Source organism: Paramisgurnus dabryanus, chromosome 18 (genome assembly GCF_030506205.2).
Source record: "Paramisgurnus dabryanus chromosome 18, PD_genome_1.1, whole genome shotgun sequence".
NCBI lineage: Eukaryota > Metazoa > Chordata > Actinopteri > Cypriniformes > Cobitidae > Paramisgurnus > Paramisgurnus dabryanus.
In genome coordinates this window covers 29,174,611-29,246,699 of record NC_133354.1, presented here as the reverse complement: position 1 = coordinate 29,246,699, position 72,089 = coordinate 29,174,611, and the positions used below count along the sequence as shown (strand labels likewise).

At 39.6% G+C, this 72,089-nt stretch overlaps 1 long non-coding RNA gene across 3 annotated transcripts; it reads right to left on the bottom strand.

Moving 5' to 3' along the window:
• Positions 1-27,962: 27,962 nt before the first annotated feature.
• Positions 27,963-39,758, bottom strand: LOC135776706 (uncharacterized). Of its 3 annotated transcripts, none has more exons than XR_010544173.2 (7): positions 39,485-39,758; positions 38,868-38,910; positions 35,931-36,048; positions 33,798-33,877; positions 32,861-32,918; positions 31,380-31,492; positions 27,963-30,506 (listed from the first exon to the last, which is right to left on the bottom strand). It is a non-coding gene; the product is annotated as an uncharacterized lncRNA (long non-coding RNA). The 3 variants fall into 3 exon arrangements; XR_010544174.2 differs by lacking the exon at positions 27,963-30,506 and adding an exon at positions 30,790-30,919; XR_010544175.2 differs by lacking the exon at positions 31,380-31,492.
• Positions 39,759-72,089: the final 32,331 nt, after the last annotated feature.

Here is a 72,089-nt window from a genome sequence, read left to right as displayed (position 1 = left end):
AGAAGCTACTTTACTCTGGTGGGATTCGATTGCTGAAGTTGGTTGGACTAGCAGTACCACAGCGGACGCTTCGCTTAATTCCACGACTCTACACCTGTTTGTTGTTTTGAGTTTTAGTGTGTGCGTTGCCTTTCCCTGTGCGCATCATCAACTGAGCATCTGAGTGAATTTCCCTAAAAGAGTGATACGAGAGAGCTTTGTGCCTTGTTAAAGGCAGCCACTCTCTCGTATATCCGGACATCAGCGTCCTTTTCAGGATGGCTTTTCGTCCGTGCGATCTTGGGTGCGGCAAATACATGGGTCCGAAGGACGGTCACGAGCGTTGTCTTTCGTGTTTGGGCATCGAGCACGCAGAGGCAGCGTTCGCTGGGGGTAAGTGTTCTCACTGCGAGAACATGTCCCTTGTGGATTTGCGCAGACGGTTGTCTTTCCTCCGGGAAAAACGCAACCCTCGTCATGCGAGTGCTGAACGCCGCCACGGTGCGGCTGTGAAGCTCTCTAAAGACGACCTGCGCATCACTGTGCTGAGCCGAGCGGGGGATTCGTCCTCAAGCTCTCAGCCTCCTCATCCACAGCCGGTTGATGTGCCGATGGAGACTTCAGCGTCGTGTTCTACGATGTCTCTAGAATCCATCGCGCCGCCCTCCGGGTCCACCGACGCCGCAGCATCCGAGGGTGGGCCTCCTCCCCCTGACGTGGACCCCGACGCCCTTCCTCCCTCTGGTCGGGTTGGGACGCCGGAGTTCGATCCAGAGATGGTGGCCGTGCTCGCTCGAGCGGCGGAGACCGTAGGGTTAGAGTGGGTTCCCCCCCCTCAGCCCGAACCGTCCCGCCTGGATGATTGGTTCTTTGGAGCTGCCCGGGTTTCACAACCCTCTCCACCGGTGCCTTTCTTCCCCGAGGTGCACGAGGAGCTGACTAGAACCTGGAAGTCGCCGTTTTCTACGAGATTACGGCCGTTTCAGCCCTCCCCCCTCACCTCCCTCACCAGCGGAGCCGCTAAGGGTTATACGGGGATCCCTCCCGTGGAGCGCGCTGTCGCGATGCAACTGTGTCCGGCACACGCTCCCTCTTGGAAGGACCGCCCAACCCTCCCCTCTCGTGCCTGCAGACAGTCCTCCGGTTTAACGGGCGCTGCCCACCAGGCATGTGGAGAGGCGGCTTCAGCCCTGCACGCAATGGCGTTGCTGCAGGTTCATCAAGCGAAGGCCTTGAGGGATCTGCACGAGGGAGGACACGACTCGCCTGTCCTTTCGGAGCTCCGGGCTGCCACTGATCTGGCTCTTCGCGCTACGAAGGTGACAGCGCAGGCGATTGGTCGTGCCATGTCCACGATGGTGGTCCAGGAACGCCACTTATGGCTATGTCTGGCGGATATGTCGGATGCGGAGAAGAACAAGTTCTTAGACGCTCCCGTGTCCCAGGCTGGTCTCTTCGGTGAGTCGGTGGAGTCTTTTGCCCAGCAGTTCTCCGCCGCCCAGAAGCAGACGGAGGCGATCGCTCAGATCATGCCCCGGCGCAAGCGACCTGCATCTCGCCCTCCAGCGCCGGCGGCCCCGTCTGCTCCTCGCCGAGGGCGCCCTGCGGCGGCTGCCTCCACCCCCCCCACTAGAACATCTTCCAGGCCACGGAGGGGGAACAGCCGTCGGCAGCCCGCCCCGCCCGCCCCACCCGCTTCCCGTGGTAAACGGAAATCGAAGCGGCCCTGAGACGGGCGACCTGGAATTGGATGGGATCACTCTTCGGGAGACGGTGACGGCATCGCTCCCTCCACCGGTAGAGGGCCGGATGGAGAATCCTTGGTTTCGTTTTGTTTATGTTCCGCCGGCTTCTCAGCCGGCACCCACAAAACCACAAAAAGAGTGCATTCCTATTCCTTCTCCAGGTCTTCAGAGGATCAAGAGAGATGTGAGCGGGCATTCACATGCTCTTCCTCCCTCTCCTCTATCGCCAGCGGGTGTTCTGAGGAGTTCCAGCTCTCCGCTGAGGAGACGGGACCACCAGCACCCTCTTCGGAGTCTGTGCTCTCCGCTGAGGAGACCAGACGACCGTCACCCTCAGCGGGCTCAGGTCAGTGTCACACACACATACTGTAGATACTTATGCTGTCCCAGCAGACGTACCGGCAGTACCACCTGTCCCGCTCCGCCGCCCCCCCGCGGGTACCCCGGTAGTGCCGTTAATTCCCCTCGTACGGTCCCTGGGGGCTTGGCTTCAGCTTCCCAGCCCGTCTCGTTGGGTTTTACGCACTGTCCGCCTCGGTTACGAAATACAATTCAACCGGCACACACCCAAATTCTCGGGCATTCGTTTCACCACGGTGAAAGCGTCCGATGCACATGTACTGCGTGCAGAGGTCGAAGTCCTGCTGGCGAAGGACGCGATCGAGCCGGTCCCTCCAACCGAGATGAGATCGGACTTCTACAGCCCGTATTTTATAGTACCCAAAAAGGGCGGGGGGTTACGACCGATCTTGGATTTGCGCGTTCTGAACAAATCTCTGCAGAGGAGGTCTTTCAGGATGATAACACCGAAGCAAATATTCAATTCAATTCGCCCCCAAGATTGGTTTGCGGCTATAGACCTGAAAGACGCGTACTTTCATGTGTCCATTCTCCCTCGTCACAGACCGTTTCTCCGGTTTGCATTCGAGGGACGGGCATACCAGTACAAAGTTTTACCGTTCGGGCTATCCCTCTCTCCCCGTGTGTTCACGAAAGTAGTGGAGGCGGCGTTAAAACCCCTCAGAGAGAGCGGCGTTCGCATATTGGCTTACCTCGACGATTGGCTTATAATAGCGCATTCTCGACGGACGCTTTGCGAACACAGAGATTTAACGCTTCGGCATCTCGCCCGTTTGGGTCTTCGGGTCAACTGGGAAAAGAGCAAACTCTGCCCCACGCAGAGGATCTCTTTTCTCGGGATGGAACTGGACTCGATCGATTTATCGGCGCGTTTAACAGAAGAGCGCGTCCAGTCAATTCTGACTTGCCTCGGTTCATTCCGAGGGAAGAATGCGGTCCCGCTGAAACAATTTCAAAAGCTCCTGGGGCATATGGCAGCAGCAGCGGCCGTGACACCGCTCGGACTGCTCCATATGAGACCGCTTCAGCGTTGGCTTCACGATCGAGTCCCGAGGAGAGCGTGGCGCGCCGGCATCCATCGTGTAACCATTACAACTGCGTGTCGCCTAACATTCCCCCCGTGGTCGGACCCCGCGTTTCTCAGGTCCGGTGTGTCCATGAGACAGATCGCTCGGCATGCTGTTGTACATACAGATGCGTCCGACACGGGCTGGGGTGCCACGTACGACGAGCTTACGGCTTCGGGGGTGTGGTCAGCACCCCAGTTGCACTGGCATATCAATTGCCGAGAGTTGTGGGCAGTATATCTGGGACTTGTACGCTTCGCTACGGAGCTGCGAGGGAAGGATGTACTAGTACGCACCGACAACACTGCGACCGTTGCGTATATCAACCGTCAAGGCGGTTTGCGCTCCCGTCACCTGTCGCATCTCGCTCGTCATCTCCTCCTTTGGAGTCAGAAGCATCTGAGGTCCCTTCGTGCCATTCACATTCCGGGCTCGCTCAATACAGCGGCGGACGCGCTTTCTCGAGCTGCGCGCCCCGGCGAATGGCGACTCCACCCCCAGACGGTCCAGCTAATTTGGAAGAAGTTCGGTCGTGCGCAGATAGATCTGTTTGCGTCGCCGGACGATACCCACTGTCGCCTATTTTATTCACTAACCGAGGGCAGCCTCGGCGTGGACGCATTGGCACACAGCTGGCCTCGGGGGATGCGCAAATACGCATTCCCCCCAGTGAGCTTAATCGCGCAGACACTGTGCAAAGTCAGGCAGGACGAGGAGAGCCTTTTACTGATCGCCCCATATTGGACGAGCAAGAATTGGTTTCCAGAGCTAATGCTCCTCGCGACAGCCCCTCCCTGGCGGATTCCCCTGAGGAAGGACCTTCTTTCTCAGGGAGGGGGCACATTATGGCACCCGCGCCCCGACCTGTGGGATCTCCATGTATGGTCGTTGAGCGCGCGCAAGGTTTAGGTGATTTACCGCAAGCGGTATCTAACACAATCAACGCGGCACGAGCTCCGTCTACGAGACGGGCTTACGCGTTTAAATGGAACCTTTTCGTCACCTGGTGCTCTTCGCAACGCGAGGACCCCAGAGAATGCCCTATTAACATCGTGCTTTTATATCTTCAACATAGGTTAGACGGTAGGCTGTCACCCTCCACCATTAAAGTTGATATCGCTGCTATTTCTGCTCATCACTCACTTATTAACGGCAGATCAGTTGGCCAGCATGATTTGGTTATTAGATTTTTAAGAGGCGCTCGTAGGCTAAACCCCTCGCGCCCTCCTTCTATTCCTCCCTGGGACCTGTCCATGGTGCTGAAAGCCCTTCAGGCCCCCCTGTTCGAGCCTTTGCAGTCTGTGAGTCTGAAGCTTTTATCAATGAAAGCTCTGACCCTGCTAGCATTGGCCTCAGTGAAGAGAGTAGGGGATTTACATGCATTCTCTGTTGACGACTCGTGCCTTCAGTTTGGTCCTGCTGCCTCAAGCGTAACATTGAGGCCCAGACCAGGCTACGTGCCCAAAGTTCCCACCACTCCTTTCAGAGACCAGGTGGTGAGCTTGCAAGCGCTGCCTCCGGAGGACGCAGACCCAACCATGGCTTTGTTGTGCCCCGTACGCGCACTGCGACTCTACGTGGATCGCACGCAAAGCCTCAGGACCTCAGACCAGCTCTTTGTTTGTTATGGTGGCCAGCAGAAAGGGAAAGCTGTCACTAAGCAGAGGATGTCTCATTGGATAGTTGATACTATCGCCCTGGCTTATAATCTTCAGGGTATTCCTTGCCCCTTTAATTTGAGAGCGCACTCCACACGGAGTGTTGCCTCATCTTGGGCTCTAGCTCGTGGTTCCTCGCTAACAGACATCTGTAGAGCTGCTGGTTGGGCGACACCTAATACGTTCATTAGATTTTACAGTGTTCGTATTGAGCCTGTATCCTCTCGTGTTCTTTCCTCACCAGGGGGAGCACGGAGAACAGTCTCACAGGTCGGCTTGCAGCCTCCAACTGATGCTTCATAACTGTGTCAGTATGGAAGGCCTTCAGAACAAAAATGCGTAATGGTTTGAATTGTTCTTCCTCCGCTGCCCTGGCAGCCTTTGTTGCGGAGCATTGGCTGTCAGCCTTTCACTAGCTGTATCCTCGCGAACCTACGTGTCTGGCTCGGGCTCCACATTGTGTCCCACCGGGTTCCTTTGTGAGTATTTTTCCGTGGGGTTAATCCTACCAGCCCACGTTTCCCTTAGCAGAGCACTGCTTTGCTTACACAGCCATGGCTGTCTTTATTCTCAACTACGGTTGACTTTCGCCCACCATTAACCCTTAAGACGGGTGGTGGCTTCCGCAGCGTTCCTATCCCGCTCAGGTAGGGCGCTTCCCAGTCGCTGGCACTTCTGTGGGGTTAAAGGAACATCTAGTGCCCGGCCTTCTGCCTTAAAACCTACCTCCTCCTCCTTAAGTGGAACCGGAGGGCTTTTACGCAGTCACTGGAAGAGGTCAGCCCCTAGTGGCGTTTTGATAGGGATTCCCAATTCGTCGGTCACGACGTGACGTCGTAGTGACCGACTGAAAGGGAACGTCTCGGTTACGGATGTAACCCTCGTTCCCTGAAGGAGGGAACGGAGACGTCACGTCCCGTCGCCACAGGTGCTGCCACCTGCTGTTACGGCCGGTCACGCTTTCCGGCTTTCTCAGCGAAAAAGAAGCTAATTTCCCTATTTGCACCTGCTGCTTATATACGCACCTGGCGGGGCGGCGCCAGCATTATGCAAATATCTCAATGCCAAGTTCATTGGCGTTTTAGTAGTATTCGAAGCAGATTGGTCTCTCTAAGCGAGTTCCCAATTCGTCGGTCACGACGTGACGTCTCCGTTCCCTCCTTCAGGGAACGAGGGTTACATCCGTAACCGAGACGTTCACCTCTGTTTAAGGAGATTTAAGGAAATCAGAAATGATGCCAAACAGGGCTCCAGACTGCTATCAAATGGTGGCATTTTGCCACCTAAATTTGAGAGTGTGCCACTGAATTTTACATCCGGTCGCACATGTGCGACCAGCAAATTTGACCTTTTTTTTGTGATATGACACTCAATTTGAAACAGCACATTGTACTTTCTGAATCTATAATTAAAGTATTTATTAGTAATACAGTATAAATTAGTAGACATGTGAATATTTGGTTAGCATGTTGTTTTACCGTGTGTGCCCCTAAATTTTCTGGTTGCGCCCCTAAAATTTTCAGTTGGGGGCCACTGTGCTCCTAGTAAAAAAAGTTAGTCTGGTGCCCTGCCAAATGGTGCAATGATGACTAGGCCAAGTCCCTTACAGCTTTACAAAAAAAAAAAAAACGATTTTTACAAGAATAATTCAAAAGGACAGAAATTAGCCACCTGGAATGGATGTGTTGCAAACGTATTTCTTCCGAATCACTCCACATTTGTCCCGATTCAAAAATGTCAATAGCAGTTGATCTGAAAAACAACAGGCAGGTAAATGATGATTAATTATTTGTTTTCTTTTTAAGAATTACTTACCCCGAGTACAATATATTAAGACAATATAATATAATCAAACCCATCCGCAGCAGTTTTACTATCTCTCATAAAAGTATCCCTTCTTACAATGTCATTTTTGTGTCCATATGAAATTAGAAGTACATTTAAAAATAAACAAAAAGACAATAAGGTTGTCAAGATTGAACTGCTATACATTAGCCATTGAACATTACTGGAGTTATAATAACCACATGGTCATATCATGGTATTTTCAGGTAAGACAGCTCAAACATTCATTTTAAACTAACGTTAGCGTTGCAAGAGAAACATTAGAAAAACTTAAATGTGAACTAAATGTTATACAAATAGCAACAACAAACTTACCACCAAGAATAAGTATTTCTATGGGCTGTATCTTAATTTGTTCCTGTCTACTTGGCTCTGGTTGGTCATATTTAGTTTATACGTTTAATGCAGAGTCGCCATCTAATTTAACAGTTTATACGATTAATGCAAGCAACCGCATGCACGTTGTGAACTGAACCAGTGTTGCCAACTATTTTCAGTGGAAAGTAGCTAAAGCTTGCTTGGAAAGTCGTTAAATGTCACTAGATTACGCCATTACCTCATTAGCATACCAGTGACGTCATCACGCCGTATTTGCATTCTTACTACATTGGCGGTTTCACATTTCCCTTTCTCTCTGAACTTTCACAAATTTAATTTTAATACACATGTACGCCTAAAAATGTTTTCTCGTTCGTTTATCTGCTTCTGTTCTTATAAAACGAAACGTGTGTATGGTCATGTTTAAATGTTCAAACAGTCCAGTTTCTAAACATATGAGGAAACGCTGATAAATGATGGGAAACATTGTTTTCTAAGTACATAGCTCATGAACGCGTTGATCAGCTTCATAACAGTTTGTCCGTTCCGAATCTGCTGCTGCTCAGCTCACTCAAATACATTTTATTTGTACAGTGATTTTTTTATTCAAAGACCATTTTACATGCACGATTATGCCGTCAGGACACAAAGAGATTAATCACATCTCCTGCCCTGACTGCAGCTGGTCTGCTGCGCGAGGACTAGGCCGCCTGTGAGTGCTTTGGGATGGGGGTGGAGCCTTCAGAAGCGGCGGCAGCTGCTCGTTGAGAAGAGTAAACGACACGCGCTTTCACGTCAAAGTCTCCAACAACGCCAGAAAAAGTCGCTAGATTTGTCGCTAGTCGCTTTTTTAAAAATAGGTTGCCATGGGGGTCTGAAAAGTTGCTAAATGTAGCGAAAAAGTTGCCAAGTTGGCATCACTGAACTGAACTGAACAACAAAAGCTTTCAAATAGCACCGTAATGTGCTACTATGACAACAACCAATCAGGTTTAGTCACGTGTGTCACGTGTGTTGTTTGAAAATAAACACTAGCAAACCTATATATATTTTAAGCAAATCTTTGAAAAATTAGTTTATTATGCAATCGGAATGATATGATGTTGAAATGCTTGAGGAAAGTTCAATGTTAGCTTATTACAATTAATGAATCATGTTTTGAAAAAAGTATGTTTTATCCAAATATACTAAAACTTTTCTAAAAGTACATTTGTGTTTAGCATATTTCTTAAAAGTGTAATTACGCATATATTTATTACCAGCATACTTCTAGTACACTTAATATAAATACATTAAAAATATTCTTAAGTTTAGCATATTTCTTAAAAATGTAATTAAGTATAAGTTAATTACCAGTGTACTTCTAGTATACTTTAAAAAAATATGTTTAAATGCAATTTAACGTATTTTTAATACACTTCAAATAAGTATGTTGGAAATACAAATGTTTTATAAACATACTATTTGTATTTTAAGTATATTTTTAATACATTAAATACTACATCTTTTTTACCTGGGTAAACTGTGGATCAATTACTGTATCATTGTTTTGGCACAAAATGCATTCAATGACTACATCTCTCAAATTTCATAAATTCTTTTCTCACTCAGACACAACAACTGCCAAAACTCTTTATAAATACAGGCCAATTTGCACATGCTTACATACTGTTTTCAAAACTGTTAAACTTATGATCAAAACAATAACATAATACAAAACTGAATAAGACAGCAATTTGCTACATTTCTGCAGTAATATTGGTTTTGTTCTGTGTTTGGTTGTATTTGTGTGTTTTGTCCTTTTATTTTGACACCTTGTTCTGTTCCAGCTTTTATTTTGATATTTATCTTGCCATGTCACGCTTCACTTCCCTCTTCCTGTTTGTTTTGTATAAAGCCACTTCCTGTTAATTATATCACTGCTGATTATTGCTTTGCATGTTTAGCCTGTCTGTGTTCCTACCTGTATACCTGTTACCTGCATTTTTGTTCTTTAGCCCTATTCGGACGGGATTAGTTTTACAGGGGGGCCTCTGAGAAAATCGTGCTTCTCAGAGGTCCTCTGTGTTTTTAATCCCGTCCGAATCGGCCATGTCAGTGTTTTTCTCTGACAACCTCCGTAAGAATTCCAGAACAATTTACCTACTGACACTCCCATCTCTGGAATAGCCTGCATCACTTTAATTCCGTCCGAATCGGTACATAAAATCACAGAGGTCCTGGGGGACACGTTGAAACTCAAACGTTGTTTGGAAAACTAATCCCGTCCGAATAGTGCTAATTTGTCTGCCTCTTTTTGACCCTTGCCTGTTCCTTGGATATTGTTTGTTTAGCTGCCTGCCCTGACCTATTGCCTGTCTGTGGATTACGTTTTGGATTGCCCCTTATTGGATGTGTTTGCTGGCCCTTTTGGGATTTATTTAATAAACCTCTTTTGCACATGGATTCATCTCTCCTTCGCTTTCCTTAAGCACCCCACGGTACAAATATTTTAATGAAATATATTTTAAATCTTAAAATAAAATGCTATAAAAACAATTGGCCAAATTGAGAAGACCAGTGGGCGTGACCGCATTAGAGATAATGAAGTCAGCCAGGAAAAACAGTACTCTCTTTACTTCAATGCAGATTATATAAACAGGCAATGTTTTGACAGGCGATTAAAATTAACTTGTTTAAAAGTAGACAATTCTACGAGTGTGACGAGTATTTGCGGAGTTTCAATTGATTTTTGTAACGTGTTTTGAGAGACAGCTGGCGGAGACAGAAATGTCTGAATGCGCACCGTGTTTATTTTCTTTATTTGACAAAAACACAAAGATCTGTTGTTATTGTGAATGTACACAAATTAAAGAAGATTCTTCACAGTTTTAAATGATGTCAAACACGTAAGTGTATGATTATTAATGATGGAGTATTTTATGTTGATTCTGCTATGATAAGGAGAAAACATGTCAAAACTGGGGTCCGCATTTTTGGACCCCAGGGGGTTAAACTCCCTAAAACTCATCATCTCTCATTTCTGCTTCCCTTACCATGTTTTGCACCAAACATTTCTGATGTCCATCTACAAGATCCAATAGTGATCGAGTCAAAATAAGATCATCATTACTATTTAGAAACTTACATTAGCTTTGTTATGTTTTCATAAGATATCTCAATCGCGCGCATCATCTGGACTTTTGTATGTGGCTGCATCTGCGTGCATCTGGACATGTTTTTGTGTGTGCAGACGTCCGTGCGACCTTCAGTTTAAGCTGCAAGTGATTCAAGCTATGTCTGTGTGACTGCGGTGAAGCACAAGTGATGCTAGCGCAGGGCTAGGTCATGTATTGACCGGTTAACAAATAAAAATAAGAAAACGGCATCGTATAAATATCCCCATCATTTTTGTACCGCGAAGTATCATTACATCCCAATCCCAAAAAGGGCTGCCTTGTGAATGTGCTGTTGTTTATCACCTGTTCATGTAACAAACTGCACTGAGATACTGACTGTCTGTGTCTGTCTACACTCATATTGTCTCTGAGAATCCTCAGTTTCCTCTTTAAACATCTCACAAGAAATATCTGCCTCATCTTTCACTTAACATTCAAAAGAAAGAGTTTCTGAAAATATTGTGAAGAAATAAGCAAATAAACCAAACTATATTGTTATTTTATTAATGTAGGCTTGTTTCCCGTTATTTTCAGGCATACAGTATAAGCAGCAATTCAAATATTCGATAAAACATGTTTCTGGTTGCAACTTTTTATTAAAAGATTTGTTTTTATCAAATTCACCATATAATTCACTTAATTCGCGATTAAAAAAAGGAAACACGGCGCACACGTCACTACAGTAAGCATCAGGGGTCCAGCTTGATGGCTCAGTCTTCAGCTCCTCCCTCAACTGCAAGCGGCAAACCTCGCCGATTGGTCTGCGCAGCGCCGCATGAATTCGAACACACCTCTTGTGTCAGTCTTCTTCAGTGATTCCGATTGGCTGCTCTTACTGGAGGGCACAACTTTTTTGCTTGAGTGGCTATATTGAGCTTTTGACACCCCCCCCCCCAATTCATAGCAATGCTAGTGCTTCATCTTTGTATATTTAATATCTTTGATTAAATCTGAATCTCTATCATCATGTTAATGGTATCTTTTTTCTCCACCGCAAACAAGATTTTACGAGTTCACCTCACTGACAATAAAGTGGGACTGCTAATATGCGTGAGTGGCGTGCTGTCCCGGGGCGAAGGTTCCGAGCTCGGGAAATACCCCCCCGAGTTCGGAATGTTCGTCCCTTGACCGGGGAAGGAGCCCCGGGCCTGGGGCGTGCCCTGACCCGGGTTATCCCCGGTGCTGAGCTAAATGTACGTAGTGAGGCGAAGGGGTGGAGGTGGGTTTGCGATAATTCCGGAGAATGAGGGTAAGGAGTCTTGATTATTTATAGAGTTGCTACTAAGTTAGTGATTGATAAACAGCTGTGTTCATTGCTTAATGATCGAGAGCCAGCCGTGTTCATTGATTAGTGATTGAGAGCCAGCCGTGTTCATTGATTAATGATCGAGAGCCAGCCGTGTTCATTGACTGATCAGCTCCTCCCAAACCTTGTTTATATAAAACATCATTTCTTCGGCAGGATCCTTTGGATCCCATGCATCATCGGTCGCAGAGGACAGAAGATTCAAGAAATAAGATGACTCTCCAGGGCAGAGGTTAAGAATGCAAAGCAGGTAGAGGGGTCAACTGATCCTCGGAGGGTGACCATAACTGGTTTACCCACCAGCATCAGTCTGCCAGAGTACTTTATTAATACTGAGGTAACACTCCTGCTCTCAGCTTTGTCAAGTACATAACAAATACAGTTTTGTGTTATGCATTGACATCTCTGAAGCGTGTTTATATAAATGGCAGATATTGACTGTGAAATCTCTTGTGATTTCAGATTGTCCTCCGAGGCAATCGATAATGATGTGGAATCTTAATAAAAAAATCTAAAAAAGAGCAATTAAAATTTTGGACTATAAGTCTCACAGTCTTATATATGAAATTTAACATGTTTTTGAATAATGGCCGAATAACTGGAACTGTTCCTGAGTCTGTTGACGGATCCGCAGAAGAGGAGATGGCACATAGACTGTTTTAGCACATCTCGCACGTTATTAAATGGATTCTTCACTGATTTAGCATTCAGCTTTGTATCAGTAGAAACACGGCAGTATTTCTGAATGACTGTGTTTCCCTCCCTCATGTCCCCCTGAGAGGAGAGATCTCATCATTTATTTATTTGGATGGGACAATGCATATAAATAAACGTACAATCAAAGTTGACGTAAATACGCCCGATTTAGCACAATGCTAATTTCCATCCGTAGTCCCAAAAATACAAATAAAAACAAACAAACAACAACATGCACAACAATTAATAAACCTATAATGCTAAAAAACCTTGAAAGTACCTAAGCAATGTACAATACTAATAGTAATAATTTTATATGAGGCGCGTAAATGTCTGTACATAAACATCCTATACATGTACGATATCTATATTTTGGTTCTGGAATTTTTGCGTCATTAGAGGACTTTTTGCCCAGAGGTAAAGACTACAGCCAGTAGTAGGAGTTATTTCCGCATGTTTTTTGCCCTGCCCATAGGGTTGGACTGCAGATTCCATTCGAAAAAGTACGAATCAAAACGAGAGTCAGCCATCTTTAAAGTTTCTTCTGTGATTTATGTGCTCAGCACTACATTTAAATGTTGAAGCAGTTGCTGATGTGTTAACTCGCTTTTTATCCAGCACAAATGTTTCTCAATTCATTAGCAGTACTATTGGACCAATAAAATAGAATGTATGCTTAGTTACTTTATATAAATGCAAGTAAGATAAATCAACAAATTTACATAATGTAATCACTGTTGACAACAGTGAATTCAACATGATAGCACACATTCATCACTCAGATGTCTATTTAGGGGCCGATCACCGTAGGTGCTAAGGCACCTATTGTTTCTGTTAGTGTTCTTCTTCTTCTTCCCCAATGGGAGTCTATGGCAGCCCTATGAACAGTAAGTGATAAATAATGAAATTTGGCACACTTGTAGTGGTGTTCCTAAATAGTGGCCAAAATTTGGTCTCTGACATTAACTCTACAGCGCCACCAGCAGTTCAAAATTTCACTATTCAAACTGTTCTAGTTTTCCGTTTGATCCATGAAAATTCTACAGTTATTGCTTTTAATACTTTACAGTATTCCACCCATTATACTAGCGGCCATTTTGAAATGTACAGTACAGTTTTTTCACTACTACAAATTTGGTTCAATTGTTATAAAATTTGTTACAAATGATTTATGGAGTGAGCCAAGTATAAATGAAGTGCCACTTATGGGTCAAACCTGGGTTTGAATCCTGTTTGAGGAGTGTTTGTCTGGACTTCATTCTCACTTAAGCTATCCGATTTTATATACATTGTATGTCTTTTATTTCTGACCTGTGGTGTCATTTTTGCACCTTTGATGATTGGCATATGTCAATGCAGCTCTGAAAGCTTATTTTCCACAGCCTGGTTCTGCATTGCCGTGGTTCTGCTATGTGCTTGCTGCGCCTTGGATGCCCGCTGCACTGTAGGTGCTCGCTGCACTGTAGATGCTTGGCCCCGTATTGCTGCTTGCAGCTATATTTTATGTTATGTGCTGTATTGCAATATTTAAGATGTATGTGGTTTGGGTGGTGTGGAAATCCACTTTGGAGTTGTACACTACATGGCCTTAAAAGAGCTTCACTGTGTGCTATACATAATAAAACGTACTTTACAGCAATATCACAAATATACTATACTCTACACTATCTTTACACCTTTAATAGCTTTCAGTTTACTCTTCATTATTTTAACAAATGCGATTTTAACAAGAGGGATTGTGTTCTGGGTTTGTATATTCAAATTGCTGATCTCTGAAATGTTAAAAAATTATGATTCCTGGGAAGGCACAGATAGAAAAGTATTAATCAATTACTGCTTTCATGCCTACTCTTTTTTTATGAACATTGAGGGTTCGGACATACTACTCTTTTCACTTCTATGTTGTCCTACTTTAGTAGTTAAGTAGGCATATATTTAAAATGTTTTCACATCTCAAATTCAGGTAATTCTCACCTACCCTTTTATGAATACTAAGGATTCTGACATACTTTTCATTCACCTACTGTTTTTTTGGCTACTATATAGTAGGGAAGTATGCCTGTTTTGACACAGCTTTTGAGTCCTGAAAAGTGTTGTGAAAATGTAGTTTTATGCTCAATAAAAATTACTTTTGTGTATGTCAATTGTTACGTCCTTTCCTTTAAGTATAGGGGAAGGAGGAGTTGTAACAATTAAATAAAGAACTAAAACAATAATTCAATTAAATGACTGACGGCCACATCAATCTCCTGATCCAGAAAAAGAAACGGCACAACAAAATTAACCAATAAACTTAGTTTATTTGTTGATATTGAAGGATTATAAAATAAGCTAATCTTCAGTAGAGGTCAAGGCCAACATAACAAACAAAAAGTTCTAACTATTAAGATAACCTGTAAATAACTACCAAAGAAAAAGAACAAACCAAACAGAGTCTTACCTTTCTTCCTAACTAAATATAAACATCTACAAAAGTGTATAAGTTAAATGGCACCCTCTCATTACCGCTCATCAACATAAAGAAATTAAGTGTTTACATAAACTGAGAACAACACGCATTCTCAGAAAGTAAGAAAGAATAAAATAAAAAATAGTCCTCTGCAATGCCCACTGAATCACAATCAACAGTTAAATAAACATTCACAAATTTAAATAACTCAGACCACACTTGGTCAACACAATTCTGGATCAGGACAAAGATGCTGTTTCTCAATATGCGTTCTTCAGCGATCTTACGTCCTTGTGTCCTCGCTCTACGTCATCATTAACAGTCGAAGTTCAATTCCAATTCTCAAGAACGCAAGTACAGAGGATGCGTGAAAATACCCGGATGAGTTCTTGATATCGAGGATGCATCGAGTGCAGACTTGAGCATTGAAATCTGGGGAGGTCACGTGACCAGGAGGAAGATCACACACATCTCAATTCTCACAAGTGCGTTCTGTGTTCTCGCAACCTTCTGAGTTCGTTCTTCCAAGGTCGCCTTGCAAGACCAGTCTCCACGAGAACACAAGTCCGTTCTTTGCATTCTTAGAATTGAGAAACAGCCAGAGTGAGCACAATTGCCATCAGCACTCAAACTTCTTCTTCTTCTTCCGTTTTAATTGTGGTTGGCAACTAACTTTAATAGTGCATTACCGCCACCATCTGGACTGGAGTGTGGTACTAGAGTCTAATCTCCACAAAAATATGAAACAAACAAATATGCAAAATAAATAAATTAATATATATGTGTATATATAATATATATACACACAACAACCAAACAAAACAAAATTAAACTAAATTCTTTTAATTAGTCCTGTATTCCTCAGAAAGCCAATTACATACTTATACAAATTCCACCTGAGCTTATTTGTAAAATGTCCTGTAAATTTAACTTCATCTGTTCTCTGTGCAATTGTGCTATTAATCTTTGTCTTTCTTCCTGATATTTAGTACAGTGTAAAATAACATGCTCTATTGTTTCTGAACTCCCGCAGAATTGACAGTTGCCATCAGCATGCTTCTTTATTATTAACAGTGTATTATTTAATCGTGTGTGTCCATATCTCATTCTTAAAAATACATCCTCCTCCTCCTTACTTCTGTTTGTATTTCTGCCCTTTTCCACTTTGTTCTGTATACTATAGAACTGTCTTTTTCCTGGCTGAGCTCATTATCTTTAATTCGGTCACGCCCACAGGCTGTTGGTATGGTAATGAAGAGACCAGCAGTTCCAACAATAATAAACAAAGCGTAAAGTTTGATCAGATTTAAAGATTTTACCGCATGTTTGGATTATAAACTTTATACACACATGTGAGGAATATCTTCATTTATGTCTGGACATTGAGGAAGAGAAGCGTTTATCTTTAACGTTACCTAAGAAGATGAACAATGGAAGACCCAATGGAGGAGGATATATTCCTGAAGAAACTGTAAGTCATTTTTCTTCATTTACATTTGCTATCATGTAATATGGCTTGTGCAGTTCAGCCTACATAAGCAACCTCAGCAGACTGCATGCTTCGGATTGAAAAACTTTCGCATTGTTTACAAACGAGTACGCATGATTTCACGTAATGGCGGATTTCATTGATACATGCTGTACAGTGTTAGACACCGTTATTCACTTTCGTATCCTTCATGGCAACTTTGAGTAATGCTGCACTGCTGTATCTTTTAAGTGTGTGCTGTAATATGTTTCCATGCTTATTTACAAACGAGTATGCGCGTGATCACGTAATGGCGGATTTCATTGTTAGATGCTGAACAGTGTTAGACACAGTTATTCACTTTCGTATCCTTCATGGCAACTTTGAGTAATGCTGTAATATGATATAGTTTACATGCAATGCATTCCATACATTGCGCTTTACACGCAAAACCGTTTTATTATGAGCGCCGCGTTGTTTCCACGGAGACATGGACATATGCGATGTGTTTTTAAAGTTCATACTCGCTTACAGAAACGCGTTTAAAACAGAAGCTAGACGATAATGGGATGGGCATCTGAAAACAGTCATCTGAAAACAGACAGGGAACGCTAACTACTCTTATTTACATAATTTTTTTAAACGTGTTTTATGGCGTACAAAACCACAATGTGGGATCGCATAATTTTATAGTGAATGATACTGAAACTGTAAAGAGACATTGGGGTTATGGAGCGAACACAGTGTATGAGATGTTTATCTCCCATTCTTGGACGGTCCGGTGTGTTAAAAAGGAAGTTAACAACAAGGGCCGAAGTCGTGAAGGGACAATTATAGCCTTGTGTTTATTCTTATCGGGTGATATCCATCAATGCCCGGGACCGACTGCTGTGGTGAGCCAACAACAAACAGATCGCATTGCGACGGCCGAGTTTGACGCGCCGTATGGCGCGAATGTTCAAAAGGCAATGACTGCAAGTGAGTGGAGCTACATTGCGGAACATTGGGATCGGGTTACCCCCTCGTATGGAGATACAAGAGGGGTGTTGCAGCTCGGTTTGCACGGCGGTCGTGGCGTGGAGGAGGCCTGAGAAGCATTGGGTGCTGGTCGGGCGGCCCATGGGGAGCACGGGCAGCTGGGATGTGCCCCGACATTGGGAGCTGATTGTCCGGTTCGGAGGAAGGCTGAGTCGGTAAGGAGTGTCATCATAGACTGTTTAACGTATGCGGGGCGAGGACGATTGCTGTCTATATCAACATCTGACGACGTCTGTATAACGCGCGCGGGACACGGCCCGCTGTCTCCTGCCCTAATCCCGGGCGCCGCTTCCGTAGAGTACCGAGAGCAGGAGCCAGTGTCGGTTGAGCATATCCAGGAGGTACCGGTAAGCCCGTGTCAGGGGGATAGCGTTAGCAATACAGACTTCACGAAAGCTCCAAAGGGTTTGTTTATCGCACATCTAAATGTAAGGAGTTTACTACCGAAAATTACAGAGATAAGATTATTATGCTCTGATCTTAAACCATCAATATTTGGATGTAGTGAAACATGGCTGGATTCTTCTATCATGGATTCTGAAATTGAAATTACAAACTATAGTTTGATAAGAAGAGATAGGAACCGTAATGGCGGAGGCGTATGTGTATATGTAAACACGGAGTTGGTTTTCAAGATAAGAATAGTGTATAGACCTCCTGACCAAAGTGATTTCTATGATGTGTTGGAAGACGTGTTAAATAACTGCTCAAAACTACAGGGATCTGAGGTTATATTATGTGGAGACTTAAATACGGACATGTTAAAACAAGACTCTTCGATATACAAACATTAAAGGTTTTTCAGATTTTTTTTCATTGAAGCAACTGATTAAGGAGCCGACTAGAATTACTCCAATGTCTCAATCTATTATTGATCTGATATTGGTATCTGACCATAATAGGATTGTCAGTAGTGGGGTTGTTGATTGTTGCTTAAGTGATCACTGTATGGTTTACTTATGCAGAAAGATTAAGAAGAAAAACTATAATGGTCAAATACAGTTTTATTGAGATCGACAAAGACTTATAACCCAGATGCATTTTGTGAGGTTCTGAAGAGAGTAGATTGGTCACCTGTATTAAATTGTAAAAATGTAGATATAGCTTGGGCTTGTTTTAAGGAGTTATTTTGCAAGGTTTTAGATATGGTAGCACCGATTAAGAAAGTAAGAGTAAAACAAAAATCTGAACCATGGATTACGGATGATATACATCAGCTTCTTAGATCAAGGAATGTTAGTTTTAAGATGTTTAGGAAAAATATGGATTCTATTAGTTTTGAGCAGTATAAACAAAGGAGAAATGAGGTAAGAGATGTGATTAAGGAGGCTAAGATCAATTATTTTAAGGATAAAATAAAACAAAACAGTCAGAATCCAAAAAAGCTATGGGGAGTATTAAAGAACTTAGGCTACTCTGATACAGTGAAAGGGAAATCAGGAAATATTAATCTTAAGATAAAAGGGAATTTAGTTTCTAACCCAAAGGAGGTGTCTGAAAGTTTTAACAGATATTTTATATCGTTAGCTAGTAATTTGCGAAAGCAAATTCCACCAAGTATAAATAAGTATAATGAGAAGACGACTCAGTTTTATTATGGTCAAAAAGGAGTAGCCTCTGATGCTTTTAAATTATGTCCTGTTATTGATAGTGACATTTATAAACTTATGAGTGAGCTAAACATAAACAAGGCTCCTGGAATTGATAATATTCCTGTCAAATATTTTAAGGATTCAGCAAAGGTAACAGCACCCCTTATAGCATACATTATAAATTTGTCTATTCAACAAGGGGAAGTCCCTTTAGATTTTAAAAGTGCTAGAGTAGTTCCCTTACATAAAAAGAGTTGTAAATCAGACATGACAAATTATCGGCCTGTTTCTATTTTATGTATGGCATCTAAGATTATGGAAAGGGTTATATATAATCAAATTGAAAATTATATTGTTAAAAATAGTATTTTGTATGCTTTACAATCCGGGTTCAGACCCTTACATTCCACTGAAACCTGTATAATACATCTGACTGACAGCATAAGGAAAGCAGTAGATAAAGGAGACTTCTGTGGGATGGTTATGCTGGACCTGCAGAAGGCTTTTGATACCATAGATCATGAAATTTTAATATACAAATTAAAGGCAATAGGATTTGATAAAAATTCTATTAAGTGGGTTCAATCTTATTTAAAAGATAGGAAGCAACAAGTTGATATTAAGGGTACATTATCCGATCCCTTATTTATTAATTGTGGTGTGCCTCAAGGGAGCCTATTAGGACCGTTGTTTTTCCTTTTATACATAAATGATTTAAAGGTAGCGTGTCCTGAGGAACTCTTTCTTTATGCTGACGATGTAGCAATTGTGGTTGCCCATCGAGATAAAGAGATGGTGGAGAAAACAATGTCTTTACAGTTAGAGGAGATTTCAAAACGTAAAACGGAAGCTATTCTTTTTGCTTCCAAAATGAAATTAAATAAACAGGGTAGTTTTGTAGTTAAAAGTAACGACATGATTTTGGAGTCATAAAGTGTAGTACAATATTTGGGCTGTTTTAAAGATAATAAACTAACAGGTGATTATATGGCTAGTAAAATGATTACAAAGATTTGTGGGAAGGTTTTTTTAGCTAGGCAAGCTAACTTACTGGACACTTATTCTTTAAGATTATTGGCAAATGCTTTGGTACAACCTCATTTTGATTATGCATCATCATTTTGGTACAGTAGTTGTTCACAGAGATGGAAAAATAAATTACAAAAGTCTCAAAACAAATTAGTCAGAACAATCCTAAAAATGCACCCGCGTACACACATAAATAATGATTGTTTTAAATAGTTGGGTCTCTTGAATGTCGAAAAAAGAGTGATATTTTTAAAATTGGGTATGTCACGTAAAATTTTAAACAATATGGTTCCAAAATATTTAGTAAATTATTATAATATGGTGAGAACCCAACATCTATACAATACTAGGGGCAGGGATTTTAACATATATCCTTGTGGATTTAAAAGTTTAGTAGGGAAAAATTTGTTTTTATATACTAGTGCTATGGCATGGAATAAACTGTCTACATCTATAAAGAACATAACAGAGCTGAAGCATTTTAAAAGGGTATTGAAAAAGTGGTTGATGGAAGATACTGTATGACAAATGTGTTAATGTTTGCAGTGTTATTATGTAAAGTGGACTTAGGAGAAACGTTTGTAGTCTCTGTCATCTGTGGGTTTTGCATTATTCCTGCTAATTGCCTGTATGCTTTATTTACAGCGAGGACCACAATGGAAATAAGCCTTAGGCTTTTTTGTGTCTATATCCTCGGCAGTTTTTTTAAGTGTATGGGAAAATTGTTATTTTATACATTTTTATAAAATTCTGTCAAATAAATTTCAATTCAATTCAATCCGATAGTTTATCTGAATGTAGTGCTATCATTTACCCATCAGTTATGTATTTAAGGGTATTTCTGTGGACAATTTATGCTAACAGCTGTTCATAACTCTCTTACAGGTCTGCATCCCTCTCATCATTACAAAACATATTCACACTTTTTGGACATAAAGTTATATGGTAACATGAGCCACATGAAGTTTACAGCTCTGTTGTTTATCAGTTTCTTATACAAGTTAAGTTTTTAAATAGGGTGTGTTCCCAAATAAACTGAAAATGTCCTACTGACCTTCATTTCTATTTTGATTATATTGTTAACTTCTTAATAAACCTCAAACAAACATGTATACATTTGTCCTCACATTCTTTACTGTAGTTCCCTCCTGCCTCATTATGCAGCTCATTATGCACCTCATTATGCAAGGCTTTGTTCAATCAATCCTTCTCGCATACGGCCCCTCTAAACAAAAAGTGTCTTACAATTTCTAAATCAATATATTGTTTTATGTGAATGAGTAGGCAGGATGATTTTCACATCATTTTAAAGAAAAGGGTTTTGTGGACTTATATCAGTGACTTAAAATGATTGCTTTTTTAAAAACCACTCTTAAACATTTTTCTCTCAAAAATACAAACATGTACATACATATAGCTCATATAATATTTTAGCCAAGTTTGTGCTGAACACAGTGGTATGAGACACTTGCCATTATTATTGACAGGAACCACGCAACTCAGGAATCCCAGTGCAGAGGGTTTTAATGATGGTACACAATTATCAGTGGGTATGTATATGAGAATAACACTCTATGTCTTCATGTAACAATGTAAGATAAATATGGCAAAACTCAAAGTGGGAAACACAGAAGGGCTGTAAGACATCCACTATATCCGTAGACACACGATGTAATCCTCACAGGGCACAGAGAGAGCTTCCTGGCGGGGCACAGAGAGAGAGAGATGGCTAACGGAGTCTTCAGCTGACTAAGCACTGGACAGCGCACGCTCCCGGTCAGCACGAGCCGCTGGACAGCGTCCGGAGTGTCACTGGTGTAGAGGGAGAAACACGACTGTTGCCACACCAGTCGGGTAAAACAAGATAGCAGCGACGAAGAGAAGACCAGCTGGGATGGAAGACGATGACTGATGATAATCCACAACAGAGTGAAAACGGGGCAGGGAATCTAAGGGGCAAAGGCAGCAGAAAGCACAGATACGAATCAGACAACTTTCAGAGCAAGACTAGACAGGAACTAGCAACGCTAGCGGGCACGAACATACTATGACGAACTTGCAAGGAACAGAGGAAACGAGGTGAATTTAAATCAAACCGGATGGGTAAATAATAAGGATCAGGTGTGGGACGCCGGTGAGAAGAGTCGGAAATAATGAGGTCACCAGGTGGAAAGCGCGCATGCGTGGAGCTGTCAAAACACAAACATAACACAACACATGGTGAAACAAAAACAAAGCGGCCAATGAGACCGAAATCATGACAATTATGTTTTAAAGCAACTGAAAAATTACCAAATGTAAGAGCATATCAGAACCTCTGACAGTGTCCCAAAATGGTCGGACCCCAGAGGGTTAAAGAAACAAAAGTGCCCTCATAAGTCTTTTTTGTATTTTTTTGCTTATGGTGTTACCTTTTTCACCCCTGACCCGTTTTCATGCCTGAGATATCTCCATGAACAGATTGAAGTCTGTCAGATAAGAGAGAAATGTGCAGAGCAGTGGGCCTCCAGGAACAGAGTTGAGAACCACTGGCATAGAGCATTTCCAACAACGAACATCCTTGCCTGATACCTCTACCAACTTTGAAAGGAGTGCAAAAGCCACCGTTTACTTTCAGAAAACTCACAACATCTGTGTACAATACTTTCATAATTTCCACAAAATCTCCACAAAAGCCAAAAGCTGTTGAAGTTTTCCAGAGAAACTCGTGTTCAACTCTATCAAACGGATTTCTCCTGATCTATTGAGATCAGGGCAAAGTCCAAATTTAACAACTTGGAAACATCAAGGACATCACATACTTATGAAACATTATCAAAAATGTATCTACCTGGTACGTAATAGCTCTGGTCTAGATGAATGACTTGCTCTATTACTTCAGATAGTCTTAAAGTCAAAGTTTTGGAGAGCAATTCGTAATCTAAACAGAGGAGGGACACATGACGCCAATTCTTAATATCGGTCAGGTCTCCTCTTTTTGGGAGGAGTGTAAGAACAGCTCTACAACAGCTCAATGGCAGCGGCCCTTCAGCCAAGCCTTCATTGAGCACATAAAATATTAAGATATTAATGTGTACAGTGCTCTCCCGCCCATCTAGTTATATCACAAACAGCGTGTGTTTTATTTTAATTTTGACTTAAAACAGTTGTTTTCTGATAAAAACTGTCAACAATAGCAATACTGTTTATAATAATGAGAAACTGTCGCCATTTTTAATGAACTGTATGAAAATGATTGATTCATCGTGCATTGTTATGTTGAATTATGCTCGGTTTAAGCCTTGTTGAAACTGTGGAATCATTAATATAAACATAACAGTACAAGAAAAAAACTTTGTTATTGTATGTTTTTATAAACCCCGTTAAAGGTTTACACTTTTGGTTAAATGAAAAATTAGCTTTAATCTCAAAATAAAGTTTGCCCAGTTTGAACTTAATAATAATAGCATTCTTTTACATGTGTTTTTTTTGTATGTATATTATGTACTGATTTTGTCCAAATAAAAAAGGGTATTTACAAAATTTTTAAATATACCTTTTTTCCCCTCATCAACGCATGAAATGATCAGTGTTCAGTCGGACATCAGTGCTAAAGACCCTAGACTTGACTCTGACTCCAGTTGAAAGACTTTAGACACAACTCAGACTTTAGATGAGAGACTTGTGAACATCTCTTTAATCTACTTCGCAGCAGGTTATGTTCTAGGGTTACTTCATTTCAGTGCGGTCACGGAGCATGGCGTGCCCTTTTGAGGACTAGCCTGAGGACAATGGCCCTCATTTATCAAAAGTGCGTACACCAAATTTCCAGCGTACACCTTGCGTACACCCAAAACCACGGTGAATTTGAGATTTATCAATATGGACGTTGGCGTACGGCACGCTCAAATCCTACGCCAGCTCAGGAGGTGGTGTACGCACATTTTGAGTTAGTGCAGAAATGCGCAAACACTTCCTAACACCACAAAACGCACTGACAAACTAAAATATATGATATATTATGACCCACTGTAAAAAAACATAGTAATTATAAACTTCAGTGTTTATTTTTATGCAACAATGTTCAATGTTTAATTTGTGATACTTTACCAAAGCATTTGATTTGTATGCATATGTATTCCTTCAGTCGAGAGCCTGTGCGCTTTGCCTGACGTTTAACAGCGAGCACATGAACGGAGCTTAGTGGGAGCGGAGCGATAATATTACCATAAAAGCGCCTTTCCGAAAATTCCGCTCCCTCAGCACCGCTCGTTGAACCCAGAACGCCCTTTGATAATTTGCTAGTTCGAGAATCTGTAAAAACGTCTAGCAATAAGTTATGGAATTCAAGCCTAATACATAAATGTAAAGTAAAAATCAAAGTTAAGATTGAGCAGGAAGAAAAATTGAAAGGGACTGCGGAGAGACTGTAAAAGTTTAGTAATCCTGGAATCTGAAGCGGCACATTGCAAGAAAGCACAAGGATGTGCTACGAAAACATGGTAATGCAATAAAAGGTAAGCTAGTTACATACCATTCGATGATAAATAAATACATATGAGGTAAGGTAAAATGCTTGTGTTGAATGGAGCCGTAAATCCGATCATGATGACATGCGGACAAAATTATGGCCACGAATTATTTTTTATGCTACATTATGGACACTATTTTTTCTTATTTAGTCTAAAGTATGGCCATAAATTTAGAATTTGCTCCCAATATTCAACAGTTTGCTCCTTGGAATTAATTATTATAATATTTCGTAATTACTATTACAATTATTATTACTTCAAATTATGAATTAGCTTGGTAAAACATGTGGATGTCGTGGAAACAAATTGTTAATTTGAATTATATCCGGAGCTCCGTATCAAACTGGATCTAAGATACAGCTAACAAACAACTTTATGTAAATACAGAACAACACACTACAAAAGTTACTACATCATTTTAAAATATTATTTAAAAAAAATTAACTGAACCATTAAGCAGACATAGAATTTAGATGTAGGCAACAGTAAATAATAATAATAATAAATAATTATTCTTCTAAATATCAATTAAGCGTCATTAATAATAAAAATAATAATACAAATATTACAAAATGTCATGCAATTATTAATGTCTTTAATCCCGCTCTTTAAACTCCCAAATAAAAAAAAATGTTTCTTTCCACTTCCCCGGTTTTCTCTTCTTTGCCGTCTTCCATGTGTCAATGTCGTAAAATGAGGGCGTGGGGGAGGTGGAGACTTGAATTTATATGGACGTGTTATTCTAATGACGATCGTTTTCAGCCGCGGCATTTATGAAGGGCAGATATTGCGTACACCTGAATATCAACGGTACGCACAGTTTCATAAATCAGGCGGTGAGAGGAGTGTAAGCACAATCTTACGCCAACATATACGCCCTATTCTACGCAAGAATGATAAATGAGGGCCATTGAATCCTGTTTACCGCTTTGTTAATGTAGTACTGGAATTTCTGCAAGAGCGATTCTCTACAGGACTAACCCCTTCCATGCTGACGGTTTATGTAGCAGCTGTCTCTGCTTATCAAAGGCCTTTGGAAGGAACATCGGTTGATAGATCCCCTTTTATTATTTGCTTCCTTCAGGACATTCGTAGGCTAAGGCTTGTGAGTCGCCCTAGAGTGCCGATATGGGACCAGGCGATTGTGTTGGAGGGGCTCATGCTGGCTTCTTTTAAGCCACTCAGAGTTTTGTCTTTCAAAGCTGTTTCTTTTTGCAATTACTTCTATGAGGAGAATGGGAGACCTCCAGGCCCTGTCAGTGTCCCCTACATGCCTTGAATTCGCTCCAGGGATTTTTATATCCCAGGCCGGGTTATATGCCTAAAGTTTTCAACAATGTGCCGAGTCCCATTATTTTTCAGGCTCTTTCATATTTAGGAGCACGAACTAAGAAAGATTTAATTTGGTGTGGCCAGTGTGAGCATTCGTAGGACTGCTCAGGGGAGGAAGTCTGAAAAACTATGGTTACAAAACCATGGTTAATTTGTGGTAGCCCTGTTTTTTAACTGTAATATAACCATGGTTAATTTTTGTAAGGGGTACTCAAGATTAACATGAGTTTAGAAGAAACAGTGGCCGTATCTCAATGTCAAAGGTACTTCCTTTGGCAGGACTAGTCCTTACAAGTCACTTCCTTCAGAGGCTAGGCGAGGCTCCTCTTTAGCATTTGGAGAACACGTTAATGGAACAGGCTAGCAAGTGTACGTCATTGCATCATTACGTCAGTAAAAATGTGTGCTTTCGGTGCTGCGCACATAGGATTGTGGGTGATTTGAGAGTGCAAAGAGCACAAAGGATACACATATGCATCCTTTCCTGTCTGTGGGCAATTTTTCGAACAAAGGACTCAGTCCTTGACATTGAGAAACGGCTAGTATGTGTTATGTGACCTTTAATTGCTTGTTTAAATAAAAATAAAGATCAGACCAGGGTTCCCGCGGGGTCTTTAAAAGCCTTAAAAGCATTGAATTTATGAATTTGGAAATAATACCTTAAAAAGACTTAAAAAAGTCTTAAATTTTGATGTCTTGGTCTTAAAAATTGTGCTGTATGTAACTTCTCCATATTGTATTTTTCCTTAAAAGTTTCTTTGTCAACCACATTTTGATTAAATCAGGGATGCAAACACATCGCTTTTCGGCGCCTGCGGCTTTTCATTATTAATGGCATTTTGGTTGCGAGCACATCGTGTCTCTCCCGATGAGTCTGCTGTTTCTCGATGAATTGGGTGCGACATGAAGCGAGTTCAGCGTCACATGTTTCTGAACTTGAGCAGAGTTGTATGCATAGAGGTTTTCACGGAGGACCGGGTTCGATTAACATTATGTGTAAAACCCGAGGCGATCGGAAAACGGCCGTGATCAGAGTCAGTCAGCTCTAAAGTTCACGTGCAGTTTCAAGCTGCGTGCCTCCGTTTCTATTGCGATAACAACTGGCTTGGTTTGAAAGTCACGACCACGCGCTGCAGTTTCTTTCTCCGTCCCTTTGTTTAATAATATTCTTATTAATGAACCATCTTTTTATATCTAAAAAGTTTGCTCAAAGATCACAGAGATAGTAGCAAAAAAGAAATGTGAATGTCAAGCCCATTGCACGAGCAAAGCTCAAGCTGACTCTAGATTTAAAAAAGGCAAAGCTCTAATATAAAGTCACCAAACACTGGGACAGCAAGTAGACTTTTGAATCTAAAATAATAAGTGGATAAAGCTCTTTTAATCTGCAAGAGAGGAATTAAAAGAGGCACTTTTACTGCTTCTGCTCTATCTAAAAAGGAAAGAAAACTACATAAACCATAACACACCAATTACATTTATAATCTCTAGACCTGCACTTTCTATCATTAATATACTATACATATTATTGTAGTCAAAAGAGTTTGATAAAAGGGGTCATCTACACAAGTATTGCTTGATATGTCAGTGCAAAAACAGTAAAGTGTTTTGTGATGCTTTGACAAACATTGTCAGCTTTGTTCATTTATGATTGGGTTTATTAAATATATTTATTATGGTTATAATGTGAAATTAATATAAATGAATGCAGCCAGATGGAAGGCCCTGGTTACGTTGCAGGAGGTGGCCAGGAAGAAGGAGTAAAGCAAGAAGAAGTGCTAGATAGTTCAATAACAGTTTTGGTTTAACATAAAAAATGAAGTTGAATATTCCAAATTAATGTCGGCATCTTTTGATTTTCGAATTTCATTTTACTCTATATACCTAGTTTGGTAGGGATGGCAGGGGTCGGTGGCAATGTAGCCTAAGTATCTGGATATTTGCCTGGGTGCGAGGGCTTAGATTACCTTTCTCTTTTTGAACATACATCCCACCCAGCAAAATCTGGTTGAAAAGACGTCGAAACGACGACTTCTCCAGACGTCTTAATGACGTGAAATTCTGGTTGAAAAGTGAAAGGTGAAAAGACGTCTTTTCATGGTCGTTGAAAAGACGTCTATAAATCGACGTCTAGAAAAAGGCTAAATTTGGTTGAAAAGTGAAAGGCTAAAAGACGTCTTTTCATGGTCGTTGAAAAGACGTCTATAAATCGACGTCTAGAAAAAGGCTAAATTTGGTTGAAAAGTGAAAGGCTAAAAGACGTCTTTTCATGGTCGTTGAAAAGACGTCTATAAATGGGCTAAATTTCTATATTATTTCCTATGTCTTTCCAAGGGTTTAACCTCGTTTCAAGAATGTATTATATAATATTAATTATACTATTATTATTATTAGGCTAATAATTATCTCAAATAGGACAGCTAACAAAAAGGTAATACGAATTTATATGTCAAACACACATATGACATGAATATTTCATTAATTGGTTTATTGTTTTTTCAGCCATAATATATCCCTCACCTGGCATGGTTAAGATTCTTACCTTCATGATCTATTTATACCAGAAACTGCCTTTCACATGCATATGATCTGAGATAGCCATACATACATGGAATTGTTTTAAAATTCAAATTACTATCACAAATTCAGATATCACAAATACAAAATACTGTGTGGAAAAATTTATTTAAATACAAATACGTGGGAAAAATGTGGGCATACTGCGGGAAAATTGTGGGACACCACTGGGCATTCTATGGGCAAACTGTGAGCACATATCTGTGTCTTAAAACCCATAAAAGCTGTTCATTTCTTAAAGTACAAAATAAGCTTGGCTGAATAATTAGTCTTGTTAAAAGTAGCAGTAACAAAAAAAGACAAACTAAAAATGTTTAACATACATTTCTTTTACCCCTGGGTAGGGATGTGACCGAAGCCGAATACGTTATTCGGAAGGGCACGGATAATAGCTTCAAAACGAACAACGAATACATCCGAATAACAGAGAAAATATTCGGCCAGACATAATCACATGTTTACTGGAACAGCTCTAAATTATAAACCCCTTAAAGCAAGAATAATAAGTGTGTGAAGTGAATGAGTGCAATCTATAAAATGACATTTTCGGCGCAACCCTTATTTAGAAACGCGAGCTGTTTTGGAATTAGTTTAAAATCTTAAAAACGCTGCTAATATCAAACTTTTTAACCCAACTTTAAAAAAAAAAAAAAATTCCGTTTTATTTAATTCGGACAGAAAACCTTGATAAAATGCTGCACTCTGATAATAAAATATTCGTTAATAACTCTGTATCTCTGTGGCACCGGTAGATGATATTTTAATTACTTCTAGTCGAAGCAAGCTTTATTGTCAATCTAGGTGAATATAAAATAAATAAGTAAATAGATAAAAATACGAAAATGTAACATTTTAAAAGCAAAATTTAAACTGAAGAATACTATGACATGAATTGCAATTAACATAAAAATAAAGTAAGCAAATAACAACTGAAACATTTGAATTAAATATTTCTAATTACATGATTGTTTTAAATCATGTTGCTGGTTTTGAACTAAGTCAAAACTGATTTTTAATAGAGCATACTGTTATTTAAAAATTTAAACAACTATCTGATTATATATTTATTTAGATGAAGATTAATAAGAAAGTTTTTTTTAAACAATTCGTTATATTCGCGCAAACGCTATATGGACATAGATAAAAATGAGCTCAGCAAGTTTGCTTTCGTAAATTCTTATCAAAACAGATGTTTTTGAACTATTCTGTGCATATACTGCACCACTTGCGTGTCCCTGCGTTGCATTTCGGATCTGTCAGTCAGCGCGAGTTTGTCGATCTTAATAACTTTTTAACATAAATCAGTTCCCGAACTTTATCTCCCTTAATAACTCTTTAAGCATCAAGCAAGTCCTGCATTTTATTTTCAAATTCCTGCATGTTTTTAAACTGAAACCAAGATGTCAGACATGGATATGAGTAGTATTAGGTTATATTTCACTCTTTTAGAAAACTTACAAATAACGATAATTTTAGATGTTTAATTACTATATTTAAATCGCTAGACTAGGGATTAATGTAGGCTACTTATTTTTTTCTGAAAACATCGCACTCATTTAGAAAGAATGGGTCTCATGGAACTGTGCTGACAGGCACAATAAACATTTAAAGGTGATCTAGCCTACAGTTTTGTCAACGTGCTTTCAAGTTTGTTATTTTAATGCTACAATACAATGATGCATAGCACAAGCTGTATGAGGCTTTAAAAATGAGTTGTTTGCTTTCCATGAGTATTACTAACGAGAATCAAGTTATTTGTCTTTTTGATTAAAATTTTGTATTATTATTTTGAATAAATATTTACAGTTATTTAAGTTATAATTATAATAAAAAGCAAAAATGCATTTAAAATGCCATTTTAATGTAATATGAGTTGTCAACCCACCCACTTCCGGTTTAATCCGAATACAAATACAGATACAAATAATTTTGAGACTGTTACAGATACAAATACTGACTCCGCTGCACACCCCTACCCCTGTGTATAAAAATGTAAAAGGGGTACTTCACCCAAAAATGAAAATTATGTCATTTACACACTCTCATGTTGTTACAAACCCGCATACATTTCTTTGTTCTGATAAACAGGAAGGCAGATATTGTGAGAAATGTTTGTAACCAAACTGTTTGTGTAAATGACAGAATTTTCCTTTTTGGGTCAACTACCCTTTTAAGAAAATGTAGGAAATTTAGCTTGTGGATTGAATATTAAATTACTTTTATGTAACCACATAAAACCACTTATTACTAAACAGAAAAAGCAGGTCCAAGAACAATATGTCTCCTCATGGGCACCAGTTGATATTTTCTCGTCCTTTCTACATCCTGCTCTCGGTCACTCCAGGTGTGTTGTCCTGGTTGCTTTATGGTTACAGCATCTAAGTGAGAACATAAAAAAAATTAAATGTTAACATTAAAAACAGGGGTTGTCTTAACAAAAAGTAAAGCATGATCAATCCAATTAGGTACACTAATATTAAAAGGAATTTATATTTTATTTTACCTTTGTTATTTAGTCCCAATTATGTATTGCTATACTCCATTTAAATATTTAAAGCAATGCTTCAGACAGATTTTAAAATTACCCCGTGATGTACTCACACTCAGTAACTCAACATACACATGTTCAGACGAACACATTGAGTTATTTTAGTAAATGTCCTTGCTTTTCCGAGCTTAATATGGGAAAAAACATGGATCAGGGTACATTTTCCCAAAGAAGTGCAGCCTTTAAAGAAGTAATCCACACCGCTCCAAGGGGTTAATAAAGTTCTTCTGTGGGTAATCGATGCTATATAGTAAGAAAAGATAATGTTTTAAACTTTATAAACTATAATAACTAGTTTGCGGTAAACATTTGAATATGGATTACCTCTGTGAAGGATGAATGCACTTTATTGAGGTTTGAAGTCCGAAGTTGTTCCCTAATTTATATTTTCTACCATTATAAAGCTTGGAAGCGCAAGTAAAAAAGGGGCTATTTTCACTTGGTATTAAGATGTGCTGTTGTCGATCGGATCACAAGTGGACGATGCTAAAGACATGTGTAAATGATGTTCAAAACATCTTGAGGTTGTCCACTTTTGACCACATTCAGAGGTAGTTGAAAACACTTTTAATCGGATTGCTTATGTAGTGTAAGCGTGCATGTGGTAGATTGTGTTCCAACACCCACAAGAGAATATCAAAGAAATATAAAAGAAAGCTTTTACATATAAATGTACAAAACAATGTGCCGCATGTTTACTTACAAGCAGCGGACTCTGGCATAATATTAGCTTCGTCCATTTAAATCCCGTCATTACTCCTGCTCATGTTTAAATGACAGCAGAAGGAATCGCCCACAGTCTCCACAGACCATCCCCTAAAAGTATTCAGAACAGAAGAGGTTGAAAGGGGACAAAACTGACGGATTTAAATACCAGGTGTAACAGAATGTGTCCTTCTCATCCGCTTATGATCCGATCGACAAAAAAAAACACACACATCTTAAAGACACACTATGCAGTTATTTTACCTTAATGTAACAACTTCAAAGTTATTTTGGTGGTAAACAAAGTCATAGTAGGGCGAATCATCCTCCTGTTGAAGCTCGGGGAGGACGGCGCTACCAAAACCATCAATGCAAGCTTGAGAGAACCGCCCCTGACAAATCTCGCGAGATCTCGACTTGCTTTACGGCAACGACGTCACACACGTTAGGCTTGTTCGACGTTGTGTGGCGCTACAAGAACCGACCGCTGGATGACGTCAAAGTACCGCGAGAATGATCCGAGACGGCACTTTGACGTCATCCGGCTGTCGGTTCTTGCAGCGCCGCATAAAGTTGATCAAGCCTATGACAACAACTGCACGCGCGAATTTGAGACGTGAGGCTAAACAATTTAAAAGTTAAGAAAGCGCGTTCGGAAGAGAGTTGGAAAAGGAAAAGAGAATCTGACCGCGTTAGTAACCGGACAAGAGTCCCACTCGGTCAGGTTTTTACTCGTTGGCGTGAGCTAAAAGACAGCACTGGATGGGATGCTGATCTGGCGTTCTTGTTGATGGACTAGTAAGTAAATCTCTTATTTGTAAACTTGTTTGCGTCTTTGTTGTATGTTGTTGCGCTTGCTTGTAGTATGTCATGCGATTATCATGACAACAGTTGTCAATATCTCACATAATTATCAGGACATAAATAAGCCTAGAGGTTGTAAATAGTGTGAACATGCACAATTTGCAAACTATTATGATAGATAGCAATAATCATGTATAGTGACATTATAGCGAACAATGTTATGAAATAATGCAACGTACACAATTAACTTTGTCATGGCATTTTGTAATGTTTACTTGTGATTTAGCTGCAATCATGTAAAACGTTACAAGCTAGCAAACGCGGTACTTTATTATTATATGCACTCTACACTTGGAATAAACTTCTTATTATCCTATTACTGTCATCTTTAGTTTAGTAGACTATGCAGTAGCCTAATATTTGTATGAAATTGTGAAACATTACCTGGTCATTACCTTTGGAGTACTAGAGTGGAAAATTACGACAGTTGCAAGTATTCTCCAGCGACTCTAGGGGTCGCTGTTTGACAAAAACGCCGAAATGCATAGAGCGGCTTTAATACCAAGTTTAAACAGCCCCAAAAACACAATCACTTCACCAAAGTGTGTCATTCTGCTTATAAAAGAAATGTGCATGCAGTGAGCAAAGACGTTTCTCATGATGATGACGACTCACCTTTATGGATTCAGTCTTGCATAAGCCATTTGACACAGAACAGGAATTTGCAGAAATACTGATAGGAAAGGAAAGAAACTGAAGTTAGTTTTAAGTTGGACTACTGTTCCCATATTTATCAAGCTTCTGAAAGTGCCATTTTTGTCTTAAGTACTAAGAATTCATGAAATATACTCCTACTTTCAATCTTAAGTATAAAAGCAAGTTGTCAAATTTCTTAAAGCTAAGAATCACTCTTAGTGGCCAATCACACCAAACGCATTTATGGCAGTTGCAGGCGCCTTTTTTAATTATATTCTATGGGCAGGGAGTATTTGCGCACTGTTTTTGTCACCAGCCGCAGCACACACTTTTGAAGGAGCGCTGAGAGCGGAAAAGCAGCCGACAACATTCGCATCTTTCTTGTCCAATTGAATGGGGGGAGAGGCGGGCCTTACGGTGTGGTGAGGGAAGTTTACAGTTGCTTTGAAGAACCAGACTCCACTCGCTCACTTTCCTTTGTGTTTGTGCACCTCTCACCCTCAAACAAGGTCAGAGCAAGCGTCCTCTTTATAAAGTTTCTGCTAATATGACAGTTTATAGCAAAATAATATCACGCTTCAATATTTGATTGACAAGACAGCTGACTCGTTGGTTGCTAGCAATATGAAAAGTCGCGTCACACTGCTCTTTTTTAAAAAGCGTTTGGTGTGATTATTTGAGAAAAATAAAACTGAATTCGGGACAAAAATTTAATGGATTTCATAGGGTCCTGCTAGATGCCGCTCCTCCATGACTTTAAAGAATGATTCTACAGCCCTAGAAATATGACATCAAACACGGAACAGGAAAGGAGATTCCTGTGGCAGACACCCTCTCCAGAAAGACCATAGCAACAAAACATGACAATCTCATCAAAGATATGGACATGTAGATTCACTTAATTATAAAAACTTACCAGTCAGTGACACAAAGCTCCAACAGATCCGTACCGAGGCAGTTTTCAGCAGCTCAGATAGATGATCTTGGATGGATGGCCTGCAAAGAGGAGACAATTTCCCACATACATTATTGACTTTTAAGACAAACTTTTATTGACCAGTGAAGATAAGAAAATAGTCATAATATCTGACCTGAGATATGCGAACACGCTGAGAAGTCTAAGCTAAGAGCACGAAATGTTATTCTGGCTAGAAATGTGTAAGCAGATAGAACACATGATCGAAAGATGGAGTACTTGCCTGGTTCAACATAATTCAAATACCAAGGAACCCATGATTCCTAATGAAATACCAATCAGACAGTGGCAGGTATTAGCTTCAGACCTCTTCACCTCGAACAATGAATAAATGGTTAATGCAGACCTGCCAACCTTGGAAAATGTTTTTGAGTACAGTAGCATCGGCCGAAAGGACAGAACACGGGTTTTTAACATATAATTTAACACATGCACGCGCACATGCACGCACACACACCTCTTGGTAACTTTCAAGGTAACATGCTGCACATTGCACTTTTTTTCCCCATCCTGCCATAATCTGCTTTAAAAATAATTATAAACGTGAATAAAATCATGTTTAACTAAATTTGCCTTACATGGTGATTAATAACATTATTAATGTTAAATACTGTATTCTCCAAAGTTTAGCATGTCTGCACAAACACTGTTAAAAGTGATATTACTGTTAAATAGTGGGAGATGGTTAACCCACAAATGACATTCTGTTATCATTTACTCAACCTCATATTGTGTCTAACCTTCATGATTTCTTTCTTGAGTGAAACACACACAAAAAAAATTTAGAAAAAAAATTGTTGTTTTTCCCTGACTAGCAAAAAATACAATGGAGTGGGGACCAGACACTGTGGTTATCAACACTCTTTAAAATAACTTGTGTATCACACAATAAAGAAACTCATAAATGTTTGGATGGTCTGTTCTGTTATGTAAACTATGACTGAATTACATGTTTTAAGTTAACTATACCTTTAAGACAGTATTTTAGAGTTAACACTGCTTTAAATTCAACCATAACTGTGACAGTAGTGCTGTTAACTGTATGTCTGTCTGTAATTTATTGTAGCTTTGTTTACAGTGCAGTACAGTACGGCATAGGCACCTATCACGTGGGCGCTCGAGATACGAGATATTTTCCATTTATAAAACTTTATTTGATGTGGTTTGTATATGACGTTTTATTTTATTGACATCAAGAGCGCGTTATTTCAGAACGCATTTAATCCGCTTCACTCGGATGTCAGGTGGATTCCCTTCACTGAGAGTGAACTTTCCGTTTTTATTTGACTAAAACTGGATGATCTGCCCCATGGTAAAATCATGGTACTTTTTGTAAGCGCTCAATTATAAATGATGCTCATTTACAAATCAGAAGTAATGTTAGCGCATCTTGCGGTCAAGTGCACGTTATGAAACGGAGCCCGCGCGACCGTCGACTTCATAGGATTAAGCTAATGCATTATTTCATTATTTGCACATCCACCCTGACCAGTTTACCTTAGCGGGTCAGACGTCTTGACTCTCCGTTGAAAAAGATGGTCAGAAACTGCGGGTGGAGGAAGGAGATCACGCTGGATGTTGTGATTCCATCGATAGCAGACTCTTGTTACTGATTGGCCATACGACTTGTCAATCATCCCCACTTTCTATGTGGTGGATGAGCCCAGTGCTATGATTGGACATATTTTTCTTTTTTCTGTTGCTTCTTTTGAGTACTTCGCGCGGCAAAGGGCGTCATCAGGTTTTTGCGTAGTTTAGAGTGACAAATCGTACCACCGTACTTTGAGGTCAAAATGAGTACCTGCTACGCAAAATGCGTACAGGTTGGCAGGTCTGTTAATGTAGATTACTATAACCATTTCTTCCAATTAGACAAACTCAACACTACTATGGCTGCCACTGTCATCAGCAAGCTTAGTCACTTTCGCGAGACATGGCATACCAGTGAAATTAAAAGGTCCACAATATCAACACAAAGAGTTTGAAGACTTTGCAAAAACATTAAGTTTCACACACATTGGCCCACATGACTAATCCCTATCTCATTTTGGTAGAGAGAGTACAGGAACACACCTGTTAACAACCTCTTCATGTCTCCAGCCCAGCTCCTCATGAGTCGCAGACTGTGATCCATACTGCCAACCACAAACCAGCAGCTCCTACCTGAGATTGTCAGTTTCACAGAGACATGCTACAATGGAGTAAACAACAGCATCAGAAAAAGTATTATTATCGTAGTTATACGCGCAAGTTTGGTGGTACAAAATAAAACGTAGCGCTTTTCTAAGCAGATTTAAAAGAGGAACTATATTTTATGGCGGAATAGCACTTTTGGGAGTACTTTGACTCGGCGCAGTAACACCCTCCCTCTCCCATTATGAGAGAGAGAAGGGGAGCAGATTTTTCAGGCGAGTCCAAGTACTCCCAAAAGTGCTATTCCGCCATAAAATATAGTTCCTCTTTTAAATCTGCTTAGAAAAGCGCTACGTTTTATTTTGTGCCACCAAACTGGCTCGTATAACTACTCGTCTTAAATAGGAAAACCGTTGATGTGTTTGGTCTCTTCTAACTTTATCTCTGTTTGGTACCATTGAATGAATGAGGCTAAGCTAAATGCCATCGAAGTGTCGCAGCGCGCCCCAGCGATTACGTGCACGCACTAAGATGATACAGGGATGTATCAACTCTTCTTAGTTAAGGTAATAACATAGTTTAATATGGAAAATGGATAGACTATTCCTTTAAGTATTCATACCACTTTCATTCAAAGTGTCTTATTTCTTTCAAACGAATGGCGATGTAATATTCACGTCAGTACTAAAAGCTCAATTTGTACTTACTCTAAGTCTCCTTATTTGCACTACAAAAAATGAAGAACAAGACAGAAGCAATAATAAGAGAAGTGCTTAGGATACCATAGTTCATATCTACACTGTACTAGTTTTTCTTACCCCATAACAAGTATGTTTACTGCTGTAACTGTAGATGTTTTACTGGCTCCTAAAGGATTATCTTATAGTTGTCTTTGCTTTATATATGTGACCCGTCACGGAAACCAGGGACTCAAGTCGGCAGCACAAGTTTCGAGAAAATGAGAAACAAAGTTTTTTTTTCGAAATTTGTGATTTTCGTTTTATTGCAGAATCTGTTAGTTAAGATCACGAAGAAGCCTCTCCATGTTTGAGATAGCAGTTTTTGTATATTTAAAAGCGTACATTTTGCGGTTAAAATAGGCTTGTTTTTGCGGAGATTCTAGCGTGCAGCGGGGGGCGTCATTGTCTGTGTGTATATTTACATACTGTATAAGCTTGTGTTTTCGCCTCCGCCCCCAAAGGGAACAGCGTGACTACTAAATAAGGATAGTTCGCCCAAAAATGAAAATAATGTAATTAATGACTCACCCTTATGTCGTTCTAAACTCGGAAGACCTCCGTTCATCTTCGGAACACAGTTTAAGATGTTTTATCGTTAGATTTAGTCCGAGAGCTTTCCCCTTCATTGAAAATCTATGTATGGTTTCCATGTCCAGAAAAAACATCATCAAAGTAGTCCATGTGACAACAGTGGGTCAGTAAGATTGTGTTGATGCATCGAAAATACAGTTTGGTCCAAAAATAGCAGAATTACGACTTTATTCAGCATTGTCTTCTCTTCCGGCTCGAGCGTGAAGTCACGTGACTGTAGTGACGCGCTGCCCTGTTCCTCAGACATGTTTGCTAAGTTTTTTTTTTTTTTAAACTTATAGCCTGCGTCTCCCCAGACTGTAAAGCTCGGGCGCACAAAACAAAAGAAAAATAAAAGAAGCTGGGGCGGAACAAATAACAGTCAGCCGCATCGTACGTCAGCCGCGTCACTGACTTTATGCGGCGCCGCAGTCGGATGACGTCAAAGTACCGCGAGAGCACTTACGCAGTAGTTTAATTTCGACTCGCTCTCGCGGTACTTTGACGTCATCTGTATGTCAGTTCTTGCAGCGCATCATGAGTCCAAACACACAGAAGTTACACAGATATAGTTGTATTCTTCATATAATTGGCTACATGTTTTGTCTATCAATATTTTCCATTAAGTCATTGGCTGATGGAGGAACGAGCGAGCCATTGGTAACCTCTCTAAAGGATGTCACGTTTTCGACGGCGCTGTTTGGATGATCTATTATACTACTTCCCTATTTTAAATACAAACTTTGAAGGCGGGTTCATGTGTTTAACGGGGTGTAAGCTCATATACCCTTACATGTTACGATTTAAATAGTCTTCAGATTATATATTATATTGTATTACCAGACATTCATGCGAAATCTGATGTAAACAATCTATATTTCACGGATTATACGCATTTGTGGACAAATAATGGTCATTGGATAACCTGAAACAGACTGGATTCGACTTGTGATCCCCACAAAGGTAAAAGAGTCATGTTTATTTTTGCGGGTTGTCATTTGGTCATAAAATACTGCATATGATGCTAGAACATCTCAAAAAGGGTTTTACAGGGGGCATGGCTTAGCTAAATGAGATGTAAATGAGCCCTATTGTCTCCCCCAGCTGAAAAGAAGAGTCCCTTTCGTCTCGATTTTCTCGGTTTGAGTATTTCTGAGTTCCTATATTCAAATGGCCACAACTTCTCCAAATCTTATCAGATTTCCATGTGTTACACATCGTTGGAAAGCTTAGAAACTGCACTTTCAGAATCTGTGAATAACTCAAAATGCCCAGATCCGACTTGTGTCCCTACTTTCCGTGACTGGTCACATATCTCTATGCTTTTATTGCTATAAAAAAAGAAAGCAGACATATAGCCAGTGTCACTGTTTGATTTGTATGAATGAGCTGTGTTTTGACCTCGAGCAAACTGTACATAAAGTCAAAGTGAGATATGACTATTTAATTAGTTATAACTATTTTATTTATCATTGCATTGAAGAGACCAACATGCTATTTCACTTTTGAGCACTTGACTTGAGTCTGATTCTGGTGGCTGTAAAAATATGAACAAAGTAATACTTACTCTTTAGCCAATAGAAAACATCAAGACACACCAAGAAAAGGATCTGAAAGAAGTAACAATAAATATACAACAGTTATTTATTCAGAATGGCCTTTAACATTTAAAGTAGAGTAGTTAATGTAATTTTGATAGGGAGCTGAACAAAGCACACATATATTGCAATACATGGAGTAAACTTGCGATATAATTTGTTTAATACACTTAAGAAAAAACGTTTCAAAACACGTTTTTATAAAAGATATAAAACAAATATCCACTAACGTTAACTGTTAGCTCACAGCTGTGCCACGGGCTCAATCAGGCTAGCCGTAAACTGAAAAAAGCCCACACTACATACTTGGAGTAAACTTATTATAATTAACTAAACAATTTAAAATACATTTAAAAACAAGCATAACACGATTATATAGAAGATATAAAGACAAATAAAAGATGTCCATTAGCTCACACCTGCGCGACGAGCTCAGTCAAGCTGACAGCGCTCGAGCTAACATTACTAACAAACGATAAACATTCAAATTGATCATTTATTAGTCGTATCGACATATACTGACAACTGAATTAACATCCCTGTGAACTAATTTCAATAAAGTAACAACGAATTTAAGGAAACTTACCCCAGAATCGACCACAAAACAGAAACACTGGTCTGAGGAGAAAATCCCTAACGCGCGTCTCCGGTTGAATAATCACGTGACCACAAAGCATGAGATGGTCGCGCGCCTCTGCCAATAATATCATATTAAAAGAAAATAAAGATATTTGTTAAAAGATGAAAATGAAGTGCTTCTATCAGTGCTGTAGTGGACCAAAATGACCTGTTTAGAGCACATTTAACATATTTATTTAATTAAAATAAACAGAAATATTAATAGACTTTAAACAAAGCATTTCATTATATGTGCTCAGTATTTATTTTTTCTGCGTATACATTCATGCATATTTTGTCTGGATTATTATTGAATGGAGACACGTTGAAAAGTGGTCCGAAAAAGACGTCTAATTATAGGCTAAATTTGGACTGAATTAGACGGACCAAACAAAGACCAGTTTTCAACGTCTTTTTTTGGACTAAATGAAGGTCATGACGGGCCGACGTGATTTAGCCCAAAAAACAACGTCTAAATGACGTCTTGTGCTGGGTGGGATGTGTTTGCATCTCTGTTTGTTTAATAACGTAGTATAAATAAAGAGTAGCGGATCCAATAATTGAGAACCCAACACAGTCCCGGGTCACAGTACAAAGTATTGCGAACACGTGATGCCTTCAGTAAATGAAGATCACCACAACCATAGACTGCAACACAACACAGCAACAGGCAAAGGAGAAGCGGGAAAAATCAAAGAAAATCTTAGAAATTCCTTAACAACTTAACATTGTTTGGCAAACTTTCTTGTGGCCTACTGAAATTTTTTTTTCACACCTGCTTGGCTTATCATCTTTTTACCCATTTCACATCGGAAAAATAAATGAACACAAGTTCAAGGATTTTAGTTTTTCTTTGCTGGTAGGGACGTGAAATGGGTATTAATTTTTTATATAAATGGTCTTAAAAAGGTCTTAAAAAGACTTGAATTTAACTTGAAGAAACCTGTAGGAACCCTGTCAGACTGAACTATAAAAACATTGGAGGTTGCAAGAAAATACGACGAAGTTATTTTTTATCTAAATCTATTTTGCTTGCACATTTGGCACATGGATGTATTTATATAATAACAATTCTGTCACATATCTGTCTTGTGTTTCCCTGGTCCTTTCATTTGAATTATTGTTTTGTCTGCCATGTTTTGTAGTTTAGTTTTATTGGTTCTTGTCTGATTGTTTCCCAGGTGTGTCTTGTTATCTTGTTACCCATCTGTATTTATTGCCCTTGTGTTTCAGTTGTTCTTTGTTGAGTATTGTTTGATGTAATGTGATTCCTGTTATGTTCCTTATAACATTCTGACATGCCAAGCAAAGCGTGCACATGAATGAGCATAAAGTAAAGCTTTGTTTGTCATTGGTCACATTTTTGCCTTACACAAAGCTATGAAGCCTCTGTTAATTTAACATTGGCTTTTTCCCTGGAAGGACGGTTGCTCTTTTCATTTAGAGCATAAGATGATGCACTGATTAGTCTCTCACTGTCTGTGCTGGTGCTTGGGGCAGATAAATACATGCTAGAAATCCGTGCAAGCTGTATCTGAGCTGCACATGTGATATAATGTGTATGTGAGAGGGCTGTGTGTCATCGGGCACCAAAAGACTGCGAATAAAAAACACAGAGGTAACGTTACATGGGCTCCATTAGGGATGCTCCTATCGATCAGCCGCAGATAGGTATCGGCCGATAACTCCATTAAATGACTCTAAATTTGCCGATCTTGTGAACCGATCTTTCTGTTTACATTTGTCATCATAGGAATCCTGAATGCAGCTGCAGTTAGAGACCATTTTTACGCAATGCAAACATTTTTATAACCCCCTGCTCGTGTGCGACCCACAGGTTTGGATTATTCTCTATTACAGAGATATGTGTATTTTCTATGAGGTTGCGTTCCGGTCCTAACAGCGTGACACGTCTTCACATCCCAATCAAACAGCGAATACAAAACATATCTATCGCTGACAATTGCATCCTCATGCCAAAAGTTTATTATTTGCATACGTTTTAAAGTTTTGACAGTTGAAACTTTCATTTTCCTCACCACTGCTCTTGTCTGCGTACACCCGACTGTCTATAGTCAGTTACTGCTGTGTGTTTACCATCATTTATCAAAATATTTTCTTTTGTGTTCATCAAAAAGAAAAAAAGAAATTCATACAGGTCTAGAACAACATGAGGATGAGTAAATGATGTCAGAATTTTCATTTTAAAGTGAACTATCCCTTTATAGGAGTATACAGACACAGGGTTAGAATACATTTATAATACATAGGCAAATAGTACATGGCACCAATACTCCTAACATTCATTTAAGAACATTCAAGTCATGAAAACAGAAGCTGCACAAAGACATACAATAAAAAACACTTAGCAATCACAACGTTTTTGAGTTCAAGACTTTGGAATGGTGTCTTTTCATTTACTCGTTTAATCCAGTTCATAATTTTTGACAAGTCAATTGTTATTGTATGTTTCATTCTAAGCCATACAGTGCCCTTAAATAGCACCAATGGTCTGATTCACGATTTAACATTTCCTTTGGTGTGTAGGTGTGTTTTAGTACATGTTAACGATATGCAAAAGGTAGATACCCCGAAGTAAACAATGACACAAGTAAATCTCTTTTCTTGGACAACAAAAACACACTGATTGTAGGCAACAGTTTACTTACTGGGATTGGTGATGTAGACAAGACATTATCATATTTCCTCCCGCTTGGACTCACAGCCTGTAAGTTAACTCCTGTTAGCATTGCATTGTGAGCGAATCTTTCAAACATGGTAAGGGACACAGCTTTTCAAATCCATGCATTTCAGGAAGAGAGTGAAATCTGGAGCTACAAAAATGTATGGTACAGTTTCTGGAAAATATTGTGTTTTTAACCATAAACCACATGAAAACATTGTTTTATACTTGCATGAACACTTGTGCTTGAACACTTTGATTCAACAGATAAATTCCAAGTATTTTTTCTGTTAGATTATACTGTTGATCACACATACAGTTAGTGACAACAATAATTAGAACCAGGTTTATAAGTAATAACAGCAGGCAACCGTGCATAGCTTTTACTGTAACCTATCACTTTCCGTCTTTTTTCAGGACATAATCGAAGATTATTCCCCAGGGAAGTTAAGGAACTTAAACCATCCACTGGAAAAATTGTGCCAACTTAAGTTAATTGCCTCTGTGATCTCCCTTACATTGTGAGGATGATTCAATACCTTAAATCCAATAATGTTTCTCTGCTGCTCCATAACAACTTCTAGCTTTGTTAAAACAAGAAGAAGTGCTGAAACATTAAACAGATATTGTAAGTTTACCACACCATCTTCTATTACATAAGTCTTACACAAACACTGAGGGGCGGTTTCCCAGACAGGGTTAGATTAATCCAGGACTAGGCCTTAGTTATATTAGGATGTTTAAGAAGTTTTTTTTACAAACAAACCATACAAAAAAAAGGTGTGCATGTTGAGACAAAACATTGGCACTGATTTATGTTAAGATATGTCAATTCAATCTGTTTTAAATTTAAGCAGTTAAAACATGCATTTTAGTCTGGGAGTATGATAAGCCCTGTCTGGTACACTGCCCCTTGACACTCTGGGGGCTTTTGATGTGTTTTTCCTTATCAAAGCAGAATCATCTTAAAATACTTCATCATTAATAATCATACACTTATGTGTTTGACATCATTTGAACCTGTGAAGGGTCATCTTTAATTCGTGTACATTCACAATAACAACAAACCTTTGTGTTTTGTCAAATAAAGAAAATAAACTGGTTGCTCATTCAGACATTTCTGTCTCCTTCAGCTGTCTCTCAAAACATGCTACAAAAATTAATTGAAACTCCGGGAATACTCCTCACACAAACATGATACACATATCCAAAGAAAGCCTGTTTATAATCTGAACTGAAGTAAAGCAAGTACCGTTTTTCCTGGCTGACAGGCGGTACCAGCTGTTCACATGGAAATTAATAGACAAGCAGTTCACACAATGACAAACAAAGTGTTAAGTTCTATCGGATTTAAAGACTTTACTGCATGTTTGGTTGATAAACATAATACACACATGCGAGGAAGATCTTCAGTTATGTCTGGACAATGATGAAGAGTAAAGAAGCATTCATCTTTAAGTTACTTGGGAAGAACAATGGACGACTTCCTGAAGTAAGTCATTTATCCTCAAATATATATTTGCTATCATGTAATATGCTTATGGCTTGTGCAGTTAGCCCTACATAAGCAACCTTAGCAACATTGTTAAAAACGAAGCTGTCAACAATCAGTTGATGGGCATCTAAAAACAGTCATCTGAAAACAGCTTTTTATATAACTAATCACTGCAGATGTTTATCTGAGATGTTCTGAATGTAGTTTATGTACATGATAGTTTATCTGAATTTATTGCTATCAGTGATATTTATTCATCAGTTATGTATGAAAGCTTATGTGGTATTTCTGTGGACAATGCTAACAGCTGTTTATAACTCTCTTACAGGTCTGCATCACTCTCATCAGCAAGTTGAAAGACATATTCACACTTTTTGGACTTAAATTTATATGGTAAAAGGAGCAACATGAAGTTTATGTAACAGCTCATATCAAAGCCCTGCTGTATTTTATTCAAAGTTTCAGTTTCTCTACATTGTTTGTATAAAGACTTTGGAAATGCCAGTCATGTGTTGTTCACTTGTATCTTCAGGAACTGTTTTCCAAACTGACACAAAGTTTTCTGCTAAAATGTATGTGTACAAAATGTACCTTTGATACTTATTATTTAGATTTTATTGTACACTTTTTGTAATTATACTATAAGCAAAACATTGATGCATTAGGGAGTTGGGTCTTTATCTCCAGGTGTAAATCACATCAATATTCATGACCAGTGACCCTCCCTTGCATTTTGCCTTTACACAAGAAAAAGTCTCACAAAAGATAAATCAATATATCGTTTCATGTAAATGAGTGGGTAAAATGTTTTTTTACATCTGTTTGTCGCAAATTCCCTTCTCTACAAGTTCCAGTACTTTTTTGTTGGTGAAAAAAATGTTTAGTATGTGTTCCTTGGCCTTATTTCAGCAACTTTAATTTTTTTATTTTATCTAACCACATCATTTACTTAGAAATACAAACATGTACACACATGTTACTCATATATTAGTTTAGCGCAGTGTATTCTGAATACAATATTATGTTATCTTAGCCATTATTATGTTTAAAGCAACTGAAAAAAGACCAAATGTAAGAGCATGTCAGAACCTCTGCCAGTGTCCCGAAATTGTCGGACCCCAGAGGGTTAATGTGTGAAAGAAAGAAAAGTATTAGATCTTTTAAATGGATCATCTATTAAATAGCTTCTTGCCTGGGGCCCGGGTGCTTTATGACGCCACAGTGGTTCTGTTGCCTCCTCAGGAGACTGTAACATGGCTCTGCCATGACAATTGACATGTATTTTCTGTTTCTTGCTACAACTGATGGGCAGTCTGGAAAAGTGTCTGAGCTGGTGACTGTGCAGGTAGGTCAATTGCTTGCCAAAATGATGATCTAAGAGCACTTTCAGGGTTTAGCCGTTTACAGGTAGGACTTCTCTCCATCACTGCTTGTCTTGAAGTTCCTGCAATCTTTGTCACAGATAGGGACCTTTGGAGTATTTTGTAGTTTTTTGTTTTTTGTCCTAGATGACTTGGTTGAAACTCATCTGAAGTAGAGCAAGTCCTTTTTTATAGTGGTTTTATGTATGGAGCTTGCGTTTAAAAACAAATGGTGCAGTGGCCTCCTCATTTGTGTCATAGTCGTCCAGTAGGCGCCTGCTTCGCCTACAGAGAACAAAAGAAATCTTCATCTGTAATGATGATACAAGGACGCGTTACACAGGTTTAAAAAAAAATGACATATTTAAAGAATTTTCCCCCAAAAAAGCCACTTGGAGACTCCAAATGACCCTTTGTAACAAGAGACACATAACATGCTGCTATTCTTGAATGCTTTACTCTACAGTCATAATTTTGGGCTCTAATGAAAGGTTACACTTAGACCTACTATATAACCTATCCAAATTCACTCTCAGTAATTGCTGATACATAGTAACTGAAGTATAAACACATTATAGTGTTTTTTTTTTCAATTCTTGAAACCAAACTTTCTACAAATAAAGAGACAAAACAACTGCTATGTATTAAAACACTTTAATATTAGAACTCACACACTATATACATCTCAAACTATTTACAAATTCAAAGAAAATAGGGGGGCACATCTACAAAACAATATATACATGTATATCACACCTAACACATATCAAAGGTTTTTAGCAACATGCCAATCATTATAGCAATCCCTATTTGGCTGAAAGCACAAAGGCACATCACAAGAGGAGCACTTTACTGGTGTCTTTGCAGGGCAGTGTCTGCACTTCAGACGGCTTGCAGTGCTGTGTCCACTGATATGCACAAGTTTGTAATGTGCAGTGCTTGGAGTGTTTGATGGAGCTGATGTGCCAGCTGCTGCTGCCAGCTCCTCCACTAATGTCTCCCTAAAGGCCTTCTGGTGCATGGGTACCTGTCCTTTTCCTTTTGTGATGTCCTTGTAGAGAAGGAAGGCATTCACAACCGCAATGTCCATGAAGTGATAAAAAAAGTCTTATACCACTTCTGGGTCTTGTGGATGACTTTATAATAACTGATCAGGGCATCAGATAGGTCGACTCCACCCATGCACCTGTTTGGACATAAGAAAACAACATTGAGACATTTTATTTAATTTCAAATAACATAAAAGATTGTTGATTATATAATACATACCGGTTGTACTACTTCACTGCTGGTGGAATAGAGATGTCCTTCAACACCCAGCGCCCAGCTGGATCTCTGACTCTCCTCTGAACCGTGTCCCCCGCATGGGCTGTGTGTAATGTGGAACACATGAACACGTCCCTTGTGTCTCGCCACTGAACAAAGAGGAGGGAGTCTTTCCGGATACATCTTATACTCCCACAGGGTGATTTAGAATTCAGAATGTTTGTTTGTGTTTTTGGAAACCCAATTCTGTTTGTGCGTATGGTTCCGCACGCCCAGATCCTCTTCTGAAGGAGGTCACAAAAAAGAGAGGGACTGGTGTAAAAATTATCTACAAACAACTTGTAGCCTGTGCCAAGCAACCGGGTGTCAAGGAGCTCCATCACAGACTCATAACTGAGCCCCTTGCCACTGTTTCCTTGCAGCTTCCCTTCATACAAAAACAAACATAGCATAAAAAAACACTTACTTGTCGAGAGTTACATCTCCATCATCCAAGCACGAGCGCACAAACACACACTCACACGTACAACACACACACACACACACACACACACATATACACACACACACACACACCTGTGCTTGAGCTCACAATTACAAACATAATATAATAAAACACTTACTTGTCGAGAGTTACGTCTCCGCCTTCCAAAAACATCTCCTCTGCTACAGAGTCAATGGATGAAACGTCGCTGTCTTCATCAGAAATAGCGTCATCCGACTCATCACTATCACGACGAGTACAGTGATCGATAACTTCTTGAAGTAAGAAGTGTGTTTTTGCAGTTCTCTTTGCCATTTTTCCACTATTACGTTCTTTCACCCATAAAGTCGCTCAACGCTGCCTTTACGCAGGGGCGCATGAATCCGTATGGTGACTTTGCGCAGGAACCTCACATGTGACCAGATGAAGTTGCATATTATTCTTTACAGAAACTCATTGGCTCTCAGACCAGACAGTTATTATCATCCATTGCAACTGGATCGATTTACTGTCAATCAAAGAGAGGGAGGTACCATTCTTCACATAGGGGCTCATTGGCTATTCACACCTTTCCGACACCCTTATCATTGACCGATTGGCTCAAATGACCCGTCAATCAAAAGGTCAGGGGTCTGCGGCCATTTTAACATCGTATTTTAGTTCATGTTTACGAGTGAAATGGAGGTAGACCATATAATGCGTCACAGTTGTGATAGCATTTCAAATTAGCTGACAACGCTATTACTACATTCCGTGGATTCATATTGATATATAAATGTGTTTTGGACTACATACTTCGCTGAATTGGATTGTATGGGCCCTTGGCAGTGTAACCAAACAGTTTTTGTTGGAATGTAATGGATCAGTGAACTAACAGAAGGCTTCAAGGGTGAGTTTATTCCAGTTTGTGTTTGTTTATTTGGCTGTGGGTGGTCTGACAAAGCCACAGATTGTACCCGCTGTGTTGATTGTATCCTAAAATGGTTTAAATCATTCGAATAACAGGAATCTCAGCTTTCCAGAAATATATAATATGTTTAACTTTGTTTTTCGTTGAGTTTTGTCTTTCAAAAAGTTATGCCTCTTAAACCCCCAATGGCCCGTGGACGGGCCGTCGGAATGCAATGAGGAGGGCGATGAGTGGAAGACAGCATTTAATACTCCTTCGGGGCACTATCAATATTCTGTTCTACCATTCGGCCTCTTGAACGGACCGGTTGTTCTTAAATAAGTGTTGTCAATGCGGAGAAGTGCGAGTTGTAGAAGTTTGCTAATTTTTACGAGCGTTTCATCAGAAATTTTGGTCAGATCGCTAAACCCCTTACCGCTCTTACTTCCATTAAAGTGTGTTACCGCTGGAATAATAAGGCTCAGAAAGCCTTTGATGAATTAAAGTCCTGTTTTATCTTTGCTCCTGTCCTCTCTATTCCATACCCGGCTAATCAATTTATAGGGGAAGTAGATGCCTCAGATGTCAGGGTAGATGCCATTTTGTCACAGGGGTCACTTGTTGATGGGAAAGTGCACCTGTGTGCTTTTTTCTCCCACCGGTTAAACCCAGCAGAGCGAAATTACATAGGTAATCGGGAGCTGTTGGTGGTCAGACTCGCTTTGGGGGAGTGGCGTCACTGGTTAGAGGGAACCTCTGAGCCCTTCCTGGTTTGAACGGATCACTAAAATTTAGATGTCTCTGTGTGTTTGTTACTTTTGTGGGTGTGTCCTATCCTCTCGTGTGCACCTACTCTCTCTTCCCTTTCATCTGCTGTGATTGTCTCCAGCTGTCGCTCGTTTCCTCTGCCTATTTATTCCATGTGTGTGTGTCACTTGTCATGTGTTCGTGTTGTTTGTTTCGGGTGGTCATTGCCACGTTTGGCTGCTCTTGTGTTTGCTCTAGTTGAGTCTGTTAGCCATGCCACAGTGTATTTGTTTCCAGGATTTGCAGTTTGAGCTCCCATTGATTCTAGTTCCCATTTCACTTTTTGTGTGAATTTACATTTTGTCTCTCTCTCCAGCTGACTGCAGGTGTTTCTTTTGTTCAGAACATATACCGGCAACTCTGTGACTGTGGATTATACTCCTTTCTCTCAAGCTGCCTTTTAGTGTTTCTTGCCTTCAGAATGTAAACCGAGAACTCTCTTTGACTGTGGATTATATTCCGTTTCTATCTCCATATGGCTGTCGGGAACTTTTGTATTGGGTTGCTCCTATTGCTGTATTCCTGCCTTCAATAAACATTGTTTTACTTGCATCAGATTCCATGTCAGACTTACATTTCTCACACATAGTGGAAAAACAAAAGTTTATAATTTTGTTCAGTGTATGATAGTAAAAAAAATCTAACTATAAAGTTGTTTAACAGTAAACCTTTAAAATGAAATGTATGAAAAAGGATTTATACATACTTGTAGTATATATAATTCAAATTCGATATGCTGCCCAAGACTCTTGTGGTTGCTCCAAATTCTTTGTATCCTTCTTTACACCTTTACACTTGTATGGAGGCCATAAACACACTTCTTTTTTTCCCAGAATGCAGGCACAAACTTAAATTCTTCAGTTTCTACAAAGATAACAACATTGTACATTATTTCTGCAAGCAAAACACAAACATGAACTCAAAATAAAAAGGCAATGTAAGGGCAAACACAGAAAACCAAGTACATGTTTTTATGTATCATACTTGTTTAGACTGTGTACAAGCGTAACCACAGCATCTCCAACCAAATAAAAACACACAAAACAAACAAACAAACAATTTTATTCCAATTTCACTTTAAATGTACTTTAAATGACTTTTCCCTCAAGCGACAACCTTACCTACTTGCATATATTTAGTCTAAGTCTTGCACAATGACCACAAAAATTCTGAATTTACTGAGTAATCAAAAAGAGTGTCTTTCTTGGTATTCTCTTTATTAACAACAAATGCATCACCTTTAAACAAAATTTTGTACCAGAACAACAGCATTAAGATCAATACAATTATCACCTTCTAAAGTTTTATTGACCACACCATTCCTACTTAATTGTCTGGACTGTTTGACAGCTCCATCAAACAACTCTGATACTGGCCCATCAGTGTGGACTAATTTTTTCTGTGTATTCAATCCCTTTGCATCAGTGCTGGTCTTTGATTGAACTGCTTCTATTTCAGACAGCCTTTCGAATAACTTGAATGAAGGGACTGTGCCGTTTCCTAATATTTTTCAACTTCTGCAAGTAGTTTTCTAAAGGAAATCCTGATATTAGTTCTAAATGACCATGCAGTCTGACATCACTACTTATGTGAATCAATCCATGTATATTGTACACTACAAAATCAGAGCCATATAACTTACTGAAATGTTTAACAAATGAGACCAACCAACATGATCTCACAAAGTTCCGTGGGATAGTCACGGAATTTTTGGCTCATTTTTCCGTGGCAATCTCACGGATCTCCGCATATTTCCGTGGCCCTGCCACGGACTTTCTTTTCCGTGGCATTCTCACGGATTGGTTACTCAACTGCTTTTTCCTATTTTCAAACCATTGTCGCTTCGGTTTAGGGTTAGATTTGGTGTTTGCGTTAGTATTTCACTTTAAGTATTGGTTTATACTATTTTTTCTGATGTATTCTTTTATATTTTCTAAACTTTAATCAATTGTCGCCTGGCGTTGGGGTTAGAGTTGGGTTTGGGTAGGGATGTCATTTTATGTAAATCTAACCCTAAACCGAAGCGACAATGGTAAGAAAATAGGACAAAACAGTTGAGTAACCAATCCGTGAGAATGCCACGGAAAAGAAAGTCCGTGGCAGGGCCACGGAAATATGCGGAGATCCGTGAGAATGCCACGGAAAAATGAGCCAAAAATTCCGTGACTATGCCACGGAAATTCGTGAGATCAGGTTGGACCAACGTGTTGGCAAAGTCCATTGTCAAACAGAAGATTTGCTAAAATGCAAATGTAACAGACAAAAGCATGACATTATTATACACTTGTTTAGCCAGAAAACCTTTAAGAACCACTGCCCCAGTATATAAAAGAAATTGTCTTAATTCTGTCTGTTGCTTTCTATTTCAATCTTTCTTCCAGGCTTCTATGCTTTTTAGCTAATTCAACTGGGACAAAAACTTTTAAATTACATAATTGCTTGGATATAGCTTTGACCTGTTGCCAAGAAAGACAACATTGTTAAGGTCCAATACTGCTCATCCACAAATCCAAAAGTCTTTGTAACACAATAAAGTCCTATATGGATGGTAATTGTTTCTCATGATGATGTCTGTAAAAATATATTTGCATGCCTCCTTGCAAACTTGTGCATTCAAGAAGATAAATTTGCAGTGGATGTGTGAATTTATAATTCGAAACATCTAGAAATGTGTTGCAGGTGTGGTTATGTTATGTAGGTGGAGGGAGGCAGGAATAGGCAGCAGATTCAAATGCAGCTTTTTATTAAACAAAAACAAGATACAAGGTAATCCAAGCAAAAAAGGTTAACGAGACAGGACACAGGAACCAAACCATTACAAAATAACAACTGCAAGACAGGAAACCAGTGACATGCCAGCAAAGCAAAAAGCCAATGGGGCGCTGGCAAAGAAGGAAGCCAGGGAGATGCTGGTGGGAGTACACATTTACATTTAGGCATTTAGCAGACGATTTATCCAATGTGACTTACAAAGACTTACAAACCCACAAAGGAGGCAATAGTAAAAAGCTGCTTATAACAAGATACTGTACAAGTTTTCATTATTCTGAAACAATACCTGTTGAGAGAAAAAGAAAGTGTTACTGTTCTTTTACTGAAAAGAGAGAAGAGAAAGAAGTACGGTCAATATCTATGTCAGGTATATTTGGAAAAGATGGGTTTTTAATGTTTCTTTTTTGTTGCAAGACACTTGGCTTATCGGATTGCAATAGAAAGGTCATTCCACCAACAGGAAGAAGTGAAGGAAAATGAGCAGGAACGTGATTTAGTATCCCTTTGTGAAGGTAACACACAGACGTGATCCTGTGATCGCTAGTGATGATAGGGTGGCAAGTAAGATCTGATGATGGACTGTGTCAAAGCCTGCGATAGGTCTAGTCAAATAGTAAGAATTGGATTCTGCCTTAGCTGGCCATAAATCTTCTGTGACCAATAATAGTGCTGTTTTGATGGAGTGGTTGGATTTGAAGCCTTACTGCTTGTCATAGAGTAGGTTGTTCTGAGAAAGATAGGAGGATGTTTGGTTAAAAACAGCACTCTCAAGTGTTTTCACAATGAACGGATAGAGTGAGATGGGCTTGTAACTGTTAGTAAGATAGGGATTCAGTGTGATTTTTTTAAGCAGTGGTGTGACCAGGGTCTGCTTGAAAGCAGATGGAAAGATGGCGGTAAGGAGGGAGTTGTTGATGATATATGCAAGTGCTGGTGTGAGCATGTCTGAAATGGCCTGTATTAATGGGAGAGGATTGGGTCAAAGGGGCATGTGGTGGGGTGGGTGGAGAAAAGCTTAATAACTTATGTGTCAGTGAGTGGAGAGAAAGAGGATAAATGGAAGTCAGATGTAAGTGTAGAATATTAAGAGAAACTGGATGTGGTGAAGGTAATAGGTTACTGATGGATGAAGGTTTGTTGGGGAAAAGGTTTGCAAAGTCATCAGCTGACAAACAGGAGGTTGGTGGAGGGGGCCAGAGGAGAGAGTTAAAAGTTTTGAACAGCCGCCTTGTGTTGGGTGTGTTAGTTACCTTGGTGGTAAAGAAGGATGTTTTAGCTGTAGTGACAGCAGCAGAGAAAGAGAAGTGACTGGTAGTGCTAGAGAGGTTGGCCTGGTTGTTAGACTTGCATCATTTCCTTTCAGCAGCCTTGAGTGTAATCCATTGTTCGCAGAGAATATCGGAAAACCACGGGCAAGAGGGAGTAGCATGAGCTGATCTGGATGACAGAACAAAGAACATCTAAACATGATGTAAGAGTAGAGCATAAGGTGTCAGTGGCAAAATCAACATGTGTGTGATGTAGGAAGGTGTATGTTGAAAATGATGAAGTGATCAGATAGATGGAGAGGAACGACCTTAATGTTGTCCGTAGTGATGTTGCAGGTGTAGATGAGATCAAGCTGGTTTCCTGATCTGTAAGTGGCAGCGGTGGTGAGGAGAGTTAGGTTGAATGGGGAGATAAGTGTGTGGAAGTCCATGGCGTAGGGCTGCTGCAGGTGAATGTTAAGTCCCCAAGTACAATGAGTGGGCTGCCGTCTTCAGGAAATGTGAAGAGCAACATATCCAGCTCAACTATCAAGTTCAGAAGTGGACCTGGAGGGTGGTAAATTACAACAATGTAATGTTGAATAGGAGAGGTGATGGCCAACTGCGTGGCAAAGGCATGGATGATGTCGGATTTGTTGACTGCAGACTGGCAGTTCCAGAGTTCCACAGAGAAAGACAGAGGTGTTGGAGGACATTTGTGGATTGATCACATGATGGAGTGGGTATAACGAAGGTCTTTACACTCATAGGTCTTCAGATGAGGAGTATGCACATGGGTGTTGATGCTTCCGCTAGTTCAAGTAAGACCGTAAACATCAGAAGATGTCTCTTATTTCTCTCAGTTTGTCATCTTTCACTTTGTTGTACAAAGCTGGAATAGCAGTTTGTGAGAGGAATGTTTTGCCAGGCAGTTCGTATTGTCTGTCAAACGTTTGCACCATACTTATAACTGCAGGGTTTTTGACATTGTGAAAAGGCAGCATCTCTTTGGCGATGTATAGCTGTCACATTTATATTTGCACTTTCGGGCCAAGGCATCCATGATGGATAACTGCTTATATCTCTCTGCATCGCTAGATGCGGTTTTCATTCCTGGCTCGAGAAATTGGGTAGGATGATTGTATTTCAGGTGAATATTTAGGAAACTCACACATTCCGGGTTGAGGGGGAACGCTGGCGCGTTTGGCTGCCGCTCCTTGCTCCCGTTTGTTTGTTTGTTTATTTGCTTCCAAATAGTAAGTTACGGTTTTGGAGCTTTTAAAGCTTTTGGAGCTTTTAAAGTCTGAGGAAGTCTGAGGAAGTTTAAAAGACTGAGTTTAAAAGACTGAGTTACCCTTCGAATCACTGGATTACGTACACTGGAGTTACATTCCTAACCACTGGATTACGATGTATGTTTTAGCTTCACCTGTTGGCCTGTTACTAATTTTGAACGTCTGCTGTTGGAACAAACTTTCCCGGTGCCCTCCTCTGGATTTACACTTCTGCGAGGCTGCTATTAGTGTGGATTCCTATATGGCGTTAAGGTATTCTATTTGCCAACTGTTGAAATTGAAACAGAACTTTTATCTGGCACATGATAACTATGCTAGCTGTGATGATGCTGGAATACTCCGGCGAAAGCGCTATTTACATCGCTCTTCAAGGCGTAGTGTTATCTGTTCCTCATCTGATGCTGTTTCCTACCCTGCATTTCTTCGTAAACCTCACAATCTGGTGTATAAACCTGCTGGAATTAATTTTAACAACTTGACTACGATTACATGCAAAGAGCATTCACGGAAGGTTTTGGAATCCCCGTGCCTGTTAAAATCTGCATGTTTCAACGCTCGCTCTGTCAACAATAAAGCGGTGGCTTTATCTGACATTATTTTGGAAGAAAAACTTGACTTTCTATGTATAGTCGAGACATGGCACAGACATTCGGACGGTCTTCTCTTTAATGAACTCACTCCTGCTGGTTATGGTTTATTGGATCTCCCGCGATCCACTGGCACTAGAGGTGGTGGCATTATTGTTCTGTACAATCAGAAATACAATCTAAGACCCGTTGCTGTTCCAGTGTTCTCCTCATTTGAATGTCTTGTTTTAACTGTTTCTGACTGTCATTCAACTGCCATTGCTACAGTCTACCGGCCACCTAAAGCAAACAAAGACTTTTTAACTGAGTTTGCGGATCTGCTGTCGTATATGTGCCTTAAATTTCAGAAAATCCTTTTATTAGGGGATTTTAACATCCATATGGACAAAAAAGATTGTGCATTAACAAAGGATTTCTCGTCCTTGCTGGAATGCTTCGATTTAAATCAATTTGTTGATTGTACTACACATAACAAAGGACATATTTTAGACCTGGTGATATCTAATGGGTCTTTTGTGTCTGGGTTGTCTACTATTGATTTAGGATTGTCTGATCATCTGGCAGTCTTTTTTGATATGCATATACCTGTCACAAACACTGTTTCTTCTCGTATTATGACTTACCGGAAATGGAGATCAGTTGATCCTTATGATTTCTCTGTTTTTATTGATTCTTCATTAAGTTGTTTTACTCCATCTGACCCTCTGGAGAAAAGGGTCTCTATGTTAAACTCGGCTCTCTTATCTGGCCTGGATTTATTTGCTCCTTTAAAATCACGCTCTGTTTCATTCATGCGCCCTGCTCCATGGTATAATGATGACTTACGTATGATGAAAACATCTTGTCGTAAAATGGAGCGTAGGTGGCGTCTCTCAGGTCTGACTGTTCATTACGAGATATGGAAAGACTGCCTACAAGACTACAAGGCTGGAATTGTTTCAGCCAGATCTGACTACTTTTCTAAGATGATCAATGACAGTCAGAGTAATCCTAGACAACTTTTTAACTCCATTAACAAATTACTGAATCATAAAACTGTCACTTATGTTACTGCTTCTGATCATCTCTGTAACAGGTTTCTGGACTCTTTTGTCACCAAAGTTGAACAAATTCGTAGAGGTTTTTGTAATTCTACTTTAATGTCTTCTTCTGATTTTATTCCTTCCTTCTCTGGTACTAAGTGGTCTAATTTCTGTACAATTGATTCAGACTCTCTGTTAGCAGAGGTTTCAAAAATGAAAGCAGCCACCTCTCTATTAGATCCCATACCATTTGGTATGTTTCAGTCATGTTTTGATTCACTGTGTCCCTTTCTTTTGAGTATTATAAATGACTCACTGTGTACGGGGTTTGTACCTGCGGCTTTTAAAACTGCTGCTATTACACCAGTGCCTAAAAAGCCAAATATTGACTATGAGAACTTCACAAATTTTCGTCCAATATCTAATCTCCCTTTTTTTGCTAAACTTATGGAACGAGTAGTTTCTTCTCAGTTGATTTCTCATTTAACTGAGAACAATCTCTTTGAGCCTTTGCAATCAGGTTTTCGAAAATCACATAGTACAGAAACAGCTCTGGTAAGGGTGACAAATGACTTGTTAATCGCATCAGACTCTGGCTGTCTTTCAGTTTTGATCCTACTTGATCTCAGTGCCGCTTTTGACACTGTTGATCACTCAATTTTAATTACTCGTCTTGAAACAGTTTTTGGTGTTTCTAACACCGTTTTGAATTGGTTTAAGTCTTACCTATCTGATCGGAAGCAGTTTGTAGCCATGGGTGGTTTTAGATCAGATGTTAATGTTGTGCAGTCTGGTGTCCCTCAGGGGTCAATTTTGGGCCCTCTTCTTTTTAATATTTACGTCTATCCTCTAGGCCAACTTTTGAGATCACTTGGTCTAAAATTTCACTTTTATGCAGATGATACACAGATTTACATTCATTTTAGACCTAATGAAATTGTGCCAGTCAATTTTCTTTCTGAGTGTATTTTTAAGATGAAAGAATGGATGACTGAAAACTCTCTTTGTCTTAATAGTGAAAAGACTGAGATTATGCTTGTTGGCTCACCTCACCAACTACGCAAAGTAGAGCCAAGCACATTAACTCTTGATGGTTCAAATGTGGAGTTTCGGACTAGGTTGAGGAATCTAGGAGTGATTTTTGATGCCAATCTAACGTTTGAACCTCATGTTCTGAATACTGTAAAAATTTCATTCTTTCATCTTAGAAATATTGCCAAGTTGCGTCCTATGCTGTCTTTTAATACTGCGGAGAAATTGATTAACACTTTTGTGTTCTCTCGTATTGATTACTGTAATGCCTTGTTAGCTGGAGTGTCAAAAGCTACCCTAAACAGAATGCAGGTTTTGCAAAATTCGGCTGCAAGAATTCTGACTAGAACTAATGTGCGAGAACATATTACTCCTGTTTTGGAGTCTTTGCACTGGTTACCCATTAGGTTTAGGGTGGACTTCAAGATTTTGATGCTTACTTATAAGGCATTGCATGGTTTGGCGCCTCAATACTTGACAGAGCTTTTAATTCCATACACTCCAAAACGTGATCTTCGTTCCTCAGAAACTGGTCTTTTAACTGTTCCCTCAACTCGTTTAAAACTAATGGGAGACAGGGCTTTTTCCTCATCAGCTCCTAAACTCTGGAATTCTCTACCGATTGAGATTAGGCAAGCAAATTCTTTGGGTATTTTTAAATCTCAGCTTAAAACTCATTTTTTTATGTTAGCTTTTAATTGATTGTTTGCTCTTATCTTTGTTTTATATTCTATAATGTTTTTTTTAATCCTAATCTTTATTATGTGTTGTATCTCTGTTGTTTTAATTGTTTTTGTAAAGCGCTTTGAGATGTGCACTTTAAAGGCGCTATAGAAAATAAAGTTTATTATTATTATTATTATTATTATTATTATTATAAATCCTCCTGGTAGTCAACAGATCCATAAAATTCCAACAAAAATGACGGAGTTACACTCTGAAGCATCCAGTAAATCCAATTCAGTGAAATATTTAGTCCACAACACACATAAAGCTATCAAATCTCCGACGCATTCAGTGGTTTAGCGTCTCTTCACTTGTAAACATTGCAGATTTTTTTATGTCAAAATGGTAGGGGTGCACGATTCAGAAAATTTCACGATTCGATTCCGATTTTTAGGCTCAAGATTCGATTCAGAATCGATTTTCGATTCAAAAACGATTCACAGTATGTAAATGTAGTTTACTTTTTCCTATGTAACTGATTGTAATAGATATACAATTTTAAAGAAAATAAACACAACAAATTAAATGTAGTTTGATATTACTTTATGTCTTTATGCAAAAATAAAAACTGATATGAAGCAATTAGATGACCCCTTTTATCAAACTCTATTAAATACAATAATATAGTATATTAATGATAGACAGTGCAGGTCTATAGATTATAAATGTGACTGGTGTTATAATGGTTATTATTTCTATTAGATAGAGCAGAAGCAGGAAAAGTGCCTCTCTTTCTATTTCTCTCTTGCCGATTAAAAAAAAGCTAAATCCACTCATTATTTCAGATTCAAAAGTCTACTTGCTGTCCCAGTGACAGGGGACTTTACATTACAGCTTTGCGTTTTGTAAATCTTGAGTCAGCTAGAGCTTTGCTTGTTCATTGCAATAGGTTTTAGAAAATATATGGTTTATTAATAATAATAGAAAAGAGCCAGTTTTTATCGCCATAGAAACCGTCGGCACGCTGAAACTGCACGCGAGCTTTAGCGCGGTAGCGGTCACGGCCACTCTCCGTTCGACTCGGGTTGTACACACAATATTTATCAGACTCGGGACCCGGAGTGATTAACTATGACTGACCTGGACCCGACTGACCATTTCAAATACAAACCCGGAACCATATGGGCCGCGGGTGCTCCGTGAAGTCCTCTAATGGTAAAACTTTGCTCAAGTTCAGAAACATGAAGGATACAATGTGACACGAGCTTGTTCGCGTCGCATCCCAATTCATTGAGAAACAGAGCATGTGAACGCACACCGAACTCATTATGTCGCACACAAAATGTCATTATTAAATAGTGTCATCATCACGGAAAAACAAAAAAGACAAAATTTGATGCCAGATATACTTGGACACTTAACCTTGTTAACCTGGGCAGCGCTGCACAGCAATGTGTGGGGAAACACTGTGACAAGAGTGTGCAGGCGTCAGTGTGACTTTGACGTGCCATCTATGGGAATACTGAGATAAACTCATTTCAGGACAATAGTAACACGGCGTTAAAAAAAAATATATGAATCGATTTTTGGAATTCTATGAATCGATTCTGAATCTGCAATGCTTGAATCGCGATTCAAATGTGAATCGATTTTTTTGCACACCCCTACAAAATGGCCACTGAACTCTGCCCTTTTGATTGCCACCTCAGCGAATAGGTGCATCTTAGAGGTGGCAACAGGCAGGAATACCAATGGAACACCCAGGAGCGAGGATGGGACCATCCTCTATTTGACTGATAATAGATTGATCCTGTGGCGTCAGAGTTTACTAATGAAGGGCGTATCTGATAAGATTCTGAAAAGATTGATATGCAGCTTCACAGGAAAGATTCAACCTGTAAGAAGAGAGGTCCGTGAACAAACACCTGTGTGGGTTTGCGTAAAATTCAATAGTGATTCGCTACCGTGCGCAAAAGCTGCTAGGAAAGAGTTAGAGTGTATAAAACGTTTTACAATTTGAAAATGTCTAAAAGAGTAAGCAAAAGAAACTTCTCACTTGAAGAAGTTGTTGAACAGTGTACAATGCGTGAGAGTGATTTGTCTGAGGAAGATACTTCAGACGAAGAGAGCTATGTTTCCTCTGTCGACTCAGTAGCTGATGAGATATTTTTGGATGGGGTAGATGTCACTCTCGACAAGTAAGTGTTTTTATTGTATTATAAAACATATTTTACTGTTGGTACTGAGGTTTGTGTTTTGATGTGTTCCTGCTAACTTATCTCGTGCATGTTTGGTGAGCTCATGCACGAGAGTGTATGTGTTTGTGTGCGCTCATGCACGAGAGTGTATGTGTTTGTGTGCGCTCATGCACGAGTGTATGTGTTTGTGTATGCTCATGCAGGTATATTTGTGCCCGTATTTGCGGCACTTGTGTGTGTGTGTGTGTGTGTGTGTGTGTGAGTTCCTGCATTCATGTACAGCTTTATATGTAAAATAGTAGAGTAGACTATAGATTTTTTTTCTAAATTATTTTATATCACAGACAATCATCTGACAGTGAATCAGATGAAGACTGGATGCCATTCAGCAAAAAATCTCACATGTTGAGGGACATGATGACAGCACCTCATCAGTAGAGGAGTCTCACCCATCTACTTCCCAGAGAGGTTCTGCCAGCAGAAGACCAAGAGGCAGAGGAAGAGGGAGAAGAAGAGGTACTGTACAAGGAAGAGGTAGAAGTGGCAGCAGAAGCAGTGAAGCAGAGATGTCAACCAGCACAGCTGAGGAGAGATGGAATGATGTTGACGTTCCAGACGTGACACCACAACAGCCCACCTTCAGACCCACCAATTCACCCGGACCTCTACAGCTATGTACACAGTTTTACAGCTTTTTCAACTTTTTTTACAAACTCCACGTTACGGACAATAATTCAAAACACCAATGACTATGGCTCAACTCACTATTCAAAGCCCTCCAACACGTGGATTGACGTGACATTACAAGATATATTTGCTTTCATTGCCATGGTAATTTATATGGGTCTTGTCAAACTCCCTGCGATAACTGATTTCTGTCAAGGGGGTAATCTATACAGCTTGCCATTCCCTTAATCTTATCTCAGGAAAGAAGTTTTTTAGGATCTGCCACTCCCTTCACCTCAGTAGCTTGGTGAATGATGCTGCCAACGAGCAAAGAGGTATGGCAGAATTTGATCGACTAGGCAAAATAAAGCCACTGTATGTTGAAATAAGAGATGCCTGCAAAGCAAACTATCACCCTGGCCAGGAAATATCAATAGATGGTTGGATGGTTGCCTCTAAAGCACGTATTGGGCTAAAACAATACATGAAAAATAAGCCTGTTCGCTGGTGGTATAAAATTTTTGTTTTGGTAGACTCCAGCAATGGCTACACATGGGAGTTCTCTGTGTATGAGGGAAGCTGCAGGGAAACAGTGGCAAGGGGCTCAGTTATGAGTCTGTAATGGAGCTTGTTGACACACAATTGCGTGGCACTGGATACCAGAGATGCTCACAAGTCTCTGAGCTCGAGTCCAAGTCAAGACTCAAGTCTCTGGGCTAGAGTCCAAGTCAAGTCTCAAGTCTCGTTGTAACTAATAAAACTCTCTTAACAAATAAAGAAATTACATTAATAAACATTTATAAAAAAGAACAATGTTGTACATTAAGTAAGGTCTAAAATTCGCATTAGGTATAGAAATCAAATTAAATGGATAATAAATTTATTGTACAAATTAAATATTATTATTATTATTTTTAGAGCAACAGGAGTGATTTTTTGTTTGTCTTGGGTTGTTTAATTAACATAAATGACACAGACTTAAGTAGGTTAATTGAGGTTACTGTCTCTTTAAGAACAAATAAGCACAGACTGGTTTCTTAAAACATAAAAAAATGTGTTTATTAGAAAAAGAATACTGTGAGATCATTTTGTGTGTATGTGCCCTGTCAAGAAAAGAAAGATTTTATGTTGGCTTACCTTTTGAAACATTTCTTTCCATATGTGCACTACTGAGGGCACTTAAACGAGTGCACACACACAGGCGGAGGGCCAATTCCAAACAGCGCTTCAGGAAGAAAATGCAGCCCACACAGTCGCTTCACATAAAAACATTAGGCTACGTTGTTTTTTCATTTCTCTATTAAGCAAATTTATGTAAATGGCCTACAGTATGACACACAGAAGCGCAACTCTGGACCTGACTGAAGCTGGACCGGACACATTTAACCGCATGTGTGTACAGAAATCTGCTTACTTTAGCCCCTTTTTGCGGTTAAATTGTTTAACCATTTAAACATTTGCAAGCCTTAGAAATATAAACTTTCCCTATTTAAATTGCATATTAATCCGCAAATCGCATGCGAGCCGAACCGCGGGTCCATCACAGCACTACTTAAAGCTTCCGATGAATGGCACAGCAGCGGCCGGTTCAGTCGACATGTGTTCGCTAATGTGTGGCCTCACGCGAGTGCTGGATACAAGGTGTATGTAGACAACTTCTACACAAGTCCCTCCTTTTTCTGTGACCTCCTTCATAAGAAGATCTGGGTATGCTGAACCATATGGACAAATAGAATTGGCTTTCCAAAAACCAAAACAAATAGTCTGGACTCTAAATCTCCCCGTGGCACCATCCAATGGGTAAAAAAGGACCCCCTCCTCTTTGTCCAGTGACGAGACACAAGGAACGTGTTCATGTGAATTTGAATCCAGGTTTAAGGATCTAATGGAGCACAAGGAGATTGATAAACTTCAGTGAAAACCCCTTCCATGTGGATGTGTCATCTCTTACTTCAACTAGCACTCTGCTCTGCCATACTCATCGAGCTGCTGTAGAAAGTGAAATATTAGAACTGCAGGCAAAAGACATTCTGAAAGTTAAACTCAGAACAGGTGTTGGTTACTTTTGGAGTTTACATCCTGAAGAAGATTTTCCCACTTTGAAGCCACTTGTGCAAAAAGTGATGTCTTTTTTTTAGCACATACACTTGTGAGTCAACATTCTCAACCATGAACACTATAAAGAGGAAACACAGAAACCACCTCACCAATGAACATCTTGGATGCCTCACAAGAATTGCAACAACAAGCTACAAATACAACATGAAGATAGGGGTGGGCGGAATGACCAAAAATCTATTTCACGGAATGAGTCATTTTATTTCATGGATTTTTCAGTTTATATTGTTTGTTGATGATAAAAATTTACAGAAATACACCACTCACTATTGCTTTTAACTAAATGCTCACCACAGTTAAAAAATATGAGCAATTTAAAGTTAATAATGTTAAAGTGAAAATGCCCAGAAGATAACAACAGATAAGTCTTGATTAGACAGAATCTTGTTTTTAATTGAGTTATTAATTTTATAGACTATTGAAGCTATAGTATGGCTTCATTGTATTTTGTATTTATGCATACATTACATTAAACATATGCAATAGGCTATGTAAAATGAACAGATATAAATATATGCAAAAACCTACAGACAGGATAAATACCTGTATATGAGAGAAGAAGCTCTAGATATTATAAATATGACAGGTGCTATGATATGATGATCATAAAGTTTGTTTTATGGTCTTGACGTCCTTTACTTTCTATTAGACTTTAACATTTGCATCTTTTTCTCGTCTTTCCGATCAAATATGTTTCTATAGGCAAATGGCGCGTCAAACTACGTCGCTCCAGCAGCGCACGTTTCACTGATATAAACGCGAGTTTTGTCTTAGCTTGCTTAAAGTTCAAAAAACTTTACAACTATAAGCATTATGTGCGAGAAAAACCCTTTATTTGGCGTCGCAGCTCCTTGCGCTTGCTTAGAGAGACCTCTGCACGCGAGAGACTGGCCAGCTGCTGCATGAGGAGAGAGAGAGCCCGCGAGAGAGAGAGCGCGAGAGCAAGCAAGACAAGAGTCTCGCTGCGTGACCCGCGGTGGATTCACTGGCACTTATTATAAAAATTACACAAATAACTCGTTCATTTTTTATAAGTGAACTATTTTACATGTTTCTCCGTCACACTCAGTCTAACATGCTGGAGGGCAGAGTTAGCCACGCCCATTTATTTGCATTCCGCGGAATAGACGGAATAGAAAAATCTGTTACGTCTGACATTTTATTCCGCGGTAACGGAATATACCGCCATACCGCCCAGCCCTACATGAAGACAGTCAAGGAAATGCATGGTATGCTTTCGCTCATCCCAACATTAAGGTAATTCATTTTGGGAAATAATTTTTCTCTCAGTTACACATATGACTGGTAAATGTCAAAGATAAAGAATGATTTACCCTCTTTTTGTTATTTCTTGGATTGCATATTGTATGTTAAAGGATGACAGAATGATAAGCATACATGCTATTAATGACAGGATGTAAGTTTTAATAAAAGTGGCTCTCCTCCTGACTTTGTTCTCTCAGTGTGGCTCTCATGGATAAAATAGTGAAGACCACTGCTTTAGAGAATTAGTAGACTGTCTGCTTAATATCTACTTACACTTTATTGTGATGATATCTCAACAGACATTCAACTGACTATAAGTTTCTTTGCAGATGCATGTCAACTTATTCCAGTAACCCAAACCTCTTCCCTAACCCCAACCCTTACAGTCTACTAATACTCTAATGACAGTTAGTTAATGTATAGTTGAAAATTATTGAAAGTTAGTTGACATGTAGTTGCAAAGTTATTTATAGTTAGTAGATTGTCTAAAGTAGCCTGGTCCAACCAGACTCTCGTACATTAATTTCATTTGTACAGAGGTCTGGCCACGCTCCATTGCAAAGCGTTACTTCCATTAAGGAGGGTCCTCTGTTGAAGTTTAAAACTATTGGATCTGCCCAGAGTCACTCAGGATCTGCGATTGGCGATCGCTAACGTGTGGTCGTGACGTATATCATGCACCGAAACCGGCCGGAAACAACAAGTAAGAGTAATCAGACAAACAAAACTTAGCAAACCTGGTTCTTGCCCCGGCTTTAACTTCTGTATTTTCGGCAGTTTTGCAACAACGGACCGAATAGCTTTTCTCACGTCTTTCTCCCCTACCATTACTGAACTACAACTCAAACTGACGCACGACCTCAACGTCATCGTTCTTAGCCACCCCCATCTGTTCGCTGATTGGACCTGCAGATTTTTGCAGGAGAAAACGAAACTCTACAGAGCAGACCCAGACTTAGTACTGAAGCAAAATGAAAATTAAGCGGACGCACGTAGGAGGGCGGAGCCAGGCTATGTCTAAAGTGGACTATCAAAATAAAGTGTAACCAAATTAATCAATAATTCCAAGGTTGACTAAATTTTTGATTCTTGGGACTTCCATGACTACTCGGTGATGACTCCGGTGCAATGCTGCTGCATGATCTAAGCTTGGAGCTCCGTCGAGTTTTTATCTAAATTCTCTCTTTTTACTATCTCGTTCCTATCTATTTAATATAACTTATTAGTTTATCACAGGAATACTCTACCTTGACGGTTTTGTATAGTATTACTAAATGAAACAATTTATTACTAGTAACCAGCCTTAGCATATAGCCTGCTAGCATCACCAAACGGTGCCGGCTAACATTAGCATTTGGGAAGTTGTCTCCCATGTGATGCAGCTTTACGGACCATGTTCGGGTTAATAGAGACTCCACCGCCTAGCATGATAGCGGTAAGACTCCACTTGTTATTGTAACCTGCATTTCATGCCACATGAATAGTTTAGCTTCTTCCGTCAGCAAAGAGGGTTTTACATGGCGCTTAGTGTAATGAAGTAGTAAGGCTGACAGAGAAGGTTGCAGAACTAGAAGTGTGCATCTGAACGCTAGTCAAGGACAGTAAGACCGCTAATGTTAATGTTACACAGTTTCAGATGCGCCTAGTGTTACAGGTAATGCACATACTTTACTTTACACTTTATTGTCCCCAATGGGGAAATTCTTTTCCGCAACACTGCACTTGTTTGACACACATAACATAAACAATCACAATACAAACATGTAAAAAAACCTTCAAGATGACACTCAGCGATGTATTGTTAAGGTACTTAATGCCTGAGGGAATGAGGCTTCTTCCAAAGCGGGCCCTCCTGCACCTCAGAGCCCTGTACCTGCGCCCTGAAGGCAGTGGGGCTAGATACTCATTAAGTGGATGTGTGGAATCCCGTTCTATTGAAATGGCAATGCGTCCAATTGCTGTGTTATTGAGTTCTGTAAGGTTAGGTGTTGGAAGCCCTATAACTTTTGCAGCAATATTGGACACCTTTGTGAGTTTGACCAAATTTTTAACAGAAAGCATGCCGAAAAAACAAGTTGAACAATACAATTAAATTGACTAAATAATGCTTTGATAAAGTAACAGTAATAATCGAGAGGCAACATTGAGTCATTTGAGTTTGCGGATGACCGACAGTCTTTGATGACTTCTTTTCTGAATGTCCATAATGTGCTGAGCAAAGGTGAGTGTGTTATCCAGTGTTACTCCCAGATATTTAAACAATCCACTGTTTCAGTCGTTTGATTTTGGATAACAAGAGGTTGTTGAGGTGAAGAGGGACTGACTATCAGCTCTTTTGTCTTGCTAACATTAAGATTTAGGTGGTTACCCTCACACCACTTAGTGAAATGCATAACAGTGGTGTGATAATCCATGACATGAGTTGTTGTCTCTAAGCAGGGCAAGAATGGCTTTGTCATCAGAATATTTTAGATATTTTATGCTAGACGAAGTGCTGATATTGTCATTTGTGCATAGTGTATACAAAGGGGCTTAACACACAACCCTGTGGTGCTCCGGTATTAATAGTAAAAAGCAGAAGATGTAATTGAGCCCATCCGTACTACTTGCTTCCTGTTGCTAAGGAATTTGTGTATAAGTTGAATCAGCCGAGAGGGGATGTTGAGGTGATACAGCTTCTGAATCATCACATGTCTTTAGATGCAATTAAAAGCAGAGCCAAAATCCACAAAAAGTATCCGAGCAAAATTGCCAGGGGAATCCAGGTGCTGAAGGAGGAGATGCAGCAGACAGGCTAAAGCGTCCTCTGTGCCTCTTTTAGCCTTATAGGCAAATTGGAGGGGGTCCAGTTGTGGATTGACAGCTGCCAAGATAGATTTCAGCAACAGTTTCTCCAGGCATTTCACAATTATAGATGTAAGGGCAACATGGCTCGGTTCTGACATTAGAGTCAAGGCTGCTGACTAACTGGATGACTGTCAGGCAACATTGTCGTATTCGGCATGTCGTACTTACTAAAATTAATTTTGGGCAGGGAATATTTGGCAGCTTTTTGGCAAAGAGCAAAATCACAATGAAATTCAAGAAATGCCTTAAAAACCAAAACCACTGTTAGTCAACCTACAATTCCAATATTTTATTTTATTTTAAAGACATTTTGGTAGTAGATAAATCAGTTCTGATACTGTGTTTAAGTAGCCACTTGTTTTCAAGTGCTGTCCAGTTTGGCCCCAGAAGCAAAACTACTTGAAATCCACTCATCTAACCAGGGCCGGCGCTAGCTATAGGCAGAGTAGGCAAATGCCTAGGGCCTCAAGCTTGGAGGGGGGCCTCCATAACTGCTAAATCCATGTGAGCTAGTCCGACAGCAATAAATACAGTTTTAAGGTGAGTTCGACTTTATGCGTCGCCGCCGCCTTAAGAACCGCAGGCATTTGACATCAAAGTAATGTGAGAACGATTGATAAGCAAACTCCTCTGTATGATTTCTCGATTCGCTCTCGCGGTGCTTTGATATAATCCACCTGTCGGTTCTTGCAGCTCCTCATGAAGTTAAAGAAGCCTAGATGAACAGCATTCAAATCTCTGCAGCTGACCCACTTTGAGTGACGCTGAAAGGGGCTATCACGTCCTTTTCCTGCTTAGCAAAAGCGGGATGCAAAGACAGTTCAGCGCATGATGCATGTATTTTAAAATAATGCATTTAAAAAATAATCTTTGCTTTGTTCCGTTTATCAACGTCATTTCAGGACAGATCAAACTTGTGCGGTGTTGACTCTGTTTAGACATTTTGAATGCGTGTGCACAATAGCATCGCGTGGGGAGCTGACTATCAAAAAACGTCAAGTTAAAAAAGTTTGTATTTAAAGTCAAACAGCAAACAAAACTGCCGTTATTATGGATTTTTAAGGTATAAAAAGGTATTGAAAAACATATGAATATATCCATAGTCTAATAGATAACTTTATATTGTATATTGGTTCAGTAAGGGGCTGATCACACAAAACGCATTTATGGCAGTTGTAGGCAGAGGTGGGTAGTAACGAATTACATTTACTTCGTTACATGTACTTGAGTAAATTTTTTGTGTAACTAGTACTTTTAGAGTAAATTTAAGGATAGGTACTTTTTACTCTTACTCAAGTACATTTCTAGTGAAAAAACTGTACTTTTACTTCGCTACATTCGGCGGCGTTACTGCGCTACTTTCAAATGGTAATAATTAATGAATATATATTTAAAAAAAAAGTTTATAGCGCGTGTTCGAAAGTTTTGCGAGACAGGCTGCGTCCCCCTTTAGCGCGCGCGACCGCGCGGTCACCCTCACGCGCGCGCGTAGATGATAGGAGAAGCAGATGAGGGTGCGTGTGCATTGTGCGAGATATCAGAGGCAGGTCATGCATGGCGGCTTCAAGTTCGGTCTATGTTTTCACTCCAAGAGGTAAAAAAGAATAGTTTCATGATGCGATGCATGCTTTGTTCAATAAACGAGCTGACATCTCAGCGTACAGGAATTCAAGATCCAACCTGAAGTAAGTGTCAATAATGTCTATTTGAACACTATTAATGGTCATTTCACATACTATCCGAGTTATTTTGCCATATGCACTCTTGTGCAAGCGATGACAAAATCTAGTGTAAGTTAAACCATACAAACAGCACGTTCATATGCACATTTCCATATCATTTCCCCACAACTAAACAAACTGAACAGCAAAATGTAAGGACGTCTTGCATTTATACACAAATCCGGACACCTCACTAATGTGTAGAAAATACATTCAAATAAAAACGGGATTATATTTTATTTAAATCCTTCCTATGAATGAATAAAAATAAATGAATAAAGTTTGATTTTAAAGAAACGTGTATATTATATATTATACTAAATGTAGAGTTAATTTGCACAAACAGATAAGTTCCATATGAAATTCTAAAATGATAATTTTTATTAAGCTTGTGTTTATGTTCAGTAATTGCACTTTAATGGCAATGAAAATAACCTATTCATATAAAAACATGATAACAAACAGACACACACGTTCTTTTTTGTTTACTGTTTGCATGTTTAAAGGCAGATGCTGAATAGTTTGTGTTGTGAACATGAAAATAAATACAGAGTTAACCGTCAGAAAAACATCTGTGTGTGTGTGTGTGTGTGTGTTTGAGATGTTTTCTCAAATGACACGTCATGTGATCTTAATGTACTCATTGCAGGACTGTGATAGGCTGCTTTACTTATATATAAGCTGAACAATGAGACTTTTAAGGAGAGGTTTGTGAAAACCCTCCAAGTAGTCTGAAATTCAGTGCTTTTGCGCTACTTCTCTATCAGATCGGAAGTAACGAGTAACTAACTACTTGAGTAGTTTTTTCATCTAATACTTTTTTACTCTTACTCAAGTAAATAATTAGATTGATACTTTTACTTTTACTTGAGTACATTTTTGTATAAGTACTTGTACTTTTACTTGAGTACAGATTTTGGGTACTCTACCCACCTCTGGTTGTAGGCCTTTTTTGAATGATATTCTATGGGCAGAGAGCGTTTGCGTGCTGTTTATGCGCGCCAAATGCCTTGCGTTTTTTGCCGCCAGCCACAGCAGGCACTTTTGAAGGAGCGCTGAGCGGAAAAGCACCCAACGTCATTCACGTCTTTCCATTGTCCAATCGAATGAGGGGAGAGGCAGCCTTTCGTTGTGGTGACGGAGGTTTACAGTTGCTTTGATTTCTTACAGGGTAGAAAAACACTTTCTCAGATTATTCTGAAAATTAGAGGGGTGTGAGGGGCCTCCAACATAAATTTTGCCTACTGTAGGGCCTCCAAAAATCTAGAACCGGCCCTGCATCTAACTAAACATGTCACAGGTCTGAGGGATGCATTGTAGCAAGTGCATCTTCAATATGATTTATGCCTTAGAGACATTGCATTACATTTTATTCATTACATTGTTTTACTCAGGTATTTACCATTAAATGTTAAGTTCATCCACAAAGGAGAGATACAGATATAATGCGGATACAGGCAGCACAGAAGTAATCTCAGGCTCCTGACAATATATATGAAGGTTTTATTAAGTTAATCTGTCTATTATAAGTGGTAATCTGTTGTGGCAGCTTTGGGCGCAAATAGCACAACCTACAGAATTGGATTGTGGAGTCCACTTTCTGTCGCTTCCTGTTTGAGTGCACAAATATGATGCATTTTATAGATCAGCAAGGACCACGGTTTCAGCTAAAACTTCTGTTACTTTTTTATTGAAGAAAAAATGGCACCTACATCTTGGATGATTAGTAAATTAAATTTTAAAAAAACACATTTTCATTTTTAAGTGAACTAACCCTTTTAACATTAAATTACTGAATGTGCACTTTTGATAGATGAGTATCATGCTTGCTTCAGCATAAACTAATCTTAAGTACATTTAGGGATCCTGCGATCTTCGAAAGAGCTGGATTCATCCCGCTGTCTTTCTCCTCTCGACTAATCCTCAGTATAGCTTTCAATCATTCAATAATGAATGAAGCAATTAGCTCAAATTATTAAATGCTTTGTGAAGCTGCCCTTTGCAAATTTTTCACAAATGCATATTGGATTTATCATGGCCTCTGTGGAAACTCACATTATTTAGCATCTGTTTAAGATTAGGCCTAAAGGCCACTGTGTCCTTTCTTACTGCACAGGTTTGAATTTAAGCAGTACTTCAATGGGATTTTTAACATTTCATATAAAATTTCATTAAATCCCTAATTACTAGGGGTGGCACGGTTCATGAAAAAAATCCAAACCGTTCGGTTCGCTTGTCTCGGTTCAGAGCGTGTGTGCGTTGCACGGTTCGACGGTTCATGGCATGTGCCATAGCCTCGTGCCCGGTATGTGACCTCAGGTAGCGTGATTCCAAGAAGAGGTGACTGGTGTGGAGAGTGAATGCTGCAGGTCTTTTTATGTGTAGAAATGGCAAGTGGGAAGGAAGTCTGCCCGGAGTTGGAGGATGCGCCAGCATCGTATAAGTTTGGTGTGTGAAAACATTTTTTATTTCATGTTACCTATGATGACAGCGGAAATAAAACAATAGGTAGAACTGCAGTCTATGGGTTGAATGTGTTTGAACATAGCATCGTCAGTTTTGTCTTCGTTCATCACTTGAAAGAAAGTTTTGGTCACTTTATCAGAACGTTGTTTCTGTAAGCTGCTTGTGAAAGAAAATAAAGTTACCCATTTGTACCTGGCCCCCTCCCAACCCATGCACATACACATAGATGATTCGACTATCGGCCGACTATAGAAAGATTCGAAAATTCTGATTCGAATGTGTAAATCCTTAGTCGAGGACACCCCTACTAATTACCTTACACCTCTGAAAATTAGACCATAGCACACATCAACATAACAACAAAGAGACTGAGCAAGAGACCGGGGCTGCGTCCAAGACTGCCTACTTCCATACTATAAAGTAAGTGAAAAGTAGTAGGCGAGGCGAGTAGTATGTCCGAATTCATAGTATTCTAAAAGCAGTAGGTGAAATGTACCCAGATAACCTAATACTTCCAACAAGATCCCGAAGTGTTCATTCAATGGACCCTTTACTATCCCATGAGACCCCGGGAGGGGAGTTCTCCAACAATGGATATGAGATGCATTATTTTATTAACCCCCAGGGGTCCAAAAACGCGTCGACACGTTTTGACGTGTTTTCTCTTTATCATAGCAGAATCAACTTAAAATACTCCATCTTAATAATCATATACTTATGTGTTTGACATCATTTGAAACTCTGAAGGGTCCTCTTTAATTAGTGTACATTCAGAATAACAATAAATCTTTGTGTTTTTATCAAATAAAGAAAATAAACAGGGTGCACATTCAGACATTTCTGTCTCCGTCAGCTGTCTCTCAAATCACGTTACAAAAAAAACAGTTGAAACTCCGCGTCACACAAACATGATACACATATCCAAAGAAAGCTTGAAATGTCTACTTTTAAACAAGCTAATTATAATCAAAAACAAATATTGACTGTTTATATAACCTGCATTAAAGTAAAGAGAGTACTGTTTTTCCTGGCTGACTTCATTTTCTTTAATTTGGTCATGCCCACAGGCGGTACACGCTGTTGACATGGCAGCTCAACACAATAACAAACAGACAAAGTAAAGTTTGATCAGATTTAAAGACTTTACCGCATGTTTGGATTATAAACTTTACACACACACGTGAGGAATATCTTCATTTATGTCTGGACATTGAAGAAGAGAAGCGTTTATCTTTAACGTTACCTAAGAAGAAGAACAATGGAAGACGCAATGGAGGAGGATATATTTCTGAAGAAACTGTAAGTCATTTGTCTTCATTTATATTTGCTATCATGTAATATGTTATGGCTTGTGCAGTTCAGCCTACATAAGCAACCTCAGCAGACTGCACGCTTCGGATTGAAAAACTTTCGCATTGAAAAACTTTCGCATTGTTTACAAACGAGGACGCGTGATTTCATGTAATGGCGGATTTCATTGTTACATGCTGTATAGTGTCAGACAGCATTATTCACTTTCGTATCTTTCATGGCAACTTTGAGTAATCCTGCACTGCTGTATCTTTTAAGTGTGTGCTGTAATATGATTCCATGTTTACATGCTTACGCCAGATTTCCACCGACTGCGGAGCGGCTGCAGATCTGCTCCACTGCGTTACGGCTCCGCACTCGGCCGTCCGTCAATA